This window comes from Vigna umbellata, chromosome 1 (genome assembly GCF_029865625.1).
Source record: "Vigna umbellata cultivar VRB3 chromosome 1, Vumbellata_1.0, whole genome shotgun sequence".
In the NCBI taxonomy this organism is placed as follows: domain Eukaryota; kingdom Viridiplantae; phylum Streptophyta; class Magnoliopsida; order Fabales; family Fabaceae; genus Vigna; species Vigna umbellata.
Window position 1 is genome coordinate 57,372,965 of NC_142165.1, and position 72,089 is coordinate 57,445,053.

Below are 72,089 nucleotides of genomic sequence, written 5' to 3' on the forward strand. Positions count from 1 at the left end.
TGCACAAAAACACTGAAATCAAGCATAAACCTGTCCAGCTCTCTTATTTCCAAAAATATAAAGAAAAGCATGATTTCAAGCTAGTTTCTAAGTGTAAAGGTTGCTTTTAGTGTCAATTTTAATCATAAAAATAACAGTTTTTCAACTGTTATCATGCGTTAATGGCGAAAATTGGATTTGTGCATTTTTGGGGACTAGGTGTTGTGCGCTTTTGGGTTTGCCTCTTTGTACGTTTCCTGTGATCTCTGCAGCGGTTGATTGTCGTGTAGTTGCAAGGGTGGCGAGATTTGCTCCATTTGGGTTTCGTGCAGGTTTTGAGTGCGGTGGTTGCCATGGTTGACGGCAACTTATGGGCTAGGTGGAGTGTAGTTGAAGGTTGTGGTGTTGTGGTTTCTTTGGTGGCTGGCAGTGGCCATGAGGGTGGCGGCACAAGGAAGGAGAAAGATTTATGTTTAGAGAATATGATGTTGACGTGGCAACTGTTGTGACAAGGATGATGAATTGGTATGTTTTGAATTTAGTACATAATGACACGTCCTCTAAAAGAAATTACAATTCAGCATTTGCTAACGCCGTTTGTCAACACTTAACGAAAACGGCGTAATTAACTCAATTTTCAAAATTTAGGACTCAATTAAGATTGTTTTTAACAAGAGGGTCGACTTGAGATTTCTCTACAAATACGAGGACCATCCTAGGGTTTAAACTTAATTTATAATTATTTTTATTTTTTATTACTACTCTTTATATTTTAATATCTTTTTATTATTATTAGATGTATCATACTTATTATTACACTTTTAACTTTACAGGGGTAAAAAATTTCTCATATAAAATAATTAATATTTTTTTAATTATTTTACTATTTTTAACATTTGTTATATAAACATTTTTTATGCATTTGAAATTAACAAAAAAAATTGACATAACAAATTGAAGAATTTTTTATCATATTATGTTTTGTGAACATTATAAACAATTTATATGATAAAAAAACACTAATAGTAACCTCTAAAACAATAATGTATTATAGAAATTGTTTATTTCCAACGGTTTTAAAAAGTTTTAGAAATTTTTAATAGATTTTATTATAATTGCAAATAAATTAAAAAAACCTTTTTAATAAAAATATTTTCGACGGTTCATTAAGAGAACCACAAATTAGAAGGCCAAGAATTTTTCACTAACGTATGATTGGAAGATGAAAATGGGGATAATCATAGATAGGGAGATGAGGCAATGATAAGACAGGTTCTGAAAGATAACGCAAATTTATTTTCTTGGATGACAACCGACCTTTCTAGGGTAGACCTTAGGGTGACTTCTCATTGGCTATCCACATTCGTTGAAGTAAGGACAATATCCCAAAAGAAGAGAAAGTTAGGTGAGAAAAGGAGGCAGACTGCAAAGACGGAGGCTGAGAAACTCCTCCAAGTAGGATTTATCAAGGAGGCAAGTTATACCACTTGCTTGGCAAACATTGTTCTAGTGAGAAAGGCGAATGAAAAGTGAAATGGATTACTCGAATCTCAATAAGGAGTTTTCTAAAGATGCTACCCTTTACCAAGCACCGACCAATTAGTGGATGAATCTGCTGGTCACAATACATTAAGCTTTATGGACGCTTATTCCGGGTACAACTAGATACCCATGGTTGAAAGTGAGAAGCTGAAAACAACCTTCATAATGAAGGAGGCCAATTACTTTTATAAAGTGATGCCTTTCGGCCTCAAGAATGTCTTGGCTACTTATAAGACGTTGATGGACAAGGTATTTAAGAATGTGTTAGGTGATGGACAAATTTATGAACACCAAATTATGATGTCACAAACTTGTTTTCAATCGGCAAGTATGACCGAATCGTTCAAGTAATAAAACTTGGTAAGACCAAATATCGTTCTTCCCAAAGGACTCACGGCCTAGTTTAGTTATGTGATTTCTTAATTAACTAAGACTTACAAACGAATTAATTGGGGTTTAAAATGCAAGACAGAAAATAAACATGTATGCATGAATTGTGATCAATGGCCAAAAAACAAAAGATAAACACTTTCAATGAAATTTATGTATGGATATGTTGTTGGGGTTCAATTTCATCTTATCCACTCTCATATATTTTAGGAATTCAACGATCAAATCACCATTGTTAATGCCACTCTCTAATGTACCTTTCCAGAAGGCTTCTCCCTAATCACGAGTTCATACAATTCCTAGCATTCCTAATGATTAGTTCATAAGTACAGGAGCTTAACGACAACCAATATAAAATTGGGAGAAATTCCCCGGATCTAGACTTCCCCGTACGTTCCCGTATCGACAAAACCAATAATCATGCATCGAATGAGTTAAACCATGCAAGCATTAAACAAAGAGGAAAAACCCTAACTAATGATGAAAGAAAGCATAAGTCTTAATTAAAAGATGTAAAAACAGATTCCATATATGAGAGTTTCACAAGACTACATTGATTCCCCAACAAACATAAAGAGGTTAGTTCACCATATTCATGGTGAACCTAGATGAATTACAATGAAAGAATGAAAGAATAAACCCTAAAAAGGTGAAGCGGAAGCCTCAGCATCCAAGATCCTCCTTCAAAGGGGTGGTAGAGAGAGTGTTTGCCTCGTTCCAGCCAGAGATACCTAACCCTAGGAAACCCTAAAGCTTATGTATCATTCGTAAATTACAAAAAGTCAAGTCCAAGCCCATTAAAGTGCCGCTCAGCGGTCAACTACCGCTCAGCGGTGATTGCGTGACTTGTTTTCTCCCCTCAGCGGCCATTTTGCCCCTCAGCGGACCTCTCGTGACTTCCAAAGTACCGCTCAGCGGTAAAATACCGCTCAGCGGTAAAATACCGCTCAGCGGTGAGTGCGTGACTTGTTTGCTCCCCTTAGCGGCCATTTTGCCCCTCAGCGGACCTCCCGCAACTCTTGAGTGCCGCTCAGCGGTAAACTGCCGCTGAGCGGTGACTTCGGCTTCTCCTTTTGCACTTTTTATTGTCTTTTCTGATTTCATCTCTCTCCTTCTTCACTTCTTTCACCAAATTCACCTTAAAACCTGCACAAAAACACTGAAATCAAGCATAAACCTGTCCAGCTCTCTTATTTCTAAAAACATGAGGAAAAGCATGATTTCAAGCTAGTTTCTAAGTGTAAAGGTTGCTTTTAGTGTCATTTTTAATCATGAAAATAACAGTTTTTCAACTGTTATCATTAGGCAAGGGCGTGGTGTATGTTGATGATATGGTAATGAAGTCTCCTACAACCATGCAACACTCGTAGGACCTGAAGGATGTTTTCTTGGCCTTAAGAGCCTAAAACCTAAGGTTCCTAAGGTAGATAGAAGAAAGTTCTTAAGGTTCATGGTAACACACTATGGGATTGACCAATCCGAAGGGATATGCGTGTACCATTCAAGGGCTAGGACTATGATGGTTTGGATCCTCAAAGCCGACTACTTTTGGCCAACGATGGAAGCGAACTATGTTGCTTTATCTGATGGTGTAAACCTTGTCAGAAGCATGAAAGTGTGGTGCATAACCGGTAAGAAGATCTTCACAACATCTTTTCCTCATGACATTTTTCAAACTGGGGGATGGATTGACAGGTCAAGTTTATTTTGGTAGATATTGACTACTTTAAAAAATGAATTGAGGTCGAGTCGCTGGCCATTATAACAACAACTAAAGTCCAACAATTTGTTCGGAAGAACGTTGTATGGAGTGCCTCACATCATCATCACTGACAACAAGTGCTAGTCTATAGAAAAGAAGTTGACCAAATTCTACATTGGCCTCAATATCATGCATATAACGAGCTTAGTAGAACATCCTTAATGCAACAGCCTAGTTGAGGCTACCAAAAAGGTGATTCTTGTGGAGTTAAAGAAGATATATGATTCGACAAAGGGAAAATGGGTAGAAGAGTTGTTGAAGGTGTTATGGGCTTATCATTGCACTCTATAGGCAACCACCAAAAAAAGCCCCTTCAGTCTTGTATATGCCACCGATGCCATTATCTCGGTCAAGATTAGGGAACCTTCGTTGCATTGGAAGTAGTATAATGAAGAAGTTAACCACGATTGTTTGAATATTAGCCTGTATTTGATAGTGAAAAAAATGAGAAAGCACTCGAATAAGGAAAGCAGCTACTAGGCAAAGAGTTTGGTGAAAGTACAACTCGAAGCTTCAATTAACAACATTTCTGGAGCTAGACTTAGTATGGAGAATGTCAAATTGTGAAAGGAAGAATGAAGGCAAGATTTCGGCAAATTGGGAAGGACCGTTCAGGTCATCAAAGTCATCGATAATGGAACTTACAAGAACACTTATTAGGGCAACTGCTCCTTAACACTTGAAATATATCTTACTTGAAATTTTGTTTCAACTAAAATATAAAGATTTATAAACATTGTAACCCCAAGTGCACTCTTTCCTTAAATTCTCTTTTATCCTTCAAGAGGATTTCGGCTTGAAAGGTTTTAACGAGGCACCTTAATAAAATGAGGGTTCTTCTGATGCATTACTTATTTAAGGAAAAGTTATCCATGCTTTCATATAGTTAGTTCCCCACCAACAACCAACAAATCTAGGTCGAACCTTCCATGCAATTCTCCACCGACTGATCACTAGTCTGGGTCAAACCATTCATGCAAATCCCCACGGCTAATCACCGATCTGGGTTGAACCATAAAATACCGGACACCTTTTCATTTAGTGATACCAATGATGCAAAAAGTAATCCATACATCTTAGTAAGAATAAATGACAAATGTGGAAACATGAATGTAAAAAAAAATATAGGGCAAGAAACACTTGTATTTATATTTTTAAAAGTCCTCAAAATAAAAAGGCCTACACGACCATACAAACTAACAGAGCCTACTCGACCATGTGCACATGTATACAAAAGATATACTACTAACACAACAAATGACTACTAAACTTTATACAAAAAACCTAAAAAGCTTCATTCCCTTTGCCTACCATAGTGACATCAACTTGAGAAGAAGGACTCGGTTAGGCCTCCTCACCCAAGCCCTCATCACCATCCACCTCGACCCTTGTAGGAGTAGCTTTCTCAACTTCCTTAAACGCCTTATTCAAGGAAGTGATTTCTGTCACGTCAAGCATCCGACCGTCGTAGATGTCCTTGTTCACATCAAAACGATAGTCGATAGTCAACACCTCGTTGTAGAGAAAGTCTCTTGCTCAAGTCTTATTATGACTTGAAGCAAGCCAATCAATAACGCTATACAAGGCTTTCAAACTTTCTACATAAGCTTAATTTTAAACAAACTTTTGCATACCACTCTTTATCTATCAAGATTATAATGAACAAAAGATTACCATTTTGTTAGTCTATGTTCATGATATAATACTGAAAAGAAATGATGAATATGCCATTAATGATATTACCATAATGCTTGACCGAAAGTTTAAAATAAAAAAAGAAAACTTAAGAAACCTAACTTATTTCCTAGGATTTAAGGTTGCTAGAAGTAGTAGAGGAATTAACATGTCTTAAAGAAAATAAACTTTAGATTTATTGCATGAAACATGTATGCTAGCATGTTCTCCAGTTAGTAATCCCGTGAAACTTTCTATTAAACTAATTGTAGATGGGGAAAGACTCGATAACCCTACCACATATAAAAGACTCAGTGGACAACTCATCTACCTAACTAATACAAGACAAAATATCAACTATTATCTGAACACCTTAAGGCAATATGTTTCTGATCCTACCAAGGTTAACCAACAAGCTATTTTTTGCATCCTAAGATATCTAAAAAGAACCAGAGGAAATGGCATTTTCTTGGACACCAAAAGCAGCATCAATCTTAAAGCATTCATTGATTTTCATCTAGCAGGCTGCATCGACACCAGGAAATAGTCTACTGAAGCTTTGTTTACCTTGATTAATCTCCATATGCTGGGAATTATAGAAGTAGTCTACTCTCTCAATAAGCTCTACTAAAGTAGAGTACATAGCTCTCGCACAAACAACATGTGAAATTAGTTGGTTATCCAATCTCATGAGAGATCTTAATCTGGAATGCACTTAACCTGTAACTACATATTGTGACAATTCATCTGCTACAAAGATTGCCTTTAACTAATTTTTTCTTACGGGACTGAACACACTTTGTAAATATGTTTTTCCTTCATGACTCTTCCATGTTACTCGATTTTTATCCTCCTAGCTTCCTGTTTCTGTCACCAAAAAGGAAATGTCTGCAAAAGATTTTTCAACACTCAATTTAACACTTGGTCAGAGAATCTAGGTAAAATCTAGGTTAAATGTCAAAAGTGAAAGTCAAATCATCATTAATGTGCTATTTTTAAGATTATCTCGTTGACCATGGACCCTATTCGAATGAGCCATAACTTATGGACCCATTAACCCTGACCTTGAGGTCCAATGGTCAAGTTACTGATAACGGTTGAAAATACTGTTATCTGTGATGTGATTTTGATACTAAATGCACCATTTTCTACTTAGAAACTTGCTTGAAATCATGTTTTTCTGTTAAGTTGTGTGAATAAGAGAGTTAAGGTTGAACTTGATGATTTTATGACTAAATTTCCTTGTTTTGGCAGGAAATGAGATAATATGGAAACAGAGCTGAAGTGCCAAGGAGATGGAGCTCAAAAAGAGCTGAAAAAGCACCAGAAAGTAGGAAGGCCCGAAGCTCTAACGCCACTCTTCCTGAAGAACCACACACGCTTGCCCTCCAAGTGAAGCTAAGCACCAGTTTTAGTATCGCAGCACGCTTGGGCACCCTTTCTAGGGCGTTGAGAGCCACTTTTCTTGAACCACGCCTACTTGCCCTCCAAGTGAAGTTGAGCGCCAGAGTATGTGTCGCAGCACGCCCGGGCGCCCTAAGTGGGGCGCTAAGCGCCAGCGAGATGGGCCTGGGCTTTGTTTCTGTTTTGATCCCACTCTATTTAAAGGACCCAGATGCCCTAGATTTTGTATCTTTGGCAGAGGAGGCACAACAACACACTCTTCCACTCTTTGAAGGCGGATTTGGATGCGAGAGCTTCCATCTTCAACTTTTAGGGTTTTTCTATCTCATTCTTCTCCATTGTACATCTAGTTTCACCATGACAATGGGGAACTAACTTCTATTTGTTGTTGGGGGATGATGTAACCTTGTGAACTCTCATGTATTTGAATTGATTCTTAATAATTTATGCTTCTTTCATTAACTGTTAGGGTAATTCTTCTATGATCAATGCTTTCTTTTTTTAACTCATTCATAGCGTGATGTATGAATTGCATGAGTGTCGGGAGGTTTCTTTACAATTCAAGTTCTTGTAGAATTATTCCCAAGAGCAGTATTTCTCAGAGATGGAGGTATGAGTCTTGGTCGTCTTAAGCTCCTAATCTTCAGAATTAATTATTAGGAATGCTAGGAATCATATGAACTAGTAATTAAGGATAGACTTTCTTCACCAAGGGATCGGGTTTTAAGTAATTTAGTGGGTGACATTGACTTTAATGAAAGAAGAAGAATTCTTATATACATGAGAGTAAACTTGGTGAAATCTAACCCCAACAACATATTCATCTCATAACCTAAACCTCATCCGTTCATCACTGTGCTACTCTTCAATTGATCAAAACTGCATTCATATTTAATTTTCTGTATTTACATTTTAAACCAATGATTTTGTTCCTTTTAAGTCTTAATTAATCGAGTTATCACACGACTGTCTAGTGCCGAGAGTCTCTTGGGACACGATACTTGGTCTTACCATTTTATATTACTTGTACGATTCGGTACACTTGTCAAAGTCTCAACACTTATATGTGGAGCAAGCCTCGTTTTAGATAAACCTTGTGATACTAAAATATCTCAGCATGTGTTAATAGAAATCAGTAGAAGGCTCAGCATCCGGCATTTGGCCTGATTCTTCATAAAGTATCTTAAGTTCTCACGTTGAGTGTAGACTATCCAATATTAGATTCTTAGTAAGCTACCTCCAATATATCTAAGTTGTAGACTATGGTTAAAAGAATCGATAGATTTTCGGTCATATAAAATATACAAGTGTTTTATAAGTGTACCAAACATTTAAATATAGATATTAACACCATAACAAAAAAAAAGTATAGGATAGAACGATCAAACTCTTACATTTTCGTATCGATCTCTAACCGGCTAATATTCTAGCCAAAGCTCTTCCCCCTTATATCTTCTCTTGTCTCTGTTCCAAGTTTGGAATCCAAAATATACTCCCAACTGGAAGGTGACTTTCACAACGTTGAAAATCATTATTTTGTCTCATAGCGCTTAGCGCTATCGTTATACCTTCTTTCTCTCTCTCTCATATATATATATATATATATATATATATATATATATATATATATATATATATATATATATATAGGGGTTTGCTAACGCGCGTACGCCTGATTTTCAGTTGGTACATTTTAGCAATGTGTACCGGATTTTAGTAGACAAAAATATCCTTATATAATTCCAAGTTTTAAGGTTAAGGGTATTTTAATAATTTTCATTCTCAAAACTTAAAAAAAAAAAAAAAGAAACCCCCAAACCCTTACTCACCTCTCTCATTCCTCTCAATCCTTTCTCTTTCATCTCTCTCACTCCAACCTTTTCTCTGTCATCTCTACTTTAGCCCCAATTGAAAAAAAATCAGAAACACATGTTTTTAAAAAATTTTCCTTTCTAAAGAGTTAAGTCATTGACATATTCACCTTCAAGGCAAAGGTTCATTCAAGATCTCTTCAATTTCACCATCTTCACTAACCTCTCTAATTTCATCATCTGTATTTGTTGAATCATCATCTCTAAAAAAACCCTCCAGGCCAATTACCAATTCTTTCGGATGTCATTATGCTTGTGAAAATTAGATAAAATTATATACGACAAAAATTATAAAATGAAAACTCATTATAAAGTCATTTTTTGTAAGAAATTGTTTAACAACTGAGTGTTTCTAATTTTTTTCCAGGCCAATTACCAATTCCTTTGATGTCATTATGCTTGTGAAAATTAGATAAAATTAGATTAGACAAAAATTATAAAATAAAAACTCATTATAAAATCATTTTTTGTAAGAAATTGTTTAACAGCGAGTATTTCTGATTTTTTTCCACGTCAATTATCAATTCCTTTATGCTTGTGAAAATTGGATAAAATTAGATAAGACAAAAATTATAAGATGAAAACTCATTATAAAATCATTTTTTTGTAAGATTGTTTAACAGCAAGTGTTTCTGATTTTTTCAATTGGGGCTACAGTAGGGATGACAGAGAAAAGATTGAAGTGAGAAAGAGGAAAGAGAAAGAGTTGAGAGGAATGAGAGAGGTGAGTAAGGGTTTGGGGGATTTCTTTTTTTCCTTTTTTAGTTTTGAGAATGAAAATTATTAAAATACCCTTAACCTTAAAACTTGGAATCCATGATATATAAGGATATTTTTGTCTACTAAAACCCGGTACACATTGCTAAAATGTACCAACTGAAAAACAGGCGTACGCGCGTTAGCAAACCCCATATATATATATATATATATATATATATATATATATATATATATATATATATATATATATATATATATATATATATATATATATGAAAACACATAAACAGTTAATAAAGTTGTTTCTTTTCTTTTATATTCTTCCTCTGGCTTCTATTTGTTGCTTATAATCATGAAGCATTTCTTCGCCCCAGGCAAAGACATTTCTTCTATCCAAGATCATGAAGAACACGATACCTAATACATTAGGAATTTTAGGAATTAGTGTTGTTGGTAATTAAGTAAGGTATAATTGTTTATATGAATTGTGCTATCTCGGAATGGTAGAAAATAGAGTTTATTTATATGAAGATTGAACATTAAAATTACGTTTTATTTAGATATATTATTTTAATTCTTTCAAAATTATTGATCATAAACTAAAACAACTTTTTATTTGTTTAATTTTGTGTATTGAAATTTGCAGTGATAGTTTTCGTTCAAACATGGTCTATGATGGTAGAGGAGAGAAGAGGGATGGGAAAAGCTTGACCTAGATACACAGATTTTGAACCCAAACACAGGATCAAGATGGGGAGAAGATCACAAATCCAATCATATCATTTCGCAACATGGCAGCAGATAAAGCCATTTGAAATCGAACACTTTTCTGATATGAGATATTAATAAAAACACATATAATATGATTGAATGATAAAAGATAGTCACATGGGTAGAACAAATAACCTCATGCGTAGTTTTATATAACAAACGTTAATGGGTGACTACTCATAGGATTATTACGTGCATTCTGTGTGAGAAATGAACAGTAGTTGTTATAGTTGGCGTAATAGTAGCTCTTTTGGAGCGTATGATGTCAAAATCAAAACACACCATCACCTAAGCTTCTGAGAAGAGAAACAAAAGTTAGGATGATCCACTTTTTAACTGTGCATGTAGCAGATTCTCAAAATGTCAAATCAAACATAATAATAATATATAGGTCGGTGATTCCATCGATTTTTACAGAAAATTAACGTGAATTCTTCGAATTGTATGTGTCAATATATTAACCCATGATTAAGCATTGCTCTGGTAAAGTCTCCACGACCATCTTTGCATTATATACATAGCAATTCAGTAGTAGTTTAAAATTTTTAGGAGTTTAATAATTTATTTCTATGTATAAACAGTCTCACATAATGATCCATATCACGTTTTACTGGAAGTTGTGCCTCAGAAGTTACGTAGAACTATTTATTCATGACTCGTTATTGATCATGTTAGATAGACCCAGTGATTCTGTAAATCTTGTTTAGCCAAGATGTAATTACATACAATTTGATGATCAGTTTCTAAAGTCTTCAAAAGATTGGGCACATAAAATTTCTTTAGGTTATAATTAATCTTAGATTAGGTTTGGAAGTTTTACTTTATTGTCCTTTATTATTCCGACATGTGGTGTATAAATTAGTTCCAAGTTAATTGTATCAAGCTCCAAGAGTCCTGTCATAATCATTTTAGAAGTTTAATTATCCTTTTAAACGTTAAAAAGCCAACCTTAGGCATTGTTATTGGCTCTTAGTTGTTCTCCTAATAAACCTGTCTAGTTAGGTCTTTCATACTTGATAGTTGTGAACTATTACCTCTAAAAATGATGAAAAAACTAGGCTGATTCCATTAAAAGTAGCTTCTGAAATAGTTTATTTGCGTAGAAAGAACTTATATCGACCACAAGAAAGTGCATATATATATATATATATATATATATATATATATATATATAGCATGTGGCTTGTTGGTTGTTTCAGTTTGATTTTCAACGGAGTAAGTGGACTTGAATATTCTGAACCACGCACTCTTCTCTTAGATAATACAAATAAAAATTCATTAATTTATCTCCATTAATTTTTGTTGCATCATAATCATTAATGGAAGTATACTACGTGATGCTACAATGTTGGTTTAGTAAACATCATTCTTATATAAATAGTCCACATAAGATAAGCCAGGAGTTGAGTTCAGTTTACCTAAACTCATTTTCCAATAATTTAATTAGAATTGAAAGAGATAAATCGATATAAGTTTTTATGATTTTGCTATCTAACTAATTCAATTAGAAATCAACCACAAGTATAAATGACGTTTTTATGTCTTTTTATTATGTCACAAAATACCGACATACGTCGACGTTGATGTGAAAAACATAAAAACTAAAGACATTTTACATTAAAATTACGGATATAAAAAAAAACCTTTATTACCTTGTTTAAAGTAACACAATGAAAAAAAAAAGATACATAACAGTTCGTGTAATTCGCATACAACGATCATATTTTTTGATTGATTTTTACGAATTCGAAATATATTGAAATCAATTTTCACCTTGATTATCCTTGATTATGATCATAACCATCTATAGACGGCTGTAAAAGTTGTTTGTCTTTTACATTAAGTAAAAAACTTGTAAACAAAAAAACTTACTACAACAATCTTTGATATTATAAGAGGTTTTTTTGTTTGCAAATGACAATTTTAACCACTAATAAATACATTTTTCATGGTTGAAAAAATAGTCGGGAAAATCACTCTCGAAAAATACTTCTCGGTGATTTTTATCATAATCGCTATTATTTATAGGAGTTTTATAAAAACTGCAGTCACTTGCAAGGTTTTCATCAAAATCGTTACTACTTGTGTGGGTCTCTAAAAACGTCGATAGTTGTTGGAGTTATTCAAAACTGCCGAGACTTGTATGGGTTGTCCAAAACCGTTAATAGTTTCAGGATTTACATTGTTGGGATTTTCAACACCATCAAAAATGCAAATAATTTAATTTTTTTTATGATTCAAATGATTTGATTAACATGAAGTATGTTTAATAATAAACCAGAATATTCTGAAACCCAAAGTAAATATTATTATATAAAATAAACTCCAAACATTAAAAATACAATTAATTCATCAACTTAAGAAATAACTTATGATCATATTAGAGCGGTGCAACTGAATGTTTGCATGTTTTGACAAAAATCAAGATGACAGGATGAATTGAGTTCTTGTGCTTTAAAATAATTTTTCTTCTTTCTTTTTAAACTTAACAGATAATATCAAGAACAATAAAAAAGTGTAAGGAAAGAGAGATTTGATCAACAAACCCTACGTCCAATTTCTAATCTCCAAAATGAGATATCAACGATTCACTATCACAAAATGTATAAAACCTACAATCACACATGAACAAGCTTAAAGGTTTAGAAAATACCTCTCTTGAAACCACAAGAGATGATACTCACTTCCCCTGAACACCACAATGATGGACACCTCCTCTGAATGTTTCATAAAGGATGACAGACTTCACTTAGCAGCAACAACAACAACACTCAATCACACCAAGTTTCCAAATCCTCTATAGAGAGTTTCACAAGCTCTCTAGCTTCTCATTTCAAATCTATTCTAATTGAGTGTTGTATTTTTTTTAATGAGAGTCTAAAACTTCTAATTAAAGAATTCACTCAATGACACCTCCAAAAATTTATTGTCAAACTTTTCTCGCTGTGATCATCAATTATCCCATTTAGGTAATCCATTATGCAATTAATGAAAGTACAATAGCCAAAAGTGTGCTCAAAATTTCCAACAGTTAGTCATTATAATCGATTATTATAAGTCATAATCGATTAGCCATAATCGATTATTAGTTCCTCGTAATTGATAATTTTAGATGCCATTTTGAGTTTTTGGCTTAACAAACTTGCTCTGTGATAATCGATTATCCATTTTAGCTAATCGATTATTGCAAAGCATTTTTGAATCCAAAGAACAATTTAAAGCTTAAAATACATGTGTAGAAAAAGTGATGGCAATTATCTCAACCAAGAGGAGGTGCATTGGTTAGCCCTTTAAAAAATTATTCTTTCAAAAGCTTTTCAAAATCCTTAAAGTTTCCTTGGAATGCAATATGTAAGAACTGAGAAATTCAGAGAAAGTGGGAAGTCAGATGTATGTATCTGAGTACACCGATCGGTTTTGACGGTAGTATATAAATGAACTTTTCAAAATTTCATGTCATTCTCTACATGCACTTCTTCTCTCCAAATTTATGAGTTTTCCTTTTCTCCTCCTTCTCTCTAGAAATTCTCACCTTTTCTTCATCTGATCATCAATCAGGCCGTGCCTGAGCTTTCCTGGTGCTAAGAGCTCCTCTTTTCACCGACTAAGTTATTGTTTTGGTGTTGGTAAGTTCAATTCCTTCATCCTTTAAGGTTTCTGCATTTTCTATTACATGCAAACAATCTTCAGCTTGCATGTGTTCATCAACTACTGCTCTGAATCTGTTTTTTGTCTTGGTCCTATGGTTGGTTCCTTTTCACCGATAGGAATTTAGTAGGCTGCCTTAGAAGTTAATCACTTGCGGGTTAGGCAAGATGGTGGAAGTGTAGAATTTGTCTGGTTCATTCGAGGTAAGGTAAGCTAAATAATTTAACTTGTATTTTTATATGTTTGAAATGAATTGTATGATTGATTGAAATGCATGTTGAATTACTGTTTTCAATTGAATGTGAGGACTGAACTCTGTGAACTGGATTTGGGGAGTATTATGCAGAAAAAGTGTTCGGCCGGTGTCAATTTGAGGAAGTGAGAAAGTGAAAATGAAAGTTTGAGGTTGGGAGTGATTTTGGGAGTGAGGTGAGTTTGAACAAGTGCATTGTGACCTGTTAGAATCATTAAGTTAGCCAAAAATGTATAAAAGTGGTAAATTTTGGTGTTCTTCGTAATTCTCTAGAAATTATGCAGAATTATGTAGAACGCGGAGTGTGCACAGTTGGTTGTTTAGTCTTGGTCAAGCGCTCGGTCTTATACTAGCAGTTGTGCTAGTGCTGGCGCACGATCTTATACTAGTAGTTATTGTAGTGTTAGCGCTCGGTATTATATTAGTATTTGGTTTAGTCTTGGTATTCAACCTAGTTTTGGTACTCAACTTTAATGTAGAGTTACGCTTTCCCTAGTAGTCGGCCTTCGCCAGTGTTCGGTCAATTGTTAGGTCTTGTCTGTTATAGATTGTTCGGTTTTGTTCTGGGGTGGTGAGAAACTGTTCAGTTTCCAACGTTCACAGGGTTCTCGGTCTTATGAGTGAGGATATGATTGTTGAATGACATGTTATGTTAATTGATGAGGATTGTGTTTTTAAGTACTGTGGAAGAGAATTCCAAGACAGAATGTCTCGTGGATGGTTATTGAATTGTAAAGTATGAATGTGGGTATCGTGCTAAGCTGGTGTTTATCCTGATATTCTGTGATTACTCATTCTCAAGTAGAGAGGAGTAACTCATGTGTGAGCAGGGCAGGAGGTCCTTTAACCTCAGGGTATCGAGGTAATCTTCACTAGACTAACCTTGTGGGGTAGCTTGATCGGGTCTTGTTGTTTCACCACCACAAGTGCAAGAATGTCTGTAGCTACACATTCATACAATCCGGATGGTCAAGTCAAGTGCTCGGTCTATGCATGAATTATGGTGTTCGGTCATAACTACTTGAGTACTTGATTTGCATATGTTTGCTTGTATTCGATTTTGGTATGTTGTAGTGTTCGGCCTTGCATTGTTTTGACTTGTGAGAAATGTATGTATGTATATATACTTAAATTACATTAACTTACCCTTATTTCCTGTTTTGTCCATGTTCCTGTTCGGTTATTCTCTTGCAATGATCACCTTTGGGTGTGAGCAGAGGTAGAGGAATGCTCGGTGGAGCAAGCTTTGGAGGAAGAAGAAAGACCAACCATTTAGTAGTAATTTACTGTTTAATCTTGTTAATAGTTTTGTATGAACCGTTCAGTTATAATCCTAACTTGGTAATAATCGTTCGGATTATGCACATAGTTTTGGAATAGTGTAGGAATTTTGTAAAGTTTTAAATTTTATGGTTATTTTGTAATAACTATAAGGTTAACTTTATTTCCAGTAACTGTTTTACTATATTATTAAATGATGACTCCTGTATATAGTTTTATGTTATATTTTTGGGATGTTACATCAATAGTATCATAGCAGTTCTTTCCTTAGGAATCCTGTAGGTTTTGAGTGTGCCTTGCTTGTGCTTGTGTACTCTTAGCTATGTATAGTGGTTGTCTTTGTTTTATTGAGTTAGACTGATGGCCTTTTCTCGCTATGTAAATAGAAGATGGCAAATAGATCTCCTCCTTCTCCACCCCACAATCTTGATACGTCCAATGTTTTGAGAATGATGGAGTCAGTGTTGGAAGCAATGCAGCAACAAAATACTGCATTAGTTCATCAACATATTGTAGCTTTGCAACAGTTGGATGCTGTTAGGGTGTCAGTTGAGACATCCCAGAGGAAATATTTGGATTTAATGTTAAGTGGTCGGGCTACAGCGGGTTCTTCTTCCTCCAATCATCCTCAAGAGTGGAGTTTGGAAAGTTTTCTTCAACATCATCCGGCCAAGTTTGATGACAAGTGCAGTCCGGATGAAGTTGACAATTGGTTTCGAGATATGGAACGAATTTACAATGCCAATAGGTGCTCGGATGACAACAGGTTGGCCTATTCCGAGTATTTGCTGACCGAAGAAGCCAGTCATTGGTGGACTACCATGAGGGTGCTACTAGAAAGTAGTGTTACTCCCATCTCATGGGAAGTTTTCAAGAAGTTTTATACCGAATACTTTCCAGACAGTGTTCGGTTTGCTAAGGAAGTGGAATTCCTACAGTTGGTTCAGGGAACCATGTCGGTGTTTGAGTATGCCGACCGGTTTAAGCACCTACTCAGATTCCACACTTTGGCCATGGATGAGGAATGACAGTGTAGAAAGTTTGAAAACGGACTGAGGGGCAATATCAAGTTGGTAGTTGCCGGTTTATGCATCAAGGAGTTTCCCGTTTTTGTAGAAAGAGCAAAAATCTTGGAGAAGACTAAGATAGAGGTTGAAGGAACGCAAAAGCAACAACCAAGAGTGGGAGGGTCTATTTCCGCCAAGAGTGGTCTCAGTCCAAGTAGGACTCCCTATGCTCGATTTCCTTCTACAGGTTCTCGAGGTCAGTCTTCACAGTCCACGGTGTCGTTCGGTCAGTCAAGTTCTGGGGCAGTGAGGTGTTTTATCTATGGAGGTCCTCACTATCAAGTTATGTGTCCTCAAGGGGCTGGTTTCAGAATGTGCAACAGGTGCCAAAGAGAACGGCACTTTGAGAGGGATTGTCCGTTGGGAAGAAGGGCTAGTGGACAGCCACATCAAGCGGGCAGGTTCCAATCAAGAGGTGGTGGTGTTGGTGGAAGGGCGCAGGCTACCGGACGAGTCTACGCACTATCAGGTACCAAGGCAGCAAATTTAGGTAACCTTATCATGATTACTTGTTTGCTGCATGGTATTTCCTGTTGTGTGTTGTTTGATTCGGGGGCAACACATTCCTTCATCTCGAAGGCATGTGTTGAGAAGTTGGGATTGTATGTGGGAGAGCTTTAGTTTGATCTGATGGTGTCAACTCCAGCAGCTGGTGAGGTTAAGACGGCTACTTATTGTGCAAAATTTCCAATAGTGGTTGAGGGTCGTCGGTTCAAAGTGAACCTAATCTGCTTAGCTCTCCAAGGTTTAGAAGTAATTTTAGGAATGAATTGGTTAGCTGTCAATCACATTCTTATAGACTATGGTGAGAAGAAGTTGGTGTTTCCAGAAGAAGAGCAGGAAGAGTCGTTGTAGATCGGTGTGTTAAGGCAAGATATAATGGAAGGTGCTAGTTGCTTCCTAGTGCCATCTCACTTGGAAGGAGTTCAAAATGAACAGCGTTCAAGTCGTTCGGTCCAAGATGAGCGGAGTATAGACCGTTCGGTCGTAAGCGAATTTCTGGACATTTTTCCTGAAGAGGTGCCTAGATTACCTCCTCCAAAAGAAGTGGAATTATCTATTGATCTGGTGTCAGGCGCAGGCTCAGTATCAATAGCTCTAATAGAGCTAGCTGAGCTCAAGAAGCAGATTGAAGATTTAATGGAGAAGCAGTTCATTCGGCCAAGTGCATCTCCGTGGGGTGCTCCTGTGTTCCTGGTTAAGAAGAAAGATGGCAGTTCTCGGCTTTATGTGGATTATAGGCAGTTGAACAAGTTCACCATCAAGAACAAATACCCATTACCAAGGATTGACGATTTGATGGATCAATTGTATGGGGCTACTATGTTTTCCAAGATAGACTTGAGGTCAGGATACCATCAGAATTTGGTTAAGGAGGGTGATGTGCAGAAGACAACCTTCAGGTCTCGGTATGGCCATTATGAGTATGTAGTAATGTTGTTTGGTATTACTAATAGTCCAGCTATATTCATGAATTACATGAACTGTATCTTCAAACCATTCTTAGATAAATTTGTTGTTGTCTGTATAGGTGACATACTTATTTATTCTAAAACTCATGAAAAGCATGATGATCACCTTAGGACAGTAGTCGGTGTGTTAAGGGAGAAGAAGTTGTATGCCAAACTGTCTAAGTGTGAATTCTAGATGGAAGAGGTGCAATTTTTAGGACATGTAATCTCAGTAGGAGGTATCTCTGTGGATCCTACAAAGGTGTAGGTGGTGCTTCAATGGAAGAGACCTTAGTCGGCCACTAAGATAAGGAGTTTTATGGGATTGGAAGGCTACTATAGGCGGTTCATTGAAGGATTTTCTAAGATAGTAGCGTCGTTGACACAATTGACTAGGAACGATCAGCCTTTTGCATGGACTGATCGGTGTGAAGTTAGCTTTCAAGAGCTAAAGCAAAGGTTGATAAGTGCTCCCGTGTTAGTAATTCCGGACACAGGAAAATCTTTTGAAGTTTTCTGTGATGCCTCTTACCAAGGGTTAGGTTGTGTACTGATGCAAGAAGGGAAGGTGGTTTCATATGCTTCAAGAGACAACTTAAAGTTCATGAGAAGAATTACCCCACTCATGACTTGGAGTTGACAGTAGTGGTGTTTGCATTGAAGATATGGAGACATTATCTTTATGGTGCACAGTTCCAAGTATTCAGTGATCATAAAAGTCTTAAATACTTGTTCGATCAGAAGGAACTGAACATGAGGCAAATGAGATGGACGAAATTCTTGAAAGATTATGAGTTTGAACTACTTTACCACCAAGGAAAGGCCAATGTGATGGCTAATGCATTAAGTAGAAAGGATGTTCATGTTTCTGCAATGATGGTCTAAGAGTTGAGTTTGGTTGAAAGTTTCAGAGACTTAAGATTACATTTTGAGTTGGAAGCAAACGGTATAAGGTGTTGCAGTCTTAAGTTGACAAGTGACTTATTAGACCGAGTCAAAGAGAAGCAGTCGACTGATGTGGAAATACAGAAGACTAGGGAGTTGGTCGGTCCAGAACAGGGAAAGGATTTCAGTATAAGGACTGACGGTCTCTTAAGGTTTAGAGGAAGGGTTTGTGTGCCCAATGACGGGGGGTTGAAGAGATCAATTCTTGAGGAAGGACATCAAAGTCGTTTTAGCATGCATCCAGGCATGACTAAAATGTATCAAGACCTCAAAGAATCGTTTTGGTGGTCCGAAATGAAGGGTGATATGGCTTGGTTTTTGTCTTCATGTTTAACATGTCAAAGAGATAAAGTGGAGCATCAAAGACCAGAAGGTTTGTTGCAGCAATTGGAAATTCCTGAGTGGAAATGGGATAGCATTGCTATGGATTTTGTTATCCATTTACCCCAAACGGTCAGAAGTCATGATGTTATCTGGGTGATAGTGGACAGGTTAACTAAAAGTGCTCATTTCCTTGCCATTAACTTGAAGATGTCAATGGCAAAGTTAGCTCAACTCTACATCAAAGAGGTGGTTCGATTACATGAGGTGTCATCCAGTATTATATCCGATCAGGATCCTCGGTTTACGTCTCAGTTTTGGTCATCTCTACAGAGTGAGTTAGGCAGATGTGAATGCAGTGATAATTGACCATGATAATTTTGAAGCATAAATGTCATTATTGCCTTCATTTCATTGACTTGTGATGTCAATGAAGATACTTGAAATAGAAAACATTATTTGAAAAGTAAGAACATTTTTAGCCAATAAGTTATTGATAAAAGCAACAAAACAAGTAAATATTGGTAAAATATGTATAGACCTGAGTTTGTAATTCTAAAAAAGGAGAAGTTGAATATGATCCATTATGGCAACGACCATTGATTTCAAAGAATTTAGATGGGCAAGGACCCAAACCTAGACCATGAACACGTCCATAATGCTCTTGGCTTCCTAAAGCAAGAGCCAATGAATATGAACTTGATATTTCTTTTATTTGAGAGGATGATGTTGTTGTAGATTCATATGCATCAATTTTTTCTTACATATAACATTTAATAAAAGGATAGTGAAACAGAATGTAAGGAAATGGATACCGAGCATTGCAACAAAATATATTCAACGAATGGAAGGGAAAGTATGCAATGGTTCAAAGGGATGCGTGGGAAATGAAAACTGATGTAAACAATGTAGATTTTAAAACTCAAATGCATGTACCATGTATAATGTAGCCTATTAAAATGAAAGATGCACTTAGAGTTCAAAAAGGTAAGAAATAAAAGTCATGCATTCAAACATAAGGTGGACAGAATTGGGTTGCACCAGAAAATAATGCATTGATGCAAGGGAGACAACTACAAGATTTAAACAACTACAGGTTAGATGTTAAAATGAAAATGCATGTGTGGCTGAAAATGTGCAATTAACACCTAATCTTTTCATATTCACAAAGCCAGATGCAGATATGTGAACTTGAGATAAGTTTACGCAATGCAAAATACTAAAGTTAATTTAATGAAGATGGAATGAAGATGCAATAGTTTTAAGAAATCTAGAATCATGAAAAGTAAGAACATTTTTAGCCAATAAGTTATTGATAAAAGCAACAAAACAAGTAAATATTGGTAAAATATGTATAGACCTGAGTTTGTAATTCTAAAAAAGGAGAAGTTGAATATGATTCATTATGGCAACGACCATTGATTTCAAAGATTTTAGATGGGCAAGGACCCAAACCTAGACCATGAACACGTCCACAATGCTCTTGGCTTCCTAAAGCAAGAGCCAATGAATATGAACTTGATATTTCTTTTATTTGAGAGGATGATGTTGTTGTAGATTCATATGCATCAATTTTTTCTTACATATAACATTTAATAAAAGGATAGTGAAACAGAATGTAAGGAAATGGATATCGAGCATTGCAACAAAATATATTCAACGAATGGAAGGGAAAGTATGCAATGTTTAAAGGGATGCGTGGGAAATGAAAACTGATGTAAACAATATAGATTTTAAAACTTAAATGCATGTACCATGTATAATGTAGCCTATTAAAATGAAAGATGCACTTAGAGTTCAAAAAGGTAAGAAATAAAAGTCATGCATTCAAACATAAGGTGGACAGAATTGGGTTGCACCAGAAAATAATGTATTGATGCAAGGGAGACAACTACAAGATTTAAACAAGTGTAGGTTAGATGTTAAAATGAAAATGCATGTATGGCTGAAAATGTGCAATTAACACCTAATCTTTTCATATTCACAAAGCCAGATGCAGATATGTGAACTTGAGATAAGTTTATGCAGTGCAAAATACTAAAGTTAATTTAATGAAGATGGAATGAAGATGCAATAGTTTTAAGAAATCTAGAAATATGAAATTTAATGAAGGATGATGGTTAATCACAAAAAGAATGCTTAGAAATCAAAACCTGGGTTAGAGTAATCTAGAATTTATGTTTATCATTGGTTAATGCAAAGAAAATGAGACAAAGAACCTAAATAGCTAACTGGAAATAATGCTTATACTTAAGACTAGAAATTGAAAATGCATATTATTGTTTATGCAAAGAGAATAGAATCAGAATATGATGAATGTAGAGTTTCTACTCTATCCTAATGAATGCAAATGAAATTGAAGATGCAAGGGACAATGAACCTAGCAATGTTAACTTGATACATCAAAACTGAATGGTTCGTAAAACTACAAGTTAGATGACGTAAGACCTCAAGATAAAATGCCATGTAGAGAAAATACTCATAAATAAATTTAAATGCCTAATGAAACAAACAAATAAAAAAAAACTAGTAAAGATGGAATTGAAACTCATATGTTCAACCTGGCAAAAATTTAAAACCAAAAATCCAAAGAATTAAAAAATGCAACTAAAAACAACAAAATAGAAAAGAATTTTCCAAATAATAAACCAAACAAAGAGTAAAATCTAATTTAGCAATTTGAATGCTTTGAATTCATCCGTCTCTACTTCAAGAAGACATCTTGATTAAGGCATGCCCATTTTGGGGTCATGTAATTCCCAAGAAAGAAACAATTATACACAAAGTTCAATCAATTCAATGCATTTAAAATTTAAATCAAGAACTACTCCTAAGCCCAATATGAAAGCAGAGCAAAGTGGAAATTAAATGAACTAGAACAGAGTTATCTAGATGAAATTTAACCAATGAAATTGGAACGAATAGGATATAAATTGTGTAAGAAAATTAAAAGAAAGCAGTAATACTAATTCTAATTGGCAAGACCAAAGAACAAAGATAAAAACTGAAACTGAAATCAGAGAAAAAGAAAAACACTTGTATTAAATTCAGTAAAGAGAAATGTTGCAAAGATCACACTGATAACAGTTGAAAAACTGTTATTTTCATGCTTAAAGTTGATACTAAAAGCAACCTTTAGACTTAGAAACTAGCTTGAAATCATGCCTTTTGTTTATATTTTCAGAAATAAGAGAGCTGGACAGGTTTATGCTTGATTTAAGTGTTTTTGTGCAGGTTTTGAGGTGAATTTGGTGAAAGAAGTGAAGAATAAGAGAGAGGACATTAGAAAAGACAAGAAAGAGTGCAAAAAGGAGAAGTCGAAGGCACCGCTCAGCGGCAAACTACCGCTGAGCGGCACTCAAGAGGTGGCGTTGGAACCGCTGAGGGGCAAATGGCCGCTGAGGGGAAGAAAGAAGACGCGTAACCACCGCTGAGCGGTAAATGGCGCTGAGCGGCACTTTTTGGGCTTGGGCTTTTGTAATCTTTTGTAACTCTAGATTAGTATATAAGGGCTTGCACGTCCTTTAGTTAGGGATCTTTGGCAGAAACGAGGCAAACACTCTCTCTTTCACCCCTTTGAAGGAGGATCTTGGATGCTCAGGCTACCTCTTCCACTTTATTGGGTTTATTCTTTCATACTTTCATTGTTATTCATCTAGGTTCACCATGAATATGGTGAACTAAACCTTGTATGTTTGTTGGGGAATCAAAGTAATCTCTTGAAGCTCTCATATATGGATTTGTTGAGTACATCTTTGAATTAAGACATATGCTTTCTTTCATCATTAGTTAGGGTTTTTCCTCTTTGCTCAATGCTTGCATTGTTTAACTCATTCTAATGCATGATTATTGGTTTTGTCGATACGGACACGTACGGGGAAGTCTAGATCCGGGGAATTTCTCCCAATATTATACTGACAATATTCTATTGGTTGCCTTTAAGCTCCTGCACTCATGAACTAATCATTAGGAATGCTAGGAATTGTATGAACTATTTGATTAGGGAGAAGCCATCTAGAATGGTACATTAGAGAGTGGCATTAACAATGATGATTTGAATGTTGAATTCCTAAAATATATGAGAGTGGATGAGATGAAATTGACCCCCAACAACATATTCATTCATATATTCCATTGAAAGTGTTTATCTTTTGTCTTTGCCATTGATCAAAATTCATGCATACATGTTTATTTTCTGTCTTGCATTTTAAACTCAAATATTTCGTTTGTAAGTCTTAGTTAATCAAGAAACCACATAACTAAACTAGGCCGTGAGTCCTTTGGGAAGAACGATACTTGGTCTTACCAAGTTTTATTACTTGAACGATTCGGTCATACTTGCCGATTGTGAAACAAGTTTGTGACATCATATTTTGGTGCTTACAAATTTGTCCATCAAGTTTTTGGCGCCGTTGCCGGGGACTCATGGTTTAACTGGTTAATTTGTGTGATTATTGATTACCTTTGACTTTAATTTTGAATTTCTGTTTTTATTTTTTCTGTTTTTATTTTTATTTTATTTTTTTTTTATCTTTTTAGATTTGATTTTTATCTTTTAGGTTAGATTTTATTTTTATCTTTTTAGATTAGATTTTATTTTATTTTATTAGATTTTATTTTTTTATCTTTTTAGGTTAGATTTTATTTTATTCTTATTCTATCTTTTAGGTTAGGTTAGATTTTATTTTATTTTATCTTTTAGATTAGATTTTATTTTTTAGATTAGGTTTTATTCTATTTGATTCTATCTTCTAAATCTTTTATCTTCTTATATCTTTTCAATCTTTATTTTCTTCTATATCTTTTTGTGCTAACAAATCTGTTCTAGGGTTTTGTTTTCTTGTGCATGCAGAAGGCAATTCGAACTAGAAGTAAGAAAACAACAGAACCACTACTTGAACGGCTAGAAGAGAGTAGAAGGAGGAGAAGAATCAGAACGTCCAGAGAACTTTTCCCTTCTCCTGAAACTCTCCTACAATCATCACCACAAGGTTCTGTTCATAGCACAGGGAGTATGGAGAACAATAATAATGCTAGAAGAACTCTTGCAGATTACACTAATCTTGCTGGACCTCAGCACTTCAATAGCATAGCTCGGCCTAGAGTCAATGCAGCCAACATGGAGGTCAAACCAGCATTAATTCAACTGGTAAAGAGTAATCAATTTAATGGGTTATCACATGAAAGCCCATATGAGCACCTTACAACATTTAATGAGATCTGCAATACGGTCAAGATTAATGGGGTGCCAGACGAAGCTATCAAACTTAGCTTGTTTCCTTTCTCATTGGGAGGCAATGCTAAGCTTTGGTTGAACTCTTTTCCAGCAGAAAGTTTCACAGAGTGGGAAGCAGTGGTTACGAAGTTTTTAAACAAATACTTCCCACAATCTAAGGTGACTAAGGGCAAGCAAGAGATATCTTCATTCAAGCAGGGCATGGAAGAATCACTTGGACATGCATGGGACAGATACAAAGGATTGTTACGTAAAACTCCTATGCATGGTTTCAGAGAAGAAGAAGTAGTCCTAACTTTCCTTGGAGGGCTTGGTTCACAAACCAAGATGATACTGAATGCTTCAGCTGGAGGCAATATCAAATGGAAGACTCCAGAGGAAGCAACTGAAATTATTGAAAATATGGCTACTAGTGACAACGAACTCAATATTGAAAAAGGAGACTTTCATCAAAGGGAGTTGTTACCATTACATGATGCTCTGCTAGAACAAAATAAAACTCTCTTTCAACAGCTTGAGGAAGTAACCATGAAACTTTCTCGAATACCACAGGGAATACAACAGGTCTCAATGGTTCAAGAACGACAAAAATGGCAGATGCAAGTTACTCCAGTTGAGAAAACAACAAAGCTTGAAGAGACTTTCCAGAGATTCTTGAAGACAAATGCGTCCTATTGTCATAATGTGGATGTTGCATTTAAAAAAATGGAGGTTCATGTTGAGAGAATAGTTGACGAAATTAAACAGGATAATCTTGGAAAGGAGTGCAAAACTGTTGTGACTAGAAGTGGTAGAGTGTTAGAGGAGAGACAAAAAGAGAGAGAGGAGAAAGAAAATGAGAGTGAGAGTGAAAAAGAATGAAAGAGATAGAAAAACCCGTGAAAGAGAAGAGGAGAGCTGTCACCATCTCCCAATCTACCCCAAGGGGTGGAAGAGAAACCAATGGATTTCACAGATTTATTCAAAATGGTTGATAATGAAGCTCCTTGGGAACAAATTCTACAGAAAATAGCAGTTTACACCAAATCAGATGAAGGAACCTCTACAAAAAGAAGACGTAGAGAGGATGAGGAAGAAAAGTGTATAACTGTTAAGAAAGAATCATTCCCACCAAAAGCAGCAGATCCAGGCAGTTTTTCTATCCCTTGCATTATAGGGAAGAAAAAGGTAAAGAAAGCTCTCCTTGATTTAGGCTCAAGTGTTAACTTGATGCCTTATTCTCTATTGGAGCAAATTGGCCATGTTGAAATAAAACCTGTAAAGGTTAATCTTGTAATGGCTGATGGATCTTCAAAGGAGCCATGTGGGATTGCAGAAGACATTGTAGTTTGTGTTGGCAAACTTCAGTTCTTGGCAGACTTTGTGGTGATGAAGATGGAAACTGAGAAAATACCTTTCATACTTGGAAGGCCGTTTATGAAAACGGCTAGGGCTATCATTGATGTGAATGAAGGTATAGTGGTTCTCCAAGACAGAGAGGAGAGAGTGGTGGTGGATGTGTTCAAAGATGAGATACAAGCAAAGGAGGAAGAAGCCAGTTATAAAGCTGCATTTCGAGATGCACCCATAACTAGAGGTAAAAATAAAAATCTTAAGGTTTCTGATAACCATTGTTTGTATTTTCAGGCACCCAAGGTAGAAGAGATTGGAAAAGGAGAAGAAGTTCCTAGAGACTGGAAAAAATTAAGACTCCAACTTGGCACACCTGTAAGACTCAAGAACAAGTTGTGGGTTATTAAAGGCTTTAAAGAGAAGGAGATGATAGAGATAGAGTCTCCATATTCAAGAGTATGCAAAGCCACTTCCTTATCCAAAGAGTTATTCAAGGAAGGAGAAAGAAAAGCAGTTGGAAAGATTCATGGAACTGTTTAAGAAGTTGGAGATCACTATACCATTCTCTGAAGCATTGCAACAGATGCCAGCATATGCAAAATTTTTGAAGGAACTTCTCACAAAGAAACACAAGTACATTGAGAAGGAAACTATCAATATACAGGGCAATTGCAGTGCAATCATACAGAAACTACCTCCTAAACTTAAAGACCCAGGAAGCTTCACCATTCCATGTACCATAGGAGATGTGAAAGTTGGAAGAGCATTGATTGATTTGGGAGCTAGCATTAATCTAATGCCGCTATCCATGTGCAGAACAATTCAGGGGTTGGAAATTAAACCAACCAGAATGGCTCTTCAATTGGCAGACAGGTCTCTTAAATATCCATATGGAGTGGTTGAAGATGTTCTAGTGAAGGTTGACAAATTTGTATTCCCAGTAGATTTCATTGTGATGGAGATGGAAGGAGCTAGTGATGTTCCTCTTATTCTGGGGAGACCTTTTATGAAGACTGCTAGAGTTTTGATTGATGTGGAGAGTGGTAAGCTTAAATTGAGAGTTGATGATGAGGAAGTTACTTTTGATGTATCCAAGGCCATGACGTATCCAAACGATGACAAAGCATGCTTTCAATTTGATGAACTTGATGAAGTTTGTATGGTTCAAGAAAGAATGGTGCGTAATATTTCACCATTGGAAAAAACGCTCATTGATGCATGTGAAGATTTGGATGAAGAAGAAGAGAAATTGATCGATGAATGTCTGATGGACTTGGAAACATTGAAAAAGGGTCCAGAGGAAGATCCAATATTTGAAACAATTGATAAGGAAGAAACAATCAAAGCACAGTCGCCAGAATTGAAAAGATTGCCATCACATTTGAAATATGTGTTTCTAGAAGAGGGTGGAACAAAGCCAGTCATCATCAACAACTCTTTATCTTTACAAGAAGAAGAGCAGTTGATAGAAATTCTGAAAGCCAACAAAGAAGCAATTGGGTGGTCAATATCAGATCTCAAAGGTATTAGCCCAACTTATTGTATGCACAGGATTTTTATGGAAGAGGACTATAAACCAAGTGCTCAACCGCAGAGAAGGTTAAATCCTGTCATGAAGGAGGTGGTCAGAAAAGAAGTGTTGAAACTGCTAGAAGCTGGTATCATCTATCCAATCTCTGACAGTGAATGGGTGAGTCCAGTACAGGTGGTTCCAAAGAAAGGAGGGATGACAGTAATTTATAATGATAAGAATGAACTTATTCCTACTCGGACAGTTACTGGCTGGCGCATGTGCATTGATTACAAGAAGCTGAATAAAGCTACCAGGAAAGATCATTTTCCTCTTCCCTTCATGGATCAGATGCTAGAAAGGTTATCAGGGCAGGCTTTCTATTGTTTTCTGGATGGATATTCTGGATATAATCAAATTGTGGTAGATCCAAAAGACCAGGAGAAGACGGCTTTTACTTGTCCTTTTGGTATCTTTGCATATAGAAAGATGCCTTTTGGATTATGTAATGCTCCAGCTACGTTTCAGAGGTGTATGCAGGCAATCTTTTCTGATCTTTTAGAAAAATGTATTGAAGTATTCATGGATGACTTCTCAGTTTTTGGAAATTCTTTCCAAAGATGTTTAGCTAATTTGAACACTGTCCTCAAAAGATGTGTTCAGACAAATCTGGTTCTGAATTGGGAGAAATGTCATTTCATGGTAACTGAAGGGATTGTACTGGGGCATAAAATCTCTGCTAAAGGAATTGAGGTGGATAAAGCCAAAGTAGAAGTCATTGAGAAACTGCCTCCCCCAACAGATGTAAGGGGGATTAGGAGTTTTCTTGGTCATGCTGGGTTCTATAGAAGATTCATCAAAGATTTCTCAAAAATTGCTAAACCATTGAGTAATCTTTTGATGAAGGATGCGCCTTTTGTGATGAACGAAGATTGTCTGAAAGCTTTTGATATATTGAAGAAGAAGCTAGTGTCAGCTCCAGTAATTGTAGCACTAGATTGGAATCAAAATTTTGAATTAATGTGTGATGCAAGTGATTATGCATTGGGAGTTGTTCTCGGCCAACGGAAGGAACAAAAGTTTCATCCAATCTATTATGCTAGCAAGGTGCTGAATGATGCTCAATTGAATTATGCTACTACAGAGAAAGAGTTTCTTGCCATTGTATATGCTCTAGAGAAATTTAGACCCTATCTTATTGGGTCTAAGGTGATTGTCTATACAGATCATGCAGCTATCAAATATTTGTTGACAAAACCAGATTCTAAGCCACGTCTGATTAGATGGGTACTACTATTACAAGAATTTGATGTAGAAATCCGTGATAAGAAAGGAAGTGAGAACTTAATTGCTGATCATTTGTCACGGTTAGTCAACAATGAGGTCACTAGCAAGGAGTCTGCAATCTGGGAATCTTTTTCAGATGAATCACTCATGTATATTCAGCAGAGGCCCTGGTTTGCTGATATGGCCAATTTCAAAGCTGCAAGAGTCATGCCAGAAGATTTAACTTGGCAACAGAGAAAGAAATTTCTACATGATGCCAAGCAGTTTGTATGGGATGATCCGTATTTGTTCAAAATTGGAGCGGATAATCTTCTAAGGAGATGTGTTACAAATGAAGAAGCAGAAGGAATTCTCTGGCATTGTCATGATTCACCTTATGGAGGACATTTTAATGGAGAAAGAACAGCAGCAAAAGTCCTTCAATCAGGATTCTATTGGCCAACTTTATTTAAGGATGCTCATAATCATGCTAGGAATTGTGACAAATGTCAAAGAGCAGGGACAATCACTAAACGTCATGAGATGCCTTTACAAGGTATTTTAGAGGTTGAGGTCTTTGATTGTTGGGGTATTGACTTTGTTGGACCCTTCCCTCCATCTTTCAACAATGAATATATTTTGGTAGCGGTGGATTATGTGAGTAAATGGGTGGAAGCATTGGCTTGTCCTAAAAATGATGCTAGCACGGTAATTAAATTCCTGAAGAGGCAGATATTCTCACGTTTTGGCACTCCAAGAGTGTTGATCAGTGATGGAGGATCTCATTTTTGCAATTATCAGCTAGAGAAAGTACTCAAACACTATGGAGTAAAGCATAAGGTAGCTGCACCTTATCATCCACAAACCAATGGCCAAGCTGAGGTGTCTAACAGGGAGATAAAAAGAATCCTGGAAAAGACTGTGACTTCATCCAGAAAGGATTGGTCTCTCAAATTGGATGATGCTCTTTGGGCTTATAGGACAGCAATGAAGACGTCTATGGGATTATCACCATTTCAACTAGTCTATGGGAAAGCATGCCATTTGCCAGTTGAACTGGAGCATAGAGCATTATGGGCTTTGAAATTCTTGAATTTTGATCCTTATGACACTCAATGCACCCGCAGACGGCAGATTTTGGAGCTTGAAGAAATGCGCTTACATGCATATGATTCATCCAAGGCTTACAAAGACAAAATGAAATTTTATCATGACAGGAAGTTGGTGAATAGAGTTTTCAATCCAGGACAACAGGTATTATTGTTCAATTCAAGATTGAAGATATTTCCTGGGAAGCTGAAGTCAAAATGGACAAGACCATTTGTGATAAAAGAAGTGCATCCGCATGGAGCAATTGAAATCTTTAATCCATCTGATGATCCGCAGAGAAGTTGGGTGGTAAATGGTCAACGTCTCAAGCCCTATCTAGGGGGAGAGGTGCAACAATTGTCCACCATGATGTTGTTGGTGGATCCTTGAAAGTTTGGGTCAGGCTCGGGACGTTAAACAAGCGCTTACTGGGAGGCAACCCAGTACTTTGTAAGTTGTTTTTGTTTTTAGATTAGGGTTTAATGTACTCTATTGAACACCTGGTTTGTTATGATGGTTTGCTATTAACTGTGATTGTGTGATAAGTAATGCTTGATGATGCTTATTGATTGATTGATGTTGAGATGATGTGCACATTAAAATGCTTATACAGGTGATTCACAAGCTTTGTGAACAAATGCATAATATCATGATTGTGATTGTGAAATTAAGCAAGATGTGCATGTCAAATGTGAATGAGCTTATATGTGAGGTTTTGAGCTCCAGAGTTATTATTGTTGAATGCTATTACTTTGAAAGCATGAATGATTTTGCCCAGGTTTTCTATGATTGAATCAATTGCTTGTTTTGCATCATATGATCAAGGCCGTGTTGTTGAAACCCATTTTATTGGCCAAATTCATAAAGTTAGCCTACTAAAAGAGAACACGTTGTGTTCTATCCTTTGAACCCTTAGCCTTAAATATACACTGAACACCCTTGATTGAAAATCTTTACCTTGAGTTAAGTAGAAGATCTTGTGTGGTATTGTTAAATGTTCAAGTTTGGGGTTATTGGGGAAACATGAAAAAGGAAAAAGCATTGAGCTAACAGCTAAAAAGTAAGAATATGCAAAAGAAAAGAAAAGAAAAAGAAGCAAAGCTCAATGCAAATGCAAAAGCAAAGGCAAAAGAAAGTTGGGAATGAATAAGAAGATTGTGTTGTTATGATTCTCTTAACTCAAGGATTTTGTGATCCAGAAAAACCAATTTTCTTGTTAGCCCAGCCACATTATAAGCCATTGAAAAGTCCTTGTGATGATGCATGCTTGTGAATGTATTTGATTGTGGTTAAATGAAAGGCAAAGTTGATTCATGTGACATTGTGATAGTGGAGTGAATGAGTGAAACACTTTACCTCTTATACACTTGTGTGTTGAGTGAAACACTTTACCTAGTGAGGAAATATTCCATAAGCACATGAACATCCATGCTTAATTGATTGATCATTCATGAAAAATAGCATTTGTTGGAATTTAAATGACTTTGTGAACACTAAAGCATGTGCACATCTTGATTGAACTCTTGGTCTTAAGTTTGAGTGAAGTTATTACTTATCTTGAAAAGAGGATTTTGAATGAGTAAACCATCATATGAATTGGTTGGAGATGGAGTTACATTTTATTTGCTTGAGGACAAGCAAAGTTCTAAGTTTGGGGTTGTGATAACAGTTGAAAAACTGTTATTTTCATGCTTAAAGTTGATACTAAAAGCAACCTTTAGACTTAGAAACTAGCTTGAAATCATGTCTTTTGTTTATATTTTCAGAAATAAGAGAGCTGGACAGGTTTATGCTTGATTTAAGTGTTTTTGTGCAGGTTTTGAGGTGAATTTGGTGAAAGAAGTGAAGAATAAGAGAGAGGACATTAGAAAAGACAAGAAAGAGTGCAAAAAGGAGAAGTCGAAGGCACCGCTCAGCGGCAAACTACCGCTGAGCGGCACTCAAGAGGTGGCGTTGGAACCGCTGAGGGGCAAATGGCCGCTGAGGGGAAGAAAGAAGACGCGTAACCACCGCTGAGCGGTAAATGGCGCTGAGCGGCACTTTTTGGGCTTGGGCTTTTGTAATCTTTTGTAACTCTAGATTAGTATATAAGGGCTTGCACGTCCTTTAGTTAGGGATCTTTGGCAGAAACGAGGCAAACACTCTCTCTTTCACCCCTTTGAAGGAGGATCTTGGATGCTCAGGCTACCTCTTCCACTTTATTGGGTTTATTCTTTCATACTTTCATTGTTATTCATCTAGGTTCACCATGAATATGGTGAACTAAACCTTGTATGTTTGTTGGGGAATCAAAGTAATCTCTTGAAGCTCTCATATATGGATTTGTTGAGTACATCTTTGAATTAAGACATATGCTTTCTTTCATCATTAGTTAGGGTTTTTCCTCTTTGCTCAATGCTTGCATTGTTTAACTCATTCTAATGCATGATTATTGGTTTTGTCGATACGGACACGTACGGGGAAGTCTAGATCCGGGGAATTTCTCCCAATATTATACTGACAATATTCTATTGGTTGCCTTTAAGCTCCTGCACTCATGAACTAATCATTAGGAATGCTAGGAATTGTATGAACTATTTGATTAGGGAGAAGCCATCTAGAATGGTACATTAGAGAGTGGCATTAACAATGATGATTTGAATGTTGAATTCCTAAAATATATGAGAGTGGATGAGATGAAATTGACCCCCAACAACATATTCATTCATATATTCCATTGAAAGTGTTTATCTTTTGTCTTTGCCATTGATCAAAATTCATGCATACATGTTTATTTTCTGTCTTGCATTTTAAACTCAAATATTTCGTTTGTAAGTCTTAGTTAATCAAGAAACCACATAACTAAACTAGGCCGTGAGTCCTTTGGGAAGAACGATACTTGGTCTTACCAAGTTTTATTACTTGAACGATTCGGTCATACTTGCCGATTGTGAAACAAGTTTGTGACATCATATTTTGGTGCTTACAAATTTGTCCATCACACACATAGAATCATTTTCACTCCTCGAGGTGACTTTGCACTCTTCAAGGACTGATATCCGCTCTGCTCACAAATTTGGACCAGAATTCGTCCTACTATAAACTAATGTTACACGAACTAAAGAGAAAAGGAGAAGAATGAAAGACTATCTACAACTTCAGATTACATGCATGATGAGTGCATATTTATGCCCACATTTATGCTTTAAAATTAAATTTTTGATGAAATTCGTTGTGCTTGAATGATTGATTTAAAGAGGATTTGTGATGATTTGATATATTGTGTTTGGAATTAAAAGAGACTTAAAAAGTGATTTTAATTGCATAAATTATTCTTGGAAATTCTTACGTTTATTTGTGCAGCTGAAATTATAAGTTTTATTGGTCCAAATGGTAATTCAAGGCCCAAAATCAGGTTTTATTTGGAAAATAATGTACAGATGGGCCAAACAGAAAGACTTTACCTTTGCACCTCCTAAACTCTCTACATACACTCCTATTTCTGAAACAGGCCAACAACAAAGCCTAAACACTAAGCCTTTTCTCCTACACCCCCCTAAGTTTCCTGTTCCTACCCCTCCTAAGTCAAACTCCACCAGATTCTGCCACGTGTCCAAATCCTCCAAACACATATCTAACCATTAAGAAAATGCCACGTCAATAATCCTCTACACACCAAATAGACCAACCACATCCTGCCACATCACCCCCCTCTGCCACATCATCATATTCTCCCTAGAAACCCTAATTCCCAAATCCAAACCCTAGCCACCTATGGTGCCGTCCGCCGCTGCCGCGCAACCTCCACGGCCACCGTTCATCTCCTTCTTTCTCACCGGCGCATCAACGGACCACCACTCCCGCCACCACAGCACCTCAACCATGTCGCCCCTTCACCGAACGATCACCATCTTCCTCGTGAGATCCGCCGCTTCACCCAACACCATCGTCAACCTTCACGCCATCGCCATCCTTTCTGTCACGTGCAAACAAGTGTCACCATCGCACCATCAAATCGCGTCCGTCACTCACGTGCCACTACCATGCCGCGACCTCCATCATCAATCTCTATCTCTGATCGCGACATCACCTCGCGGGACACCTTGCCGCCTCCACGCCACTCGCGCCTTGCCACTACAGCATCGTTGCTACGATTCACGTTCATCACCATCAACACCATCGCGAGTTCTTCATCACCCCAACAATCGTGATCCTACCTGCATCAGAAACACAACTCACGAGAATCACCCAAACCTCAAGCTGCCATTGCACAATAACCACCTTCATCATCCTTCGCCTTCAAAGCGCCACCCAAATAGTCATCGCGTCGTTGTAATCACAGACAAGAACTAAGAAGGGCTTTCAATTCGCCAAGTAGCGGTGTAACAAGAGGAAGAAGTCGTGCCCATGAGAATTTCTCGCGTCTTCGCACATGACGGCTCAAGAGTTTTCCCTTTTCCCCAATTTGCTGAAACCCTAATTTTGGGTGGAGAAGGAGATTGACACATGGTGGGCATTCTTTGGGCGCATCCTTTCTCTAGTCAAAGCTGGTCAACAGGGGTTCTATTGTAATTTTGGAGAATTCTGAAGGGGCTAAAGTGCAGATAGAGGAAATTTCAATTATGTGTAATTTTGGAAATTCAAAAAAGCTAAAAGATAAAATTCAGTTGTTGAATTAATTTAATTTGGGAATATCAACAGAAAATATCTTCCAAATAATGTTATAATTATCTAAATCTTTTAGTTATTTGGAAGATATAAGATAAAAGATTATATCAACTGAATATTCAGAGTCCAAGCCCAATCAAACCCTATATAAAGAGACCTAGGGGAGGCAGAAAAGGGACTTCACTTCATTCATTCATTCACTACTTCTCTCTCTCTCTTATTTCATCTTGTATTCAACTCCATTCATGGAGAGCTAAGCATCTAGGGCTATTCTGCTGTAATTCCATTATGGATTCTGAGGTTAGATTGAGTTAATGCAATTGTTTATTTTGATTATTGATTTAAGTTGTTCTCTCTCTATGTCTTTCATCTCTCTATCAAATTAAAAGAAAATATTTTTGCATCATAATGTGTTTGAATCTACATGCATATTGATTATATGAGTTCTAGGGTTTCTAGGTTTAATTGTGAATCTACTTTGATTTAATTTAGGAACTTTCATATGATTAAATGGTTTTTACTATCAATTGAGAATGTACTTTGATTGATTAGTAATAATTTCAACTATATTCAATTGAGAATTTACTTTGATTGGTTAGCTTTTAATTTGGTTAGGAGATTTAAGACTAGACATGATTAAACACAATAGGATTTGATTGAGAATGTACTTTGGTTGAATTCATTGTGAATAATCTAGAAAGGTTTTGCATTTGATTGAGAATTTACTTTGGTTAAATGCATGATCGCCCTCAAATTAATTAAGAATGTACTTTAATTAATTTGAAACTTAAATAATAATCAATTGAACAATTATCTGTGAATAACCGATGATGAATCTATCTTGGAAAAGTAGTGGAATTAGCCTGTTTGATCATAACTGTTTTTAAGTTTCTTATTTGTTTTTTAAACCTTCTCCAAATATCATTTTTATTCTTGAACATTGCATTGCATTCATAAGATTCAAATATTAAAAGGCAATTCTGTATTCGTTGGGAGACGACTCAGGGTTACTTTAACACTATCTACTTTCTTGAATACTACTTGGCAATACTGAAGTTGCCTTGAAAAGTAGTATTAATTTGATAGCTTCAACGACAACCTATCAACGCACATTGAACTTTTCAAAAGAAAAGGAAAAAAATGAGGAAGATGATTCTCATTTTTGTTTCAATTGTTTAGCAATTGATTATCAAAGTGACACATCTAGCCCCAAGAGTCAAGCTCTACTGTTGTGTCATCAAATGAATTATATAAGTTTTAATAGGAAACACAGATCAAGTATAACATGTAGAGTGCAAATGATTCATACGAAAAGAAAATGAAGAAAACCTAACCTAGGCAGGGGAGTCCAAAAGCAGTAAGGTAATAAGCAAGAATGGAAAAATGAGTGTAGAATTTGTCATTTAGTTGAATTTAAGTTACACCAATTTCTCTTGCCTCATCACCCACAAAAGCTCCATTTGTCTTCTTGTGGGCAGCTATTCAAACTTCTCCTTTACTAACTTTGTGTCCATACTCTCTTTCTTAGGAAAATGATCATTATGCATATTAAGTATGTGATCAATATAATGAAAAATTTAAAACTGAAGAACAATAAGGCTTTACCATTTCTTCCCTCTTCCTTGCAATGCTCTTAGACCCCCTTATGTGAGCAAGAGTTTGCTTTGTCCTATTGTGCTTATTTTTCAGCGCAAATTTCTAACATTGTCATAAAAAATTTATTAGATTTTAACACAATCTTATCTAGACAGAAATATAGGTATTAATTTGTTCTTTCATTAAGCCGATAGTTAACAAAAGAAGCCCAATGATCTTTATCTATCCTTTTGGAGCCATCTCAATCATTTCATGTCTACTACGCTTACCATCATCTCTTTGTTGCCAAAATTCTTTCCTACAATCTCTCCATTTATGATTAAGAGCTTTCAAGATGTAATTTATATGAAAATCGAAATTGACTGCAAACTTTGCCTTAAAAAAAAGTGAATCAAAATTAACCACAACTATCCAATAACCGAATTGTAAATCCAAGTCAAACAAGGTTGATCAAAGTTAAACTTAAGAGTCACACATAAGAGTCATATCATATATCCAAGTCAAACAAGGTTGATCAAAGTTAAACTTAATAGATATAAAATTTTTAAGACAAGTTCTTCAACAGTAAGTAGAGTTGGAAGGGTGTTAGGATACAAAGTTATTCCAATTTTTACTTTATGGACTGAACTCAAACATGAATTTATATAGTTCTCTGAATTTGCAAATTGAAACGTATATGAAGTTGGAGTTCATTTTTTGTTTCATTTTGAGGTTGACTTTGAGGTGTGTACCATTTTGATAATTCACAATTGAAAGGAATTTATATAGTTTGTTGGATTTAACTTATGAATATTAGTCTTATTAGAGAATTATTAGAGAAGAAGTGTCACCATGTATTTGTTATATTTAGAATATGCTTATTAAACACATTCCAAAGTGTCATCATGTATTTGTTAATATATAAGGAGAAGGAGAAGTTTATTAAGATAGTTAGAGTATAAGTGGGTTAGTTGGTTGGTTTGAACGGTTAATTAATTATAATATATAAATAAGGAAGATGGATTGTGCAAATTTAGATTTGTTATTGTAAATTGAGTATTGGATCTTTGTTATTCTTGTTTACTAGATTTTCTTTTGTCTACCTATGATCACTTTTTCACTTTTCATTACTTACTGGAACAAAGATTGCAACCAACCTAGATTTAAAGTTTGGGGAACCAACTAACTCTATGCTAATGAATATATCAACCAACTAACGCTTAGTTTGATAATGTTTGACGATGGTTATTGTTGGAGTGACTTACCCTTGGGGAGAACATAGGGTCTTAGAGGTTGTTTGATGTTAGCATCGTTGCTTTTTGAAATAAAAGATTAGATTAGAGATTGATTGACTAGCTTAACATGTTTTAAAATGGGTTTTGGTAAATGTGATAAAATCATAATTTGACTTGATGATTGAGTTTTAAATATATTGGTATTGATGTTTTGATGTTTATTTTATTAGCTTATATTGTTTGTTTATGTTTGTGTTATAATAATATAACTCGTGTTATTATACGAGAGCAATTAATTTCTATAAATATACCCGTTAATGAGGAAAACAGTAAGAATTAATGAGTGTTGGGGAACACTTTTGGATTTATTGTACAACTTTGTTTATTTAATAATGTAATTATTTTCGTAATTTCATTTGAAAGGTTTAAATTTTGACTATGATTTTATCTGATTCAAATTAAATGAATAAGTTTTTCTGTTTTTTTCAATTTAAAAAGATTTTAAATTTTTAACTTCCACAACTTAGAAAGTTTTATAACTTAAATTTGGGGTGTTATATAACCTTTTGTGGATTAAAAGAAAATAAATGAACATGGTCTGAGTCACTATAAAACTAAAATGTTCATTAGATTTTTATATTAAGTTATCTCTCTAAGCCATTCTCTTAAGACTTTGCAAAAATGTTAGTGAACCTGTTTCTAACACTATTAAACATGTGCTTTCAATGTCTAACTAGACTAGCTTGCGGAAATTTTCCAAAACTTTCTAAAGTTCTATTCAAACCCTCCATCTTTTCACTACATTAAAGCATCAAATTAGCTTTCAAATAATAGAATTGACCAAAATACGACATTATTAAAGTGACACAAAAAAGTTATTTTTTTTAAAAGGTAAAAATGTAAAATTATTTTTAAATTTAATTTAATATCATGTAAAATGTGTACACAACGCTTACTACAATAATACCGTTGGTTTAGCTACTCTAAGCCACATTAACTTCATAATTATTAAAAGTATTTATGTTAGTATCAAATTAACATCGTCTAGTAACATCAGTTTAATGTTGTACACTAATAAAGTTCGGTTAGCTAATTCTAAGCCAATGCTAATATTTCTAACTTTTGTTCATGATAAATAAAAACATTTGTGTTAGACTCAATTAACTAAATAAATATTAGAAATAAAGAAGGTTAGTGTTAGCCTAATTAACACTAATATTATTTATTTATAGTATTTCTATACAGGTAATTTAACCTGACTAGATTAATACCAATTTTATTTATTTATTTAAATTAGTATTAATTAAAAAGGTAGTTAAGAAAAAGATAATAAATATTCACTATTGAACTTAATAATAAATATTTACGTGTGAACTTAATAACAAAATAATAACTAGTTATTGAACATTGAATTTTTTCCATACATATATAGAAAATTTATGAGCAATTAAAATATTGAATACCTAAATTATTATTTAATGGATCTCATTTTAGACCCATTTCATATTTTATTGCTTCACTAAAGACTTTTTAACTTTTCATCTATTTTAATAATATGATTGTTCCTTAAATATTTTGGCTTGATTTTTTATCTAACTTAGAATGGGAAGGATTTTACAACTAAGATGAAATTAATGTATAAATCATTGATATTGTAGATTAACTTTATACATATGTTCAATTCATTATATTCTCTTTTGATATGGACTTTAATAAAAAAAAATTCAGACAATTTTTTTAATAATCATATTTTTTTTTTATATATAACAATGGAATAGTATATGAAGAGTGAAAGGTAAAAAAAAAATAAGAAAATGATAACGGATTGAAATGATCAAATGTAAATTGCAGGAATGTAAGTTGCATGTTTTGTAAAAAAATAACCCAAATTATAACATTTATTACTGGCTTTATCATTATTTTTTTTGTTTGCAGCATTGTTATGGTGTTTGAATTGTGATCACAATTTGTCACCTTTTTAACATTTAAGTAGTTTGTTTATATTTTGTATCTTTTTATGACTCTTAAATTAGAATAAAATAAAAAGAATTACATAAATTAAATTATATTTTTGGTGACCTTGAATATCTTTTTTGTTCTAGCGATCTCCTTTTGAGTGTAATCTTAAGTAGCAAAGATATTAAGTATACTAATATGTATTTAAGAATATACAAATACGCATATGAATAGGTCTTCAATTAAAAAACGAGGATTCAAATTGAATGATGCGAAACGTTTCTCCGAAAAAAGCGGCTTCTTGTCGCCTCTTTTATTGTTTTGGAGAGGTGACCATTCCGTAATCTTTCCTTAACCGAGAGAAAAATATAAATAAAGGAATACATAATTAATTATATTAACGAAAGATAATCCCACATTTTTATCATTTGATGACAGTGTTGGATAAATTATACTGTTATTCCTTCACTTAAGATTCCCCAACTTTTATCCATAATTAATGATAAATAAATTATTAATTAATAATATATTGAGTAAGACATGCATTTAATTTAAATAAACACATTTGTTTTTTCAATTACTACTCGCTCCATCTCTTTTATCTGTGTCGATTTTGAAAAGAAAAATTCATTATACTTGTCTTTTGAAAAACTAATAATATTTTCATTTGTTTTTATCATACTCATTCCTACCCGTTTATTATTTTAGAGAGAGAGAGAATTGGATAAAATAATAATAAAAGTATATAATTGTTTTACTAAAATTAAGAAAAACTATTATATTATTTTATTCTTGAACACGTATAGAAAGGAAACACAAGAGTGATAAATACACATTAATTAATAATTAATTTGTGATGAGCGTGTGAAAAGTACAGTATAACCTAACTAACGTGTATGTAAGAAATATTTTATGTTATATCCGACCTCAACAACATCCATTTTAATAGTCTTAAAATTCTTGTTCTCTTGTTATTTATTTAATGAAATAGTTGCGTATGAATGGGAGCGCTTGGAGAAGCTGTGTTAAAAGTCAGCGTCGTCTGTGTTTTTCAATTCTCTTCTGTGTGTATTTGGAGAAAGGAACAGTCAGTTTTCAACCTCCAAAACCTGTTCATTTGCTTTTTCTTGCCTCTTAGTAGCCACAATAAATCTCATTTCCTCATCACAGAGTTTTCACTCTCGCTACTCATAACCTCTTCATCCAAAAACATCTATCAAAATTCCTAGATTTCCATACAAACTCTTCATGGCACTGTTAATTTCCTGCTGCTTGAAGAATTTTCACTAAGGAAAAAGCATGTGCAACATCCTTGACCCAATTATGGACAACTATCAAGGTGATTTGAGTGACATAATTCGTGCTAGTGGTGCATCATATGGCAGTTGCAGCATGGGAACTTCATCATCTAAAGCTTGTGCTCCTTTTTCTCTCGATCACTGGCAGTTCTCTTCCGTTTTGGAAGGGTTTGATGGTAACTTTGGTGATCCATTCTCAAACACGAGAGATCCCTTTCTACACCAGCTTGAATTGCCTGCTTGCTTTAACAGCACAAGTTCTGCAGAAATTAGCAGTTCTGGGGCATTGGAAGAAGCAACTTTTTTTGGTGGTGGGGTTGCTGCTAGTAGTAGTAGTAGTAGAAACAGTTGTGTTTTGAAAGAAACGATTTTTGAGGATGATGACACGAGAAGGCCTTGTAATAGCATATTGGCGAACATGATTCAGATCTCTCCCCCCAATGATAAGCTACCCATGTCGCCATTGGTGGAATCTTTGTCAAGGGCACTCAAGCCTTCTGGTGTGGTTTTAGGTGATACCATGATTAGTGTGAAGACTTCTGAAGATGATTGCTTGGTGGGTAACAACAACACAAAAGAAATGCAGATCTCACCTCCACGGAATCCATGTCTTAAGAGAAGGTGAGGTATTAGTTAATTGATTAATTAGTCAAATAGTAAATTATAATACTGAATTAAATGGAGAACTGCTTCCAAGAATTGAGTTTAATTACATCTTGTCCATTAGTTTTATGTTGGCATCATAGATTTTCCAAACGGAATTAATCACAGTTATTTTTGGGAACTTAAATTTCAGTGAAACCATGGTGAGGTAATAAAGTAGGGTTTGGCATGAGTGAGTGAGGTAACTCTTTTGTCTTATTTTCCTGATATGTTTGGTTGACTGCATCTGGTCATAAAAACTAAGAGGATTATGATTATTTCATGTTGGAAACAGTTCATTGTGATTAAGACTAAACATGGTGCATCGATGCCTTTACCAGGGTTAATCCACCTGAAAAGTAGAGCTAGCTAGATAGGTGTCACCATAGCAGTCACATACTGAGCTTTCAAGAAAGCTTATCGTAAACTACTTTTCTTCCGAACACACCTGAAATGTTCTGTTCCTTTGATCATCGGATAAAAACCATATCCCTTTTCTATCCACAACATTTCCACTATTTCAGTGGAATTAACTCTAAACCAGAAAGATTAAACACCCTCCTGTAGCTATTAAGGAGACACGTATAATTGAGAAATTATATTTTTATAACTGCTTTTCAGAATACTTCTATAAATAGGAAAGAAAAAAGAAGCATAGGTTAAATAATGTAACAAAAAGACAGGAAAAAAAATAGTTATAATACAATATATTAAACATATTGTAACTCCATGAAATTAAAGTTTTTAGTTGAAGTTTAAGGAGAATGATGTAAGTGATAATATGATACTGTTGTGTAATTGCAGGAAGAGTCTGGCAAAGAAATCTATTTGTGTGCCTGCACCAGCTGCACCGAATAGCAGACAGAGTGGCGAGGTAGTCCCTTCTGATCTGTGGGCTTGGAGAAAATATGGTCAGAAACCCATTAAAGGATCTCCATATCCAAGGTAAGTTATTGGAATAGTGTAATCTTTCACGGAAGAGATAAGGTATTTTAATCAAGATTTTGCCTAACTTCTTTAAACAAACATAGCACGTAATAAAGTGACCAGATTTTAGTACAAATTTTAGGTTTTTGTATGCTTTGTTAATTAAAATTGTAGTTTTGTTTTGTTAATCTGTGCAGTATATATAGAAACATTGGTAAAGCTTTGAATTTGATTAATCAAAACCACTATATAATAATCACTTAAAGTGCCACACTTAATTTTGTCCCAAGAAGAAAAATAATATTGTGTTTACTCTTTTATATTAAACTATTTGGTAAACATAAAGCCACACAACTTCAATTAATATATGTAGTTTTAATTTTTCACTTCAAACTTTTCTTTGCTTTTAGTATTATTACGTTTAGAGAAAAAAAGAAGAAGAAAAGGCTATACACAACACTCTAATCACAATCTATTATGATAGAGAAAAGATACTATTATTTCTAATATATACATTGAAAGTATGATCGGTTAGTGAAATGACATTGTCATATGTTTGATGACAAAATATTATATTTATAAGAGTTGAACTTTTTATACTATCAGCGTATAGTTTATTTTCCACAGTTACCTAATTAATAAATGAGGTAATTATACGTTCAAAAGAATTATTATAAATTCAACTGTTTATATTGAATGACTACATTAAAATATTATTAATTACATTAAATTAAATTCTTTGTAAAACAAGCACAATTATTCATGAAAACGCCACAAACAAATATTTTAATCTTGCAGTAAGATCTAACTCAGGTGTTAATTTATTCTGATTATACCCTCCAAAAGAAAAATGACACTTGAACAGATAAAACTAACATTATTTTTTAATCACGTATCATACTTTCATCGGGTGACAAGGAAATTAAGGAAGCACCGATGGTAAGGTATCTCGTAATGTGTTATGTTTTTTCGTTATCTCTTACCCATTCCAAAAGCTTTCTTTGGCAAATGTTTTACACCGGAAGAAACTTACTGTACTCACGTCAAGCAATTTATTTTTATGGTACGTAACATTATGTCATTGGTGCAGGTGCAGTAATTCATGGTCTTCCTCAATATCATGTTTGTGTTCTTATGTTTGTCTCTCTCTTGTTATGTAGGGGTTACTATAGATGCAGCAGCTCAAAGGGTTGTCCTGCAAGAAAACAAGTTGAGAGAAGCAGAACAGATCCAAACCTGTTGGTCATTACTTACACGTCAGAGCACAACCATCCATGGCCAACTCACAGAAATGCTCTAGCTGGGTCTTCTCGATCTCAACCTTCATCAAAAGGCAACAACTTTGGTGCTTCAAAGAATGAAGAAACCAGTCCCCAAAACAATGAAGAGCAGCACGAGGAGAGCAACAGTGATAGCAATAATGTGAATAACAGTGCTTGTGTTCAGGAAGATGGAGAATTCAGTGACATTGGACTCCCTTATAAGCCAATATCCAATATGAAGAGCTACCAACAACAACAACAGCTTGATCAGGGTTTGTTTGCAGAGTTTGGAGAAATAGAAAAAGCTCACTCATTAAACCTAATGTCTCCACCACAAGGTTTTGATGATCACCAAATGAAATCCAACGCTTTAGATTCATTCCATATCTTTGACTGGAGCGCTGATAACAGCACCGAGTTCCACCTCATTTGAAGAATCTAATTGGAGAAGGTTATATATATAAATATAAAGAACTTGAATGGGAAGCATGCAGCACCTTCCTCACAAAAACCTTTTAATAGGTGCAGGTCATCATCGGATTTCAAATATGTCATGTGGGGGAGATTTGAGATCACAAACCCACTTTTCTTGTTTTTAGTTTTTTTTTTTTTTTCCTTTTCTCTTTCTCTTTTTCTTTACCTGTTATTTCTCGTAGCAGTGAGGGAGGAAAATTAGTGGAAGAAAAATGGGATTGTATATGTGGGAGTGCTGCTTGATGGGAAGCACACAGAAGGAATCCCACGTTCCCTTTGGAATATTGGTGGATGGGACAGAAAGCTGAGGAACAGAAGATTTTAACAGTTAAAACAATTTCTAGAGACTTTATTCATTCAAAATCACACTCAGTAGGTTAATGATTAAAGGATGAGAGCCCAGTCCTTTCATCTTTTGCAAGTGGGAAAAATTATTTTAGGCCTCACCCTTCATCATGTGGCTTGTTCTTCAAAAGGCTTCGGAGATTTTAATCTGAGATTTCATATTAACTTTTCTCTCAGAATTGAAAATTGATTTTAGCTAAAAAAGATTAGTAATAAACAAAATAAAGGAATATATATGGGTCACCCTGCTACCTTTTCTCTCTTACATAGGACACGAAAGCTTTGGTTCCTCAGTTTTCTGTTTGCTATCCACATAGACTTGTTATTTTTCTTCTTCTTTTTTCTGAATGATTGCTTCAGTTTGTTACTATTCAATGGTTTCAAAGTTTATAGGTATTGCTTTTCACAAAGATGATTCTATTATGTTTTTATCTGTTTGTTTGTACCAGTAGTTTCTGATGGCATAAACCATTTTGCATGTGCATGCTTATCAACTTGTCCTTGTAGCTATACATTTATTAGTCCTGTGTCAATTGAATGCTATATTTCTTTTCCAAGGAAGGAAAATATAAAGAGCTGAAATTAATATTTTGTTACATCTAATATGAATATTCTAAATATTGTGCAATTTTTTGCTTCTTTTACATTATGATAAAAACGTTGAGTCTAGCATGAGTAGAAAAGAGACAAAAAGAAGTGGAGAAAAAACCGATACATATGATAAATGATTTTATGTAGTGGGTTAGGATAGAAATTATCTGTCATTTTACGACTCATAATTCATTACTAAACTTTTTTACTGAGCTTGTCTTGTTTAATAGCCACAAATATCCTTTCTACTCCACTAGTCTAATAGATTTTTTTTATTTTAAAATAAGAGAAAAAAATAGTTTATGATTGAAAAGGAAAAGAGAGATAAAAGGAATGAAACAGATAAGACAGCAAGTGTATATTTATAATTTTAAATTAATATATCATAAAGGACTGGAAAAGTGTAATCTTTTTTCCGAACTCACTATTTTAAATTTTATGTTGCTCACCAAATCCCAAAAGTTGTTCTTAAAAGCCTATGGCCTTTTTTTTATATATAAACTGTGCACTTTTACCTTTTTGGAGTAAATAATTAAGCAAATAATATTTCTGCTGCTTTGCACGTTGCAACACTGTATTGAAACAGTTGCTTTCAACAATTATGATAAATAAACAAGTACAAAAGGGTTTTTTCTTCAACACTTTCACTCAACATTTTAACAATACGTCATTGTGAGATTGATAATGTGATTGATTCATCTTGATGTTTATAATTATTATTATTGATGGTGAAAAAATTTTAGACTAATTATTAAATAACATATAAATAATATTAAAATGTTATCAAAGTATCATTATCTTTCATGATATTATCTGGATTCCTGTATTAACATTGACAAAATTAAAATATTCTTCTCATTGTCACCGTACTCTCTAAAAGGAGAAAAAAAAATAGTTAGTCTTGAAATACTTGTTCTGAAAAAGTCGTTTTAGAATGTATTTTATGTTTTTCAGAACATTTATTTGAAAATTTCTATTTCAAAAGTTCTATTACGAAAATACTGTTCTAGAAATTATGTTTTGTAGAACTTATTTGGAAATATTTTGAGAATAAATGAGTTTTACAAAAAGTAAAATGATCATTTTAAAAATTACGTGAGTTACAGTTAGAATTTGTAAAGATGTAAGAAGAAAAACTCTAGGGTGTTACTCCCTCCACCCCCACACGTCTCTTCCTCCACCTCCCCAATTTTCTAAAATGCCAATTATATCCTTCTAAAATGACAATTATATCCTCAAAAGTTAAAATTTTTTATTTTTATTATTTTAATATTTTAATTTATTTAAAACTTCTGATTTACTTCCCTCTGCACCTCTTTCTCTCTTCCATTTTCGTTTACCTTTCTCTCTTCCGTTAAGCTTCTTCTCCACCTATAACAAATTCATATTTTAACAAATTCATATTTTAACAAAATTATTACGTTTAAAAACTAACCATATATAACATTTAAAATTATAAATTTAAATATAAATTACTGTAAATAAAATAAACAAATAAAATAAAAACGAAACGTAAAAGGAACACTGCCTCTGTACGGATGACATCCTTCAACGGATGTCAACATCCGTTGAAGGCAAAACGGATGTCGACATCGTTTTGCCTTAAACGGATGTCGACATCCGTTTTGCCTTAAACGGATGTTGACATCCGTTGAAGGATGTCACCCGTCCATAGGCAGTGTTCCTTTTACGTTTCGTTTTTATTTTACTACGTTTTGCGGCTCATGCAAGGATTATAGGCTTGGATATTAAGAGGATTATTGGAAGTATGGGAAGGATTTAGGGTTTAGGATTATTGGAAGGATTGTGACTACGTACCTGGAGAGGAACCACGACAAGGACACCACCATAAACGCACTGCATCACGTACTGCACCGAGAACAAGAAGAAGATTGTTTGATAATTCTTTTCACGATCACCAAGCTTTGTAGAAAAATATTTTACTCATACAAGGAACTACGTAGGTTATCAGTGAAATATGTTATAAATGAATAAAATTAAAAAACAACAATTTTAAAAATAAAATTTTACTGAGGGGCAAAATAGTAAAGGAAAGGTAGAGGAAGGGGCAAAATAGTAAAGGGAAGGTGGAGGAAGAGATGTGTGGGGGTGGAGGGAGCAACAGCCAAAACTCTACTGAGAAATGTATCCAACAGTTATGCCTTGATCCTTGGAGAAGGCCCAATTGGTAAATGGGCTTATGTCCAAATCCTACTTGCGTTAGCCATTGAGCAAGAATGAACTGACCTCACCCATTTATTTCATATTAATTATATTTTTACTCCTTCTATAATGCTCAACGTATAATTTGAATCTCTAATTGTTTTGCCCATGTTTAGTTATTTAATATTTTTTCTGAGAAAAACAAATATTATTAATTTGAAAGCAGATCAGTACAAGTTTTAAAGTCTGGGTGCATAGGGAATAGCTACACGTCTAATTGCAGACTTGGCACATGAAGTACAATTCATAAAATAAAAACCCAAAGATATGAGCAACGATGGAAAATAGGTCCATTAAGCTAATAGTAATAAACAAGATGGAAAACGAAGGTAAAATAATTTCCGTTAGCCAAACTGTGCAACTGGCAGTTTGTACTATGATCCAGTTCCTTCAAACTCAGTCTAAACATTGTGCAATATATGATTAGGACCCAGCAGATTCTTCACCTACCAAAAACAGTGATGCTATTTAGAAAGCAGAAAAATTTGTAAGTTAGATCAAAATAAAATTAATGAGTAAAAATAAAAGTTAAAATGTTTGTTTGTTGAAATAAGATATAAAAAAATGAAAATAAAACATATATAAAATAATATAATTGTACCATGTTAATGTATTTATATATATACTTTGAAAACGTATTCTTTAATTGCCTAAAAAATCATTATAAGCAGTATAATTATTTTTGGGTTCTCACATTGATCTTATCTAGTTATGATGGTAATTTATTTGTTCTCTGGCCATGAGAACTCATGATAGTGTTGAGAGTTCCAAGATTCTGTCTGAATATTGTCGTGTGCACAATAGTCTGAATCGTCCAGTAATACGACTTGCTTTTATTGTGTTGTCTTGGTTGGTTAACCGCGAGGACTACCTAGCCAAGTTGATTATCCTGGGCGTGCTTAGAGGACTGACTGATTTGGTCTATATGTGTACATATGTGTTATAATATTTATATAATAGCATTTCCATTACATGAGTTTAATCTTTCAAATTTTAAGTGTCATAATAATATTTTGGGACTATGTAGCCTTCATTAATACTCTACAACTCTTTCCTCATTAAAATTTAGGTCTAATATCATTTTTTTTTCATTTAACATGAAACTCATTTTTTCTTAATGTTTAATATAATTACTAATTTTATAATTTTTTGTTACATTTGATCATTTTTACGATGATATCTAAATAATTAACGACACAATATCAAGATCAATCATAAGTAAATAAGTTGTTAGTTTTTATATATACGTGACAATTTAAAAGGAAATATAGTATTTGAAAGTGATTTTATTGGAACCTTAACCCCTAAATCGTGAGAAATAAAACCCAAAAACGCAAATGTCAAATTCAAAACCTTAACCCCCAAATCGCACCAATAATCTACATATGAGTGTTAAGAACACATGAAATTCCCAAATCAAAATATCAAGAACACAAGGACTTCTCAAAACAACACCTAATTTCAAATTCTAATTCGAAACCCTAATCTAAAACGTGAAAACATAAATGAACTCAAATTTCCCAAATCAGAAAACAATATCAGAAACCCTAAATTACAAGATTGGAACCACGATTCCCTCTAATGTCGTCGTCGGTACCCCTCGCAACGCATCACCGTTGCCTTTGCCAACCACCACGACATTGTTCGCACCCAAATTGTGTCCACCTTCGCGGGTTTCTTCAAAGGGGAAAAACTCTACCACTACGAGAATACATCTTCGCTCTGTAGAGACGTCGTCGTTGTGGCACCTATTGAAACGAGGGAAACATCGCGCCGGAGCCACTGAACCTAGCATTTCCTTCTTGCGAGAATCCAAGGCTAGAACAAGGAAAGAAGGGCGAGAATAAGGGTTCCCTGATGAGTTGAACCCACAACAGAGACAAGGAAGGAGAAGAATGTCTCCCTCGATGAAAGCAAGGACGTAGGCGAAGGAGGTGGGGGAGTTCACGGTGACGATGCAGCGACAATGGAATTGTAGCGGTAGAGGGTTATGGACTCTGGTGCGGTAGTGTGTGGAGAGAAGTTTGTTCCAACAAAACCACTTTCAAATACCAGATTTCCTTTTAATTTGCCACGTATATAAAAAAACTAACAACTCATTCACTGATGGCTGACCCGGATACTGTGTCGTTAATGATTTAGACGCCATCAAGGAAAATGATCAAATTGAACAAAAATTACAAAATTAGGAACTACATTGAACATTCGAAAAAAATGAGTCCCAAATTGAACAAAACTAACGAAAATAGAGACCAAAATTGGTATTAAGCCTAAAATCTACTACTTTGACTTACAAAACTTAAAGATTCTCTTTATTAACTACCATAATTGTAAAAAAAGTCTTTGACGTATGTTATTTTAGACATTCAAGGTCCAACCTCATCTCAATGTCTTATTGGCAGACATCAAAATGATGTTAGATTTCACGTGATACATCAATTGACATTTGCCGCCACATGGAATTATGTCAAAATTGATGTCAAACCACTTCTAAATCGATATTGAGCGAGAAAATCCTGGAGTGAGCAACTTGAACGAATAAGATGTCGGACGGTGCATTACCAGACATCAGTTGACGTTAGTTTTGACACTAACCGATATCAAATTTGTTTTTTTAAAATAAATTTGTTTTTAAAATAATACCAGACCTGTGATAAAGAAAATCATCCCAACAAATCACAAAATTATATATACTATGTGTTTCAAGTAATTATAATACTAAAGCAATCTAAAAACCAATCCAAAACTTAAACTATAAAAAATAAGCTAATTAATATATTCAACAACAATAAAATTGTTCCTAAAAGGGTGGTCATAGGTCCTAAGTCCATCTCTGTAAAAAATACGCTGCCCACTCTTGTCGTATCTTCTTAATTGTCTCTCTAATATAGGTGATGTATTCTTGAAGTGCTGCAAAATTAAGTTAAATTCATTAGGTTTGCATACAAATGTTCAAAGCTGAATTTGATTTCTAATGTATGGAAGGTAAGTATTATTACCTCAATCCAGTCATTTGTAATTCCTACTCGAATGATGATTTTATTCCAAGACATGACATAGTAGCCACATTCCCATGAATCTAGCTGATTGTTACACTAAAATGACAAACTAAATAGTCACGTATGTAGATCATACAATAACATAAAAAATGAATAATATCTATAAATGAGTTACAACCTTTGGATACAAGATTTGAACTAGCTGACCTCTAGGTATACCAATAACTCTATTTTCATTAAAAACATATGGTAATATTAATATAATTATATTCATCATAAAAAAACATTACAACGTGTATATATACTTTTTAATATATATATATATATATATATATATATATATATATATATATATACTTAACTTTATTGTTATAGGTACATGGACACCATCATAATGGACCAAGGTCGGGCAACCATCACTAGTGCAGTAAAGGAAAAAGACAGCGATTATTTTTGCCTATTCGCACCGGTTCTGCAACTGGGGTATATACAGGTAAGGCAAACACTTTTTGCCTCAGTTCTGAACCAAATCAAAAAGATGTATGCTTTTGCCCCGATTAAAATGAAACCGAGGCGGTAGAGTGGGAGACTTTTGGTTTCGGGTTCTGGTGAACCGAGGCGGTAGAAGGTTTTTTTTTTTAAACATCAGGTCATTAACAGATCCACCTTCCATGAACTTCCATGAACTTGATTAACATTAGCTTATTTTCATTTTCTCTATTGCATCATCTTTTAATCTCGACTCCATAGAAATCTGAAGTCAGTCTTCTATCCCACAACCAGAAAAAGAGAGGAAAATATCATAGAAATAATAAACTTTAAAACTCATACCCAGGCTAAAATCATATTCAGATCCTTTCATAACATAACAGAAAATCATATAACACAAAAAGAAAAAGAAACAATTTTTGCTTAGCAAGTTCATCCCCCTTCAACCTATACTACACGGAACACACCACAAAAGCCATATCCAGAGAGGAAAACATCACTTTCTCCTTCAATTCCTCCCTAACAAAACATGCCAGAATGCCCGTGCTCTGCTCCTTCTTCACCTGCGTAAAATGGAGCCAACAACCAAATGAGATAATGAAATTAAGCCTCCACGCCTCTTTGTTAATCTCTAATCACCAACAAAGGAGTTGTATCCTTAAGCAAAAACCAAGGGACATTACCTTAGGGTAGCAAAGGTGTAACGACGGCTCTGACGACTGGCCTCGGCAAACACATGGCGCGAAGGAGCAACGACATTTCTCTCTCGGGGAGTTGGCTTCTGGGGTAGAGCTGAGTGAGGTTGCGAACGACACTTCCCCAGGCGCGAATCCGCGAAGAGGTATCAGCTTTGGAGACGTTGCGGGTGAGCTTCTGGAACTTGTTGTGGACGTTGGGGATGGAAGAGGGGTCTTTAGGGGTGGAAGTCGGGCCTGCAGATCTGTAGATCTGAGATTTTTCACCGCCAATAGCCACCGCCAACAGCCACCGCCAACAATCACCACCAATAGCCACCACATGCTCTTCACTCCAGAGGCGACGCACTGGCAGGTGAGGTGGAAGCTGCGCTCGAGTCGTCGCACAGGACGAGGTGGTGGTGGCTCCCGGCAACGGCGAGGCAGCGGCAGGGGCACTTAGAGCAGGCAGCAGCGAGATTGAAGCGTAGAGAAGAGAGAGAAGCAAGAAAAATAAAAGGGAAATGGGAGGGGTGCTAGGTTTTCTTGGCTTGAAGATTTGCACGGTCCAAGCCCAAGTCTTAATAGAAAGCCTTATATGCCTCAGTCCATATGCCAACCGAGGCAGTATCTCTTTCACCTGAGGTATATACCTCGATCCATATGCCAACCAAGGCAGTATCTCTTTCACCTGAGGTATATACCTCAGTCCATTCTGCCAACCGAGGCAGTATTCCGTTTAGACATCGGTTGCTTAACAACCGAGGCATATAGTGGTTTGAAAATTACAAAACTGCCACCACGTTTTGATACGCTTCGGTTTCGAAAAAACCGAAGCGTAATGTGCGAGTTAAAAATGCGATTTTTTACTAGTGCATTTATGGCTTTCTTGAACCTCAGACCATTCAACCATCTGGAAACACACTAGAAGACAAGCAATCATATATGCAAACATGATGGTTGAGTCTAAAAGAGAGTTGTATATCGCGCTATAGATTGATGGGTATGTGTTACTCAATATTGTCCATTTTTATCAAAATTTAATTAATAGACTCACTATTTGTTGGTACATGTTAGGGGCCACTGGCAAATGATGGTGATCATACCAAGAAAAACTTAAGTTGTATGGTTTGGTTCCCTGTGTAGGAAGATGAAATTTGACTTGAAGTCCTTGTTACAAACTTAAAGTATTACATTCTTTCATTTCAATTCATTATGATATTAATATATTAACTTATGTTTCAAATTTGTTTAGAATTGTGGGTAGGCCCAGAGGGCAACAAATTGAAATAGTCTATCCTAAGATTGGAATTCATTGATCTTTAACTTATTAATTTTGTAGTTAAATTTAGGCTTAATACCTGTTTTTGTCCCTCTTTATAAGGGAAATGTTCAATTTCGTCCTACCCTTTTCAAAATGTTCAATGTGGTCCCACTTTGTGAAAAAAGTGTCCAAGTTAATCCTTTTTGGTCACGGCGTTAAATATTTAACGATCCTGTGCAACGTGGCTGTTTACCTTCATGACGTGGCAGTGAAAGTGTTTTTCATTAAAGTTGACGTGGCAGGAAGTGATTAAAAAATTGTGCTCCGGCCCCAATCTCATCTTCTTCCTTCCCCTCCTTTCATCTTCTCGTTTTCACCATTGACGCCGAATCTGTGAGTCCTAAATTCCCATTCCTCTCCCTTTCGATTAATGACACAATCATGTTGGACCAAGCTTTGAAATTTTCCTCTTTCATTTTTCTGTCGCTTTTATTTTTTGAACTGTATTGCGACCTTTGTTAAATACATTATTTTATGGCTTTAGTTATTTTATTAACCCCTTATGGTGACTGCAGTATATCATAACCAGAAAGCATAATACTTGGAAAGTTTGATGAAGAAAGCATGTTCCTTTGAAGTAAGTAAAGAGTGTCCTGTGAGATTCTTAAAATATAATGGAAGAGAGAGAGAGAGAAACAGAGAGATGCAGAGCCTTAAATATGGTGGCATTTACTTTGCCAACGACTCAGGAAAAAATAGGAGGGGGCACATTAAATTGTGAGAATGGAAACAAATGGAAAAGAAAGGCATATTTTGAAGTGTGACAAGAAGAGAAGGGCAGTGAGACAAGAAAAGGAGTCCAGGTTCCAGGGTTTTATATTTATGAGTCTGGGAGGGTAAGTTGGTACGCTGCCAACCACATTTGAAATTCAAATAGTATGAAATGGCTTTTGGAAAGTTTCTCAGTGGTTGGTGTGAAATTGTGAATATAGTGATTTGATTGAGTCTTGCTAACTCGTGTCATTCATTCTCTGTTCAACCAATTATGTTTGGTAATTGGTTTCTCAACAACACATCTATGTGCTGCAAAAAGTTTGATTTCCTCAATATCAAACTCATCGTCACTTTCTTCCACATTCAAAGGCAGAGATATAGATGTAAGTGGACATACTTGTTAGAAATCAAACCCTCTTTGGTATAAATCCATACAGGGAAGTTCATACATCACTATGAAAGTATATTCATGATTCATAGAATCTATAAAAATATATTTAACGCCGTTGCACAGGATCGTTAAATTTTCCTCTCAGCAGGTAACACCTCCAATTTCACATCACCACCACCACCTTCATCTTCGTCATCACCACCTTCCTCCTCCCCCACTACTCTGAGCCGTTACGAGAACCAAAAGCGACGCGACTGGAACACGTTTGGGCAGTACCTACGGAACCACAGACCCCCACTTTCACTCTCACGATTTTGAATACCTATTAGACGCAGAAACTTCAGAACCCCAAAATCCCAAACCTAAAAAGAAAACAGAAAAAATTCAGAATATTTAGAAATTGAGATTGGAATTCAAAATTACCCTATTGTAGCAACAAAGGTCGCAATACAGTTCAAAAAATAAAAGCGACAGAAAAATGAAAGAGGAAAATTTCAAAGCTTGGTCCAACGTGATTGTGTCATTAATCGAAAGGGAGAGGAATGGGAATTTAGGACTCACAGATTCGGCGTCAATGGTGAAAACGAGAAGATGAAAGGAGGGGAAGGAAGAAGATGAGATTGGGGCCGGAGCACAATTTTTTAATCACTTCCTGCCACGTCAACTTTAATGAAAAACACTTTCACTGCCACGTCATGAAGGTAAACAGCCACGTTGCACAGGATCGTTAAATATTTAACGCCGTGACCAAAAAGGATTAACTTGGACACTTTTTTCACAAAGTGGGACCACATTGAACATTTTGAAAAAGGTAGGACGAAATTGAACATTTCCCTTATAAAGAGGGACAAAAACAGGTATTAAGCCTTAAATTTAAACCATTATATTTGACTATTTTCTTTCTCGTGTTTAGTGTAACAAGCAAATACATTCTTGAGCATGCGGGTACTACATCATGCCATGGATGAAGACAATCATCCGAGCATGAACTAGAGAAGATTTGACTGAGGTAATAATTTACATTTGAAATATTACAAATCTCAATCAACTTTACACATTAGAATGAAAATAATAGTAAAGTTTTCTTGATCTTGTAGCGGTTAAACATTTCATCTTCATTGACAAATGCCATAATAAGGAAGCTAAGACAGGAATGGGCAAGATATCTTAATGAAAGATGGAATTAGGCTAGAATAGTTTACTTTACTTTAAGTTCTTTTTGTTTTGATATTGATAGCTTTAGTGTTACCTTTGATATAATTTCGACTGTGAATAGATGAATTATGGTTATATATACATTGGAAAAATTAGTTTTTTGATTTTCAGGTGTAGTAAAATTAAGAAAAATGAATCAATTTAAAAAAAACCATAAATTTAATGTCGGCTCATGCACTAAGAGATGCCAATATACTTATATTGACCTAAACGACGTCAAATTCCTTCCAATGCACACCCAAAGTAAATATCCGCTGGGCGAATTTCTCTGAGGCTAAGTGAGAGGGATGTCACCCTCTAGGTATATTCGACATCCATGCCATGTCTCACCTTTCTTTAGTGTACGTCAAATCCTCCATTACATCCAACAAAAGGAATGACCATTAATCACAAATTAGATGTCGAAGTTCTTATGGGACGACGTCTTATATCTTAAATTAACGTCGGCCCTTATAATTCAATGTCAATTTAATGTCTCCGGATATGACGTCGACCTCGACTTCGACGTTAAAGGTCGAGAAACACTGACATTATACGTTGTTTTTGTACTAGTGATTGATATAGGAAACTAGTAATTATAGGTTATTTTGACGCTTTCAATAACTTCCATACTCAAGAAGAGAATGATGGTTATGTGATGGAGACTAGTACGAGATCCCTAGTCTATTTGTTATTTGTTAGTCGTAGATGCTTGAAAAGATTAACCTTGAAGTGTGGTGAATTGTTGATGAGGATACTATTGTTGTTGTTATACCACCTCAAAGGCAGGACCTCTATAGTTTGATATCAATACATGTATCCAAATGGTCAATCTAGAGTTAGATAGTGAATTGTGTATGAATTTTGTTGGTAATTTATGGTTAAATTATTGAATGATGATTATAAATTATGCTTATGTGTGTTTTTCGATAAACTAACTTAACATTTTCTTTGTGTTTGTGTTTGTTCATCTCTTAGATTGTAATGATCATCTTTATTATGTGAGTAGATGAGGAGCTATCTCTGGATGAGATGTTAGGTGGCAATGATGGAGCAGAAGACCAGTCTTAAACTTCTTAATGACTGATGTTGTATATATATTTATAGTTGTGTATAGTTTCTTTTTGATAAACTTTTATATACACTTTAACTCTCTAATGTAAAGAGTAATGTTGAATAATATTTTATCTTCTCTTAAATAACTATAAAAGTTCATATATATTTTTCTCATGATTGTTCTAGTTTTATTTAGGTTTAATAGGTTCGGAGGTCCCTATATTTGCGGGTTCGTTTCAATTGGGTCCTCCAATTTTGGAAGTGATCAATTGGGTCTTAACTTAACAAAATTAAGTCAATAATACCCTTTCCGTTAAATGCAATGGACAGCGTTAACTTTTTAAACAGATGGCATGTTGAGTCATCCTTTTATTTGCAGGTGGCAAAGTTTAAGCTGAATATGTGGATTTTATATCATTTCAAATTGTAAAATGTAATAAAAGTAGAATTAGGGTAAAATGTAATAAAAACATAATTATGGTCAAATGTAATAAAGGCATCCTTCTCCAGTATTTGTCCTTGTTTTCGTCTGCAAACTCCTCCGTTCCCAAATCAGAACCCTAAATTGACAGCATTCTCATATTTTCCAATGGGTTCGAGAGGAGCCACTGTGGTGCTATCGAGAGCAACGAAGCTTCAGTCTGCGCTGGAAGCCACCGTTTTAGAGGTGGACGACGTGTCGCACCAGCACGCGGGTCATGCTGCCGTGAGGGGAAGTTCCGACAAGGAGACCCACTTCAACGTGAAGATCGTTTCGTCCAAGTTCGAGGGTCAGAGCCTAGTGAAACGACACCGTCTCGTCTATGACCTCCTCGCCGAAGAGCTTGAGTCCGGCCTGCACACCCCCTCCATTGTCGTCTATGACGCGTTGCAGAAGCTTGAAACTTTTCAGATGTGAGTTTGAAGCTTCTATCTTCCTATTGTCAAAACAAGTTCGTCTGCACACCAATGTTTGAAGAGTACCAAAGTGTCACCAAAAAACATATGAACAGATTCTCCTTGCTGGTGGAGGACATTGTCTTCCCGCTCTTCCCTCCACTCCCTCCTCCCTCCTCCCTCCTCCCTGGATTTCCAATTTTTCACAATATCAACAACCTTTCATCATTACATTCTGGATACTCAAAACAACAATAATTACAAAAAAAATATACATTTTTATTATTTTTAATCTCTTTTTGTGCTTTTCTTTATTTATCAACTTACCCCACTTTCTTTCACCATGGCCTTGGCTTCATTTTCAAAGGAGGCTTTGGATCTCATGCTGTAAGAACCATGTGTGCTCATTGAAACTTTTTGTTGGTATGTTTCTTGTGGATGGGTCACAAATTTAAGATATTTTCTAATCAACTCCGGTGCCTTCATTAGCTTTTAAATTTGGTGCAAATTTCAACTAAATTTAATAAAAGTTAATGCAATCGTAGGAAAAGTAAGCTTTTTTTTATCTCTTGGAATAATATGAGTGACAAAATTGAAACACAACCCTAATATGAAAAAATAAAAATTGCGATGCAAATGCGAGAAGCGGTGACAAACTACACGTTGGGAATAATCATATAAAATCCACGTATTCAGCTCAAACTGTGCCACCTGCAAATAAAAGGATGTCTCAGCATGCCATCTATTTAAAAAGTTAACACCGTCCATTGCATTTAACGGAAAGGGTATTATTGACTCAATTTTGTTAAATTAGGGATCCAATTGATCACTTCCAAAATTGGAGGATCCAATTGAAACGAACCCGCAAATATAGGGACCTCCGAACCTATTAAACCTTTTATTTATGTGTGATGTATCCTAATAGTGATAGTACCATTGAAATTTTGAAATTTTACACATAAAACCTATTAATATTTTTTAGAAAAAGAATTGAACATAATCTAAAACTTTACGGAAAACTGGTAATTAAACATGTTTATGGTAATCTTTCTCACTAGATAATCTCTATTAGATTGTCTAATGCTGGTCGGGAAAAGTTTTATATGCTATTAAAACATCATTATAGTTTCTCTATCTTTATTAACTTAGTTGATTAGTGAATTAGATATTATTTATAAGTTATAATATCAAATAATAGAAAATTAAATTAAATCTTAATAAAATTTACAACAGTTCTAAAAATTTAAAATTTTAATCACATTTCTAAACTCAATTATAAAATTCTATATAAATTTAAACACAAAATATATAGAACTTTAATTAAATCTTTACCACAATCCAATTCTACTCTGTTGTAAAAAAAATATTTTTTACAATAATTTTATATTTATTAAAAATATGTGATTAAAAAAAATATTCACATTTTTTTAACAAAGATGAACTCTCTTAAAACTAGTTACATGTTTAATTGATCTAAAATGCTTTTTATAAGAAAGATGAACTCTTTTGAAACTAATTACGTGTTTAATTGATCTAAAATACCTTTTTATTTTTTGTATAAATCACATGAAAAACATCAATCCTTAGATCGATTTCTCTACTTCCTCCTCCTCCACGTCACCTTATTATTTTAGTCAACCTGAGGTCCTCTTCAAATTCACGATTGAGTCTTTCCAGGCCCACATAAATCTAAAATTATACTCAAATACAAAAATATAGGGCATACAATTTCATAATTAACAAAGAAATAAATACATTAAATTTTATTAATTTCATTTTAGATTATTTATTCTTTAAAATATTTTAAAATTTACAATTTTTTTTTTTATTTTCATGAAATATTTCAATCATCACAAAATATATAAAAATTTCTGAATATTAAACAACTATTAATGATTAAAATATATATCTTTGTCAGTTAGAGTGTTTTTTTCGCCATTTTTTATTGATGTGGACTGAAAATCTTTCAACTTACATTGAAAAAACAATCATAGTTAATAACGTTTCAGCCAAAATCAGACTGAAAAAAATCATATTGAAAAGAAAATACAAATAGAAAATGCATAAATTTGAGAAAACAAAAAATATTAAACTTTTACATTTTTTTAGTCAAATTGCGAAATTATCTAATTTTGAATAATTTAGTTATTCTCATAAAATTTTAAAAGAACAATGATACTCATACATCTTTATTTATCTACATCTATTATATGTTTGTTTTTTCTTTTAATATCTTTCTTTTTATCACATCGTATAAATTATAAATTTATTATTTTTATTATCTTTCTTTCTCTCTCTATATATATATAATAAGTAGTAATGTATTTTTTTAGATGAATCATTTTTCTAACAATAAATCATTCTCTTAAAATTTCCTATTTCCCTTTTAAAAGAGTAAAGTGAGTAAAAAGTACTCAGTTTCATCAATTGACTTTGTAGTTTTCTTGTTACTTGTGCCAACCAAGTTTCACGTACGATCTTAATGGTGGTATGAATGAACGGCTCCAACTTGTCCGATGCCGTAGCTAAGATAACCACGCTGCATTCATTTCACCATTAACATTGATATGTTAAGATGCCAACTTTTTATTATTTAGTTGGTTAATTATGGTCTTTTTTTCTTTAAACTATAAAACAATTTAAGTTCCTTTTTCAAAGTTTCATTCAACATCTTTAACTTTAAAAGATATTTAGATTTAATCCTCAATAATTAAGTGTTAACTGTTTTTTGACTTGGCAAAAATAGTGTGCCATGTCACCCAATCATTTTTTTACATATGTCATGTATTAGTATTTTCATTTATTTCGTTTTTTTTTTGTTTTTCTTTGTTTCTTTTTTCCTTTCTCCTCATCTCGAGCTGTCTTCATCCTGGTCCAAGGTTTTCAACCTCTTCCTTCTTCTTCATCTTCAGTATGCTTCCTCCATCCATTTTATCTGTTTTTGCATTTTATTTCTCTATTTTCACATTCGATTAACGAGTTGTGTCCCTGGGTGAAGAACATTCAAGTAGAGTGGGAAAATAAGATGATTTCAATGGTGTTGGCGCCTTTATATGTATGACGAATGAAGATTAATTTTGTTGGATTTTCTGTGATTTTATGTTCTGTATGAAAATAATTTTTGGAATTTTTGATAGTTTTGATAATTGGAAGACGAAGTTAAAGCTAGACGTGATAATGGAATTTTGCATGTCGTTGTGGTTGTGAGGTTAATAATAAATGATAGATATGTTGAAGGTGGAAATGGAAAATGATTATGTGTGTTGTGATAGAAGTGTTTTGAAGAAAATGGAGTAGAAAATTAGTTTTATTCTTTAAATTAAATAATTTACTTGTCTTAAACGAGCAGTTGACGTGACACTTTATTTGTCACGTTTAAAAAGATATTAACTACTGAAGACCAAGTATATGAATTTCAAAAGGATAAAGACGTTAATATAACACATTTTAAAAAAATAAAAATTGTTTAATAGTTTTGGAATAAAAAACATATTATCCCTTCTTTATGCAATGTGGTTCCTGGAATGCCACTGTACTCTCAACAAATTCGCCCATTTTACTCTCTATCTGATAATTATGATTTGAGCAAGCTGATAGTTCTGACCAGATTGAAGAATTTGTTCTGAAAATGTCTTCACATTCCAATTCTTAAGTCAATTCTCTACGACATCTCTCTATCTTATGTAGTTTTGTCTTACATCGTATCCAAAATTATTGCCTACTCAGAAGTTGCTAAATGTTGACTAACTTCTCTTACTTATATCTAAATATAGCCATTAGTATATTAATTGAAATATCTTTCGCTTCGTTAGTTATTACTTGTTTTAACGCCGACACTTTATATCTGCTGATTATTTAAACACAAGTAGTGTGATGAGCAGGATAGTGTTTGGTCAAATCAATATGATTGGGTTAAGATGTTTTCACTGAAATCGTTCCTTCCTTGTTCGGGTTAAGAAAACTGGTATTAAGTCTTCTATATACATATAAAACCTCAGCCCAGTGGGCGCGTGCATGCGTGACCTTTCTGAAGACTTAATTGGATGAATTGACTCCTAATAGTCAAATATAGCAGCTTGAACGATATAAAATACCCCATTCTCATCCATTTTTAACACACAAATTAAATCCAAAAAAAAACATGTCTTCAACCTTCTGCATAGTTTTACTCGTTGTTCTATCCTTCGGCAGTGTACTGTCGGAGCTATGCAACCCACAAGACAAGCAAGCCCTTCTCCAAATCAAGAAAGACCTTGGCAACCCCATCACTCTCTCCTCATGGCTTCCAACCACCGACTGTTGCAACAGAACCTGGCAAGGTGTTTCGTGCGACACCGACACCCAAACATACCGCGTCAACAACCTCGACCTCTCCGACCTTAACCTCCCAAAACCCTATCCCGTCCCTTCCTCCCTCGCCAACCTCCCTTTCCTCAATTTTCTCTACATTGGCCGCACCGACAACCTCGTCGGTCCAATCCCCACTGCCATCGCTAAACTCACCCAACTCCGTTATCTCTATATCACCCACACCAATGTCTCCGGCACAATACCCGATTTCTTGTCACAAATCAAAACCCTCGTCACCCTCGACTTCTCCTACAACGCCCTCTCCGGCACCCTCCCTCCGTCCATCTCTTCTCTCCCCAACCTCGTCGGGATCACCTTCGACGGCAACAGAATCTCCGGAGCCATCCCCGACTCCTACGGCTCTTTTTCGAAGCTGTTCACGTCGATGACCATCTCCCGCAACCGCCTCACCGGGAAGATTCCAGCGACTTTTGCGAATCTGAACCTGGCGTTCGTTGACTTGTCTCGGAACATGCTGGAGGGTGACGCGTCGGTGTTGTTCGGGTCGGATAAGAACACGCAGAAGATACATCTGGCGAAGAACTCTCTTGCTTTTGATCTGGGGAAGGTAGGGTTGTCAGAGAACTTGAACGGGTTGGATCTGAGGAACAACCGTATCTATGGGACGCTACCTGAGGGACTCACGCAGCTTAAGTTTCTGCATAGTTTGAATGTGAGCTTCAATAATCTGTGTGGTGAGATTCCTCAAGGTGGGAACTTGCAAAGATTTGACGTGTCTTCGTACGCTAACAACAAATGCTTGTGTGGCTCTCCTCTTCCTGCTTGCACTTGATCATTTCCTTTCCAGATTTGGTAATATATGGATGCATAATGTTTGCCTTTGTAAACATCTATAATTCTGTCTCCACCTCATCAACCCTTAGATTGAGAAAATAAGTTTATAAGACATGTGATACAATAAATGCCTTCTATCATTACCCTAAAAGTGAATAATAATATTTACTTTAGGTAGTATACTACTCCTATCTCTCTCCGTGTGTCAAAGTTAAATATATTTTTAATACATCAAGCTTATTTTATTTATTCGTTTAATCATGCTACTAAATAGTTTAAATATTTATTTAGTGTGGGAACAACTTCAAATATTAATATTGCTTTAATATAAATTATCAATTAATTTGAGATAATTAAAAATACTAAAACTTGTATAATTTGTAACAGGTTGGAAGTTTTGTGTAACAGGATGGATTTTTAAAATAATAGAAAGAAGGTAAACAGAAATAAAGTGAAGAAGATAAAATAGAAATAAGATGAAGAAAATAAGAATATAATACAACGAAAGCTGAAAATAGGAATACAAAAGAGTATTTTCATAATGAAAATTAAATAAAACTTACAGTTTTCATAAACGAAAGAACTTGTTAGAAACGAAATCTTATTATAAATATTTTCTTCATAAAATTCTTACAACTCTTATATATATAACTTACATACTTATTTGTCAAACTTCTCAAACTTCTGCATTCTGGTCTAGATAGAATTCTCATCAAGATAGAATATTATTGATATAATAAAACACACTGGATATTACATGTTTTACAATAATGTCCTTTAATCATTTACATTTTTATTCTTATTTTTAAAATATCTTATTTTTATCAAACTTTTTATGACGAGCTTCTTGTCTTTATTTTTTTTTTCTTTTTCAAATTTATCATGATGAGAAATTTTTTTTTCTTAGTGTTGTCATATTTTTTTTCTTCTTTATCTTCTTTTCTTCTTTTTTTTGAGTGTTGTCATGTCTTTTGTTCATCTTTGTTTTCTTTTCTTTTTATGAGTGTTATTACATCTTCTTTTCTTATTTCATCAAACATATGAAATGGATTAAACTGAAGATTTTCTTCTTTTGAATCTATCTTTGATGCTAATGAATTTGCCCGTTCAAAGTCCTTCATGTTTGTTATTGTTGCTAATTCTGTAGTAGTCTCTGTTTTTTAACCATAAATAATAACTTCTATAGGTTAATGCTAGACTTGTTTCTTCCTTCTTTTGTCGATAATTGACTTGTCATTGATCAATAATTTTCTTATTGACAAGGCTAGTATTAACTTTGTTCCACCACTTGAGTTTAAACCTTCTTGAGAGGGATTTTATATCTACGTTTTCATAAATTGGTTCTATAATATATTCCCAAGTTACAATCCAAGTTATAGACTAAGTAGTCACAAATGATATCAATCTATAACCTGAATCAAACAAAGTCTTTTCTCTAAAGTAAGAATAAACTTCTGTAATTTGAGATGGGAAAATAGACGGCAATGAGCCGAATTCTGAAAACCATTTAATAAATCCTTTGGAAAATTTTAGGGAGATTATTCCTCTCCTAAATCAGATAAACCATGAATGGGTTTCTGGATGAACATATAAGGCTTTGGATCAGACTTCTATATAATCATAATAATTGTACGTTTGGGGGTTAAAGGTTCTTGAGAAGGATTTAGAATCATGGGGTCGTTAAAGGTTCTAAAGATAATGTTTTTAAGACTTTTAGTGTTGAGAAAAGGATAATTCATTGTCATTTTTAGTATGAGATATTTAAGCAGAATCAGTATCTACTAAAATAAACTCATAAAACATTCTAGTTTTGGCTAGCTCTATCAGATGGTAATGAAAATCATTGGGAATACTAGTAAAAAATCTTTGATAATAGTGTGCGGTGACACTTTTGAAATTATATTGACAGTATAGGCCTCGGTTGGAACAGACCGACGACAGTATATGCCTTTCGGCCTCGGTTCTGAGGAAAACCGCGACTTATTGTCCCTACAAAATTCTGACATTCCCCCAAGACAGTCTTGAAATAAATTTACAGGGAATAGAATAATAAAGAGTTGGTGGGTCTGACTAAGTTTTCAAAAATGGAAGGGGCTTCCAGTTCGGAAAAAATAAAAAAATAAACTCAAACCGAGAAGGAAAATGAAAAATGGGAGGGAATGAAAAAAAAATGCAAGGGAGAAGAAGGAGCATAAAAATAGGATATTCTTTATTACGTACGTAGATAAAATCTGTATATAAGGTTGAATTATTTATGAATCAAAATCGATAAATAAATATTTATATGTAATGTTAATTTACCTACGAATTATAATTAGTAGATAATATTTGTATATAATAATTAATTATGAATTTATATTCATATGTAATAATAATTGATAAGTAAATCATGATTTTATTTTAAATTTTTTGTGATGTACTCTTTTAACATCCCTCGCCCTTCCTCCACTCCAAGATCAAGGACATATGCAGCTTCGACTACCGAATCCAGAGCAACCATGTTTGATTAAGGAGTCACCAAAAAGGCCATGGCCTTATTAAGTTGCACAAAGCAATACTATTTTAGATTTTGAAATTTGCATTTGAAAAGGTTGGATAAAAAGCAGTACTAAGATAGAAGATACACCAAATAATATCTGAAAAGAAAAACAAGTGTCTAAACTTACAGGACATCAAAGGAATCCAATGCTAAAAAGACAAAGGTAAGCACATCGATTAAGGACAACAGCCCTTGAAACTGTTTTAAAAGCAGAACAATAATGTGGACACAGTCGTATCTTTTCATATCTTTATCCTTCTCAAGAAGAAAACCTTGTACGTAATTAAGGATATCAGAAGAACCACCCAAAAATAGAAAATAGATATGAGAATTAAGAAACGAACCTTTGGTTCAGATTTGTCTGTCCATTGTATAGAGGGAGAACCAATTTAAAATTTTCAAAATAAAGAAAATTTGATCTTCTAAATAAATAAAATCAGAATTTTGAATTATCATAAAAGATCTCCAAAGATCAAAGTACCATAGCTGGCAAAATTCTTCTTCAGGTAAGCCAACTTTTACTAATAATGTATATGTGTCAGTGACAGAATATAACTATGAAAGTGATAATTCTTTATGACTTCAATTCAGGTTTTGATAACAGTAATAATAGCTGGCAAATGTGACTTAACCCCCCAAAAATGAGACTAATCATTCACGCCACCGATCAATTAACACGGGTCTGTCTAGATAACAGCTAGGATCAAATACTCTGATCTGCAGTAAATATTAACAAAAAATGAAACAAAATATTCATCATGACCATTGAAACAGACTATATTACATCAAATTGTCCAGTGTATGGTGTAAAATCATGTACCAAGAAAAGCAAGGGGTACTCAATAGCAAAACAACAACACTGATGAATAAACCAAAAGTGACTGACTAACAAAATAACTCACCGATGAATAAACCAAAAGTGGTGCTCCGTAATATAACTTTTTCTTTTTCTCTGTATCTCTCTTCCCTCCATACTTCTATATATGACCCAACGCATCCACATTTCACAGATTAAACCACACCAATCGAAATCTCTGCGAACATGGCACGCTTAAGCATCACCGTACTCATCATGGTCCTATTCTGCAGAACTGCACTCTCGGAATTATGCAACCCACAAGACAAGCAAGCCCTTCTCCAGATCAAGAAAGAGCTTGGCAACCCAACCACCCTCTCCTCCTGGCTCCCAAACACCGACTGCTGCAACCCGCAATGGGAAGGTGTCTCATGCGACATCGACACCAAAACGTACCGGGTCAACAGCCTCGACCTTACCGACCTTAGCCTCCCCAAACCCTACCCTATCCCTTCCTCCGTCGCCAACCTCCCCTACCTCAGTTTTCTCTACATTAGTCGCATCAACAACCTCGTCGGTCCAATCTCCCCCTCCATCGCAAAGCTCACCAAACTCCGTTACCTCTACATCACCCACACCAACGTCTCTGGTCAGATACCCCATTTCTTGTCCCAGATGAAAACCCTTTTGACCATTGATTTCTCCTACAACGCCCTATCCGGTACCCTCCCTCCCTCCCTCTCCTCTCTCCCCAACCTCCTCGGAATCTCCTTCGACGGCAACCACATCTCCGGCGCCATCCCGGACTCCTTCGGCTCCTTTCCGAAGCATTTCACGGTGCTGACACTCTCCCGCAACCGCCTCACCGGCAAGATTCCGGCGACGCTGGCGAAGCTGGACCTGGCGTTCGTGGACTTGTCTCAGAACATGCTGGAAGGAGATGCGTCGGTGCTGTTTGGGGAAAAGAAGGAAAGGCTGCAGAAGATAAACCTGGCGAAGAACTTGCTGGCTTTCGATTTGGGAAAAATAAGGCTGTCGAAGTCGAAGGACTTGGGGGCTTTGGATCTTAGGAACAACCGTATCTACGGGAGTCTTCCGAAGGTTCTTACGTCGTTTAAGTATCTGAAGCTTTTGAATGTCAGCTACAATAATCTGTGTGGTGAGATTCCACAAGGTGGGAAGTTGCAAAGATTTGATGAATCTTGCTATGCTCATAACAAGTGCTTGTGCGGTTCTCCACTTCCTGCTTGCACTTAATTACTGTCACATTCACAAAATAGGTATTATGTGTGTTTCTCCTTCATGCTACACGTGGTTTTAATGAGTAATTAATCCACGTTTAACCTGTGTTTTTAGTGTTAATAATGATACCTATTCTAATGTGATGCTATCTGTGTTTCGACATGATGTCATGCGTGGGGTTTTAGTCACTTCGACTATATTCAATGCTTGTATTTTTTTTCTTTTAATATTTATATTTTAAATTATATAGTCAATATTCTAATCTGCATTCCTTAGAAAAAAATAAAATATAATTAAAACGTTTAAAATAGTATAATAATATTGAAAGTAATTGAAAAATATAAAAATGAGAATGCATAAAATTGTAATCCCGTGAAGCATAAAGACAAAAATGCAATGCGGTGCGGAAAAGGTGAAGAAAGCAACCAATAGGAAAAGAGTGTTTCATCCTACACCTCCAAAATCTCATCCTGCACCTCCAAAAATTCCACTTTTAACCTTCCGACATTTCATCATTATCCCACACCTATAACTTTATAGAAAATTTTAGTTTTAATTTTAATAAATATATTCTTATTTTTTTTCTTTTTCTTATTAAAAAGATTCTATATCACCTTAATAATAACTAAATTTAAAATTCAAATATTATTTAATATAATTTTATATTTTAATAATTATTAAAATATGATTTATGTTATAATAATAATTATATTAAAAATATAAAAATAAAATAATTAAAAATAAAAATAATAACAAAAAAGTAAATTATATTAAATAAAATATTTAATATATTCAAATATATTAAATTATATTAAAATATTAAATTAAATTAAATAATTATTAAAATTTAAATAATAAACAAAATTTTAAAACAGTTATTTATCAAATAATAAATAAAATTATATTAAATAAAATATTTAAATATACTAAATTATATTAAAATATTAAATTAAATTAAATAATTATTAAAATTTATATATAAAATAAAATTTTAAAAACATTCTTTATCGGATATGGATATCCGATTTATAACTTATCGGATATCTATATCCGATTAACAAATTTTTCAAAATTTTGTTTGTTTAAAATTTTAATAATTATTAAATTAAATTTAATATTTTAATATAATTTAATATATTTAAATATATTAAATATGATTTTAAGTATTGTTTTTATTTTTATTTTTATTCTTATTTTAGTTATTATTTTTTAATTTTCTTAATAAAATTATTTTAAAAATATAAATTATATTTTATTAATTATTAAAATATAAAAATATAATAAATAATATTATAATTTTTATTTAAGTTTAATATTTATTAAATTTTAAATAAAAAGCAAAATATTAACATATTTTATAGATTTTAATATATAAATAAGTTTCTTAAAATTTTTATTTTTATTTAAAATTTAATAATTATTTAATTTATTTTAATATTTTATTATAATTTAATATATTTGAATATATTAAATCAAATTTATTTTTATTATTATTTATTATTATTATTACTATTTTTATTATTATTTTTATTATTTTATTTTTATGTTTTTAATATAACTATTATTATAATATAAATTATATTTTAATAATTATTAAAATAGAAAATTATTTTAAATAATATTTAAATTTTAAAATAAATTAAATTAAATTATTATTAAGGTAGTGAAGATTGTTTTTAATAAAAAAGAAAAGAAAATGAAAAAATATTTATTAAAGTTAAAAATAAAGTTTTGAAAAAGTTGGAGGTGCAGGATGATGATGAGATGTCAGAAGGATAAAATTGGAATTTTTGGAGGTGCAGGATGAGATCTTGGAGGTGTAGGATGAAACACTCATAGGAAAAAGGCGGAAGGCAAATGAGTTTGAGGGCTTGTTTTCCAAGGAAATGACGCAGGATAACTTTGTTTTTAACTGTAATTTTCACTGTGATTATTTAAGGGTGTGTATTTATCTAAGGGTGATAATTTGAGAAAGAGGTTCGACAAATTTGAGTGAATTTGAGGAATAAATTGTATGTTTATTTTAATAGATTCGAAAGTGATTGAGGGTAATGATTTGAGGGAGAAGGATTTGATAAATTTAAGTAGATTTGAGAATATTAAGAATGGATTTAAAATTAAAATTTATGAAAGTTTTCGTAAAATTTGATAGATAAAAAATGTATTAATTAATAGAAATTAAATATTATAAAAAAATGTCGTGTAAAAGTAACATTAAATTATATTTATTATATAAAATAAATTTTAAGTATTGAAAACCAAAAGAAATAATAAAAAAAAGTAAAATGAAATTATTTTTTGTAATCTTCACCCACACGAAAAATAATTACAAATAAACTTCACTCACAATCCACCATTATAATATTTTTATTAAACTCAAATATAAATATTTGTATTATAAAAATGTATAATTTATAATAGTGAATAAAAAAGAAGTTGAAATATTACTAGGGGTTTGTTTTCTTTACTCCTAAATTAATGGTGAAAGAAATATATTAATCAGATGATGGACCAATTTTGTGGGTGGTGGTGGAGGAGGTGTATGAGTTAGACAATTGGCCTTGAAAGTAAGAGGGTTTCGTTCATCTTTGTTTTCTGATATATTATTGATTAAAAAGAGGACCTTTTTGAGGGGAACAATGAGAGAATATGTCATGAGTGATTTACTCGTGCTGGAATGTATTCTCAACTTACTTAAATTCGGTTACGCTATGTAATGAAGGTTATATGTAATTGGTTCTTTCTTTCTTGTACTTGATTACTTAAATTAAAAATGATAATATATGAGGACAAACTAGACATTTCATCAAAAATTGTTTTAAATTTGTACAAAGTATGAAGATTGGAATTTTAAGTAATCTCGCAAATGATAACAGATTAGAAATAAATAAAGTATTAAAGTAGATAGGTATATTAAAATAATGAAATCGAATAATTTATTTTAAAATAATCTTATAATATAAATAGAATTTTTTAAAACTCGGTTCATTATTCAAATCACTTCTATCTCTCTAGAACATTATTTTTCTTGAGTTATCTCACTTCTCTCTACTCTTTTTCACTCCTTGATCCACTGTTTGACGATCAGGAGGTACCTAAGAGATCACAACGTCAAAACCTACCTATTTGCCCGATCAATTTATCGATTTGAGCAAGTAAGTTTTGTTCCTCTTTTTTAGGTTTTCTCTAATTCTATGATCATACAGAAATTCTGCCTTGCATGTGTTTGAAGTCTCCTTCTCTTGATTCTTAGTTCAATTTAAGTTCTAAGAGTCGTTTCCTATCACCGATTGGTGATTTGTAAGTGTTTCTAGAATTTCCTTATGGTGCCAGCAAACTGTCGGGGTTTCTGTGAGTTGTGCAGAGTTTAGTCGAGGTAAGGGAGCTAGGTTACTACTTTAATTATGATTTAGTGGATATGAGTGATGATGCATGTGCACTTCGTATGGATTGAACTAATATGTTGAATTTTAGAGTATATGTATTATGTGTGATTGAATGTTGTGAGAATGAATTGATAAACTATGTAATGGATTGAGTTGAGTTATGTTTGAACTGTGATTGAATAGGTGTTAAGTCAGAATCTGTGATAAGAAGGTTTGGTAATGAGTAGTGTATCTTTGATTTTGGGCTAGTTTCAAGGAAGTGGTGAAAATGAGAATTTGAGGTTTGATGTTCAATTGGTCTGTTGGGACAGTTTGGGTAAGTCAAATGAGATTTGAGTCCTTAAATTGCTTAAACAAGTGTCAAAAATGGTAGAACATGAATTGGGTCCATAAGTTGCTGATTTGTGAGTTTTGAAGAGTTAATTGCTTAGGAAACACTTTAAAATGATGATAGTAAGGTTTAGAAACACTTGCTCAAATCTAATTAGGTATATAACAAAATTTAGGAGGATTAGAAGTTGGGCAAAGTCTTTTGAATTGGTAAATTTTGGGTAGGGGGCATAATTCTACAGATTTTGGTGCTATAGATTATGCAGACTCGCTAAGTGAGTGGAGTCACTGAGCAAGTGGTTGTAGATAGACCCTCTATTTGAGGATTCGCACAGCGAGAAGGTGCGTTGAGCGAATGATTGAGGTCTGGGAGCATTGTCAAATTAATTTGATTAGAAAATGGGTGAGCTCTGCAAGTGAGTTAGGGGTCTGGGCCACTATTTGAACTTTCGCATAGCGAGTTGGGGCGCTAAGCGAGAGGTTGGGGTCTGATACCACTAGTAGTTTAATTCGCTCAGTGAGTTGGGTCGTTGAGCGAGTGAGTTAGAGGTTGGGGTAACTGTTAGTGGATTCACACAACGAGTTGGGTCGTTGTGCGAGTAAAGTCTATGGTCGCTCAATAGGTGTGTGCGTAGAGCGACTATTCCAGATTGCCATGTATTCTTTCTTCTTTGATCTTTATTGGTTTGAGTTATGTAATTAATTCAATTGTGGATGATGTATGACTATGTATGAGCATTATGTGAGTATCAAAGTAATGTGTATAATGAAATTGTGAAAGTATGCATAATTATATCGGTTCAAATGATTCCACGGATGGTTATATGGGTTCCACGGGAGGACTCTTTCGGTATGGTTAATTGTTATTAGAATGAATACAGGGAGCTCAGTATTGGGGGTTATCCTAACGCTCTAATGATCTTTCATTCTCAAATAGAGAGGATTGATTCATGTGGTGAGAGTAGTAGGAGATCCTAGTGTAGGCGCTACTCAGAGGCCTATTGTGCGGTAACGGACTAACCTTGTGTGTGTGGTACGGTGAAACCCATGGCAATGACTTTGCAAAGCAGTAGAGGTCACCACAAGTGTACAAACCGCCATAGCTCGATATTCATTCTAAGTCCCGACAGTCAAGTCTAAGTCATAACATATTTAGGATGTTTGAAATAATTATATCATATGCATGAATTAAGTTTTGATTGTATGTTTTACTAATGTATGAATCTTTTATCTATATTGTTTGTATGTTATCTTTGATTCTCTTCTTTTGCTATGATCATCCTATGACTGTGAGCAAAAGGGGATGAGACTTCTTTAGAGCGTGCTGAGGGTGATGTTGCATATGCTTAACTGGCAGGACTTAGATGTTGTAGATAACTTTATCATAATTAGTTGTAAATAAAGTAAAACTTTATAGTTTTTTTGGGAAGACTATAAAACTTATTTTATTTTCCTCACTGTCTAAATTGTTCTATAGTATCATGTATGTGATAACTCTTTTAATATAGTTTTATGCTATATTTTTGGAATGTTTTTAAATCAATGGAAACGAAAACAATTTATCTTGTAATTATGTTTTCAAAAACCCGCGTAAACAACACCCTCTATGCATATGATAACATCCTATATCAACTTCATACTAAACTACACTCATTATTTTCAAGTACGATAAAATTATATCATTTCTTTTATATTTTTATTGTTATATATTTTTTAATTATTAATTGTAATACAATGTATTTTTCTTTTATATTTATATATATATATATATATATATATATATATATATATATATATATATATATATATATATATAAAAGTTACCTCTTATTAAAATGCTTCTTATACATGATTCTAACTTTTTAAAAACTTATATTTGGTTAAATATGTTTTTAATTTTTAAGTTTGGACTTGGAATTTGTTATTATTTTAAATTGATATATTTTGGATCTTAAATTTTAAAAATAAATTAATATAGTAATTTTAGTTTAATAACATTATTATTTTTAGGTTTGTTAAAGAGTTTTTCATCCTACTATTTAAGTTTGAACATTTTAAATGATATAAATGGTTGAAACGTCAATATTTTAACACTTCAAAAAAAATTAATATAATTGAATTAAAAAAGTTACATACATTCATTTTTAACATTTGAAAACTAAAATTATCAAAGTTTGATATATAAATTAATTTTAATTTTATGTCAAAAATATAAGAATTAAAAATATATTTAACTTTTAAAAGTAC

At 34.1% G+C, this 72,089-nt stretch overlaps 4 protein-coding genes across 4 annotated transcripts; all 4 read left to right on the plus strand.

The window, feature by feature from the left end:
* The first annotated feature begins 15,684 nt into the window (after positions 1-15,684).
* Positions 15,685-17,217, plus strand: LOC124820623 (uncharacterized). The gene is made up of 3 exons (XM_047292359.1): positions 15,685-16,274; positions 16,332-16,852; positions 17,009-17,217. Exons 1-3 carry the CDS (start codon positions 15,685-15,687, stop codon positions 17,215-17,217), a joined length of 1,320 nt encoding a protein of 439 aa, XP_047148315.1.
* Positions 17,218-39,956: 22,739 nt separating this feature from the next.
* LOC124840356 (putative WRKY transcription factor 14) lies at positions 39,957-44,203 on the plus strand. Its single transcript, XM_047316399.2, has 3 exons — positions 39,957-40,844; positions 41,670-41,810; positions 42,953-44,203. The coding sequence occupies exons 1-3, from the start codon at positions 40,225-40,227 to the stop codon at positions 43,485-43,487; spliced, it is 1,296 nt and encodes a 431-aa protein (XP_047172355.1). The 5' UTR covers positions 39,957-40,224; the 3' UTR covers positions 43,488-44,203.
* Positions 44,204-60,409: 16,206 nt separating this feature from the next.
* Positions 60,410-61,734, plus strand: LOC148205866 (polygalacturonase inhibitor 2). The gene has a single exon (XM_088103909.1). The coding sequence runs from the start codon at positions 60,546-60,548 to the stop codon at positions 61,545-61,547; it is 1,002 nt and encodes a 333-aa protein (XP_087960035.1). The 5' UTR covers positions 60,410-60,545; the 3' UTR covers positions 61,548-61,734.
* Positions 61,735-65,043: 3,309 nt separating this feature from the next.
* LOC124840315 (polygalacturonase inhibitor 2-like) lies at positions 65,044-66,291 on the plus strand. Its single transcript, XM_047316361.2, has one exon. The coding sequence runs from the start codon at positions 65,131-65,133 to the stop codon at positions 66,139-66,141; it is 1,011 nt and encodes a 336-aa protein (XP_047172317.2). The 5' UTR covers positions 65,044-65,130; the 3' UTR covers positions 66,142-66,291.
* The last annotated feature ends 5,798 nt before the right edge of the window (positions 66,292-72,089 follow it).

Bases quoted from the DNA above. Each gene is read 5' to 3' on its own strand.
- LOC124820623 (XM_047292359.1), top strand. From the start codon at position 15,685: ATGGCAAATAGATCTCCTCCTTCTCCACCCCACAATCTTGATACGTCC. The intron at 16,275-16,331 runs GTTTAAGCACCT...ATGACAGTGTAG, and splicing joins GTGTTTGAGTATGCCGACCG to AAAGTTTGAAAACGGACTGA. The intron at 16,853-17,008 runs GTAACCTTATCA...TGTCAACTCCAG, and splicing joins TACCAAGGCAGCAAATTTAG to CAGCTGGTGAGGTTAAGACG.
- LOC124840356 (XM_047316399.2), top strand. From the start codon at position 40,225: ATGTGCAACATCCTTGACCCAATTATGGACAACTATCAAGGTGATTTG. The intron at 40,845-41,669 runs GTGAGGTATTAG...GTGTAATTGCAG, and splicing joins AATCCATGTCTTAAGAGAAG to GAAGAGTCTGGCAAAGAAAT. The intron at 41,811-42,952 runs GTAAGTTATTGG...CTTGTTATGTAG, and splicing joins AAAGGATCTCCATATCCAAG to GGGTTACTATAGATGCAGCA.
- LOC148205866 (XM_088103909.1), top strand. From the start codon at position 60,546: ATGTCTTCAACCTTCTGCATAGTTTTACTCGTTGTTCTATCCTTCGGC.
- LOC124840315 (XM_047316361.2), top strand. From the start codon at position 65,131: ATGGCACGCTTAAGCATCACCGTACTCATCATGGTCCTATTCTGCAGA.